General features: G+C 39.2%; 1 long non-coding RNA gene across 1 annotated transcript; it reads right to left on the bottom strand.

The window, feature by feature from the left end:
• Positions 1-18,388: 18,388 nt before the first annotated feature.
• TTTY11 (testis expressed transcript, Y-linked 11) lies at positions 18,389-52,458 on the bottom strand. The gene is made up of 5 exons (NR_001548.2): positions 52,422-52,458; positions 29,937-30,020; positions 24,076-24,378; positions 18,964-19,279; positions 18,389-18,482 (listed from the first exon to the last, which is right to left on the bottom strand). It is a non-coding gene; the product is annotated as a testis expressed transcript, Y-linked 11 (long non-coding RNA).
• Positions 52,459-72,089: the final 19,631 nt, after the last annotated feature.

Below are 72,089 nucleotides of genomic sequence, written 5' to 3' on the forward strand. Positions count from 1 at the left end.
GCAATGGCAAGCCAGAAAAGTGTGTCCAATAGTGCTGTTTAGAGACACTGTGGATTCCTCCTGAATGCAAAAAATAAATAAGTAAAGGCTCTCCTGAGAAAACGAGCTGCCTTATGCTGGATTTTAAGTATTATTCAATGATTCCTGTCAGAGGACGCAAAAGCCTCCTGCAAAGTGCAAACAACCTCAGCCACCACAATGAGACAATGACCCACAACCTGGAGCACAGCCAGCCAACCCAAAGTCCCTTTTGCTCTCTGATATCTGTGACAGCTATATAATCTGTGGCACACTGCAGTCCCATCCAGCACCAGCCCAGTGAAAGTGCCCCTCAACTATAAGAAGACCATGCAGATGAAATGAAACAGAGGCTAGGCTGTCAGGCAAAAGCTAGACAGTGCTGCCTGCTTCCCATTCTACAGGAATCATGCAGCCCTCCGATAGAAGTGGGGAAATAAGTATTTCCTTAATGGCACCTGTAATGGGAATTTACTATTTTAAAAGTATCAAAGCTGCCCAGTCATTAAAATGTGAGTGTTTAGAAGGAAACATTCATGCAATGGATTCCCATGAGGAGCACTCTTTGTGAACTGGGTAATGTTTAGTATGGAAGTCATTAAGTCAGAGCCAGGTAACCCTAAGCTGACTAGTAACATGTAAGTCAGGAAAGAAGAGTCATGTGTGGAGGCCACATCCCACCTAGTATCAATGCATTCAACTTCCATTTGGCTCCAGGTATGAAAGCCCTCAAATTGGGATTTAGCCAGCATGGCCCCTATTTGCACTCCAAATGTCCTTTGCAAGTTGGAGTACCCCCACCTGGACACGAGGCCATGGTGTGGACTGCTAGTGCAATTAACGGAATGAGGAGATGGAGTTGGAAACTCTTCTGTCATCTGTCTTCATTTTTATTGCAGTTGAAGTTTCATGACCCCGTCCACCCCTCACCAGATTGTATCCTTACCCATTTTTGACCTCATTGCTGCTCAAACTCTGTGTCCGAAGAGGAAATCCCAAGATGTTGGAGGAGTTTTCTTTATGATGTGAATCACCTGCTCATCTGGGAAATGAATTCCATGTAAATTCAAGGGGACCTGAGGAGAGGACTGCAGGGACTCTCCCTGGTTTGGCCACAGAACACTGAAACACTAGGAGATGCCTGTTTTTTGGTGTGGTGTGCTCCTCTTCTTTCTAGAAGAGTGCCTTTTCTTGCAGGGTGGTGTTGATTTGGAAGCTGTCATCTCTTGGCACATCTCCCAATTCATTGTGGCTTCATAATCCACAGAAAAATAAAGAACACAGGATCCCACAGCCCAAGCAGATCCACACAGACACACCACCAACAGACTTGGAGACTCAAAAAAAGAAGTGCTGAAGTGCATTAGCCAAATTCCTGTAAGCAGACTCCACTTACATACACACACACACACACACACACACACACACACACACACACACACAAAATGTTGAACACCCATGCAGCCATCCAACATTCACAACATTCCCACAGAAACACAGGCTGGCAGATCCTCAGGTGGTATGGTTTTGCAGAAGTCCCATATTGGAGACAGCAACCCTGAAGAACACAGGTGGGCTGTACCCATATATCGCAGTTGGGCCAGTTCTGAAAAGACCCACCCCTACAACATCTAGGCAGGACTGAGGAATCCTACAGATCCCTTTGGATCCTTAAGGTTTTTGTGGATTATTCCTGGGGCTGTGCTTGATGTTTCTTCATGCTAGCTCACCTCTGCCTTCTACTTGAATCATGGGACTATCCTGTGTAACACAGAGAGAAGACAGGTGAAAGTCCACTGCCGAAGCACCTTCAAGGACGTCTCCTTATCTGCCAAGCCACAGGAACTTGTCCCTAGGCAATGGCGATATTCACTGTGAGGCTAGCCAGAGCTCACAATCAGGCCTGGTACCCTGGGACAGGCATATGCACATTCATGAGGCAGGCTCAGGTGTCCATCTGCAGGAGCTGTCAACCTGCCTAAACAGAAGAAAATTGTACAGGCAGAGCCAGTCTGGTTTCAGGAATTATGATACCTGCAAAAAACCACTGTGGGACCTTAAAGTCTCCACTTTAGGGCCCCTTCAGCTTGTCTCCGTGGTCAGGTTCCACTGGAGGATAAGGCATTTTCAGACTGTGTGGTGGTCGATGGAAACAGCTCTTGTGAGTCCATTAACAAAAGAGGCTGTGTGCAAGAATCAGGTCCTATGGGGTCTAGAATACAGTCTCGTGTGTTCTTGAGGGATCTTTGGATGATTGATAGGTTCATACCTGAGACCCCAGAGGTGGGTGTCAGCAAAAGATGGCCAGGATCCTCACCCCACTGCTACCCTTCATCAGGGGCCTCACAGGGGCTCTCTGAAAAAGGCAGGAACCATGACAAAGGCAAGTCCAAGGTGGAGCAGTGTTGTCACTCCTCAGACTTGCCTCTCATGGGTGCAGATGAGGTTGATACACTGTCTCAGAGGCTGTCTGTGGTGAGAGCAAGCCTGAAAAGTGTATCCAGTAGTGCTGTTGAGGAGCACTGTGGATTCCCCTTGAAAGAAAAGAAAAATGAAAAAATTAAGGCTGCCCTGAGAGAATAAGTTGCCTTGTGCTGGAGTCCAAGCAATGTTCAATGATTCCTGTCAGAGGAACCAAAACCTTCCTGCAAAGTGCAAATAATATCAGCCCCTACAATGAAACAACAAACCACAACCTGGAGCACAGCCAGCATACACAAAGTCCCTTTTGCTGTCTGAAATCCGTAGCAGCTAAATAATCTGTGGTGACAGGCAGCACCATCCAGCAACACACCAATGAAAGAACCCCTCCACTATGAGAAGGCCATGCAGATGAAATGAAACAAAGGTTAGATTACCAGGCAGAAGCCAGACATGGCTGCCTGCTTCTCATCCTATAGGAACCATGCAGCCCTCTGATATAAGTGAGAGAACAACAGTTTCCTTGTTGGTGACTGTAACAGGAATTTACAATTTTAAAAATACCAAAGCTGCCCAGTCATTAAAATGTGACAGTGTTTAGAAGGAAACTCACACAATGGATTCCCATGAGGGTCATTTTTTGTGAACTGGGAAACATTTAGTGTGGAAGTCGTTGAGCCAGACCCAGGAAACCCTAGGCCAACGAAGATAATGGAAGTCAGGAAAAGAAGAGGCAAGTGTGGAGGCCACATCCCCCCAGCCCAGCATCAATCTATTTCACTCTCATTTGGCTCCAGGTATCAAAGCCCTCAAATCAGGAGTTTGCTGTGATGGCCCTTATTTGCACTCCAAATGTTCCTTGCACGTTGGAGTACTTTCACCTGAACACCAGCCCATGGTGTGAACAGCTTGTGCAATTAAGGTGTTGCAGGGAAGGGGTTGGAAGCACCTGCTGTGTCATCTGTCTTCAATTTTTTTGCAGGTGACTTTGTGGGAATGCATTAACTTCTCAGCAAATTGTATCCTCACTCCAATCTGACTTTCTTGCTGCTCACACCCTATATCCCGTGATGAAAATGCAAGACTATGGAGGAGTGCCCCCTCACAACTTGAAGCACCTGCTCAACTGGGACCTGAATTTGTGGTAAATTCAAAGAACCCCTTAGATAGGACTGCTAGTGTCTCTCCCTGAGTTGGTCACAGGACACTGAAACATTCAGAAATGTATATTTTTTGGTGTGGTGTGCTCCTATTATTTCTAGAAGACTGGGATTTTTTGCAGGGGAAGGTGATTTGTGTGCTAGTCGGTCTCAGCCTGCCTTTCAATTCACTGCAGATTCTGATCCACAGAAAAATAAAGAACACTGAGTCCCACTGCCAAAGCAGAGTAACACATACAGGCCACCAAAAGGTTTGGAGACTCAATAAAAAGAAGTGCTAATGTGCATTAGACAAATTCCTTTAAGCTGACCCTAGTTATAGTCACACACACACACACAATGCCACACACACATGCAGACATCTAACACTCGCAACACTCCAACAGAAACACAGAGCCTGACAGCTCCTGAGGCTGCTTGGTTCTGCAGGAAGCCACACCTGGCATAGAGTAATCCCAGGGAACACAGGTGGAAGGCACCTGGAAATCACAGTGGGGCAAGTTTCAAAAAGACTCACCCCTCCAATGTCTAGGCAGACTTGAGGAATCCTGCATATCCTTTTAGATCCTTAGGGATTTCGTGGTGTATTCCTGGAGCTCTACTTGATGATTCTTTTGGCTGACTCATGTCTGCCCGCTCCTGGGATCATGGGACTATCCCATGGATCCTACAGAACAGACAGGTGAGTGTCCACCACTGACACATCTCCACGGAGGTCTCTTTCTTCATCAAGGCACAGAGGCTTGTCACTAGGCAATAGTGACCTTCATTGTGACTAGCCAGAGCTCACAATCAAGCCTAGTACCCTGAAACTAGTGCATGCGCATTCATGAGGAAGGCTTGGGTGCCTGGCTGTCAGAGCTGCCAACCTGTCTAAGCAGAGGAAAATGGTACAGGCAGAGCTGGCCTGGTATCCAGAAACAGGCTGCCTGTGATAACCTACTGCAGGATGCTAAAATTCTCGACTTCGGGGCCCGTTCAGGCCATCTCCATGGTCAAGTCCCACTGGCAGGCCACTGGAATCTGCCCTTCTGACTCCATTCCTGAAACAGTCTGTGTGCAAGAATATTTTCCCATGGGGATTGGAATATAGTCTGGTATGTTGTTGAGGGTTTTTTGGGTGATAGAATCATACCTGAGACAGCAGAGGCTGGTGTTAGCAAAAAATGGCCATACTCTAGATGTCACTGCCTCCCTTTACCCTGGGCTTCACAGGGGCTCTCTCAGACAGGCAGAAACCACAGCAAACACAAGTCCAAAGTAGAGCAGTGTTCTCACACCTCAGACTGGCCTTTCACTTGTGCAGATGAGGTTGAGACAGTCTCTCAGAGGCCATCAGCATCTATGGCAAGCCTGAAGAAGGTGTCCAGCTGTGCTATTGAGGGGCACTGTGGATTTCCCATGAAAGCAAAGAAAAATTAAGGCTCAATTCAGAAAAAGAGATGCCTTATGCTGGAGTCCAAACAATGTTCAATGATTCCTGTTAGAGTACCCAAAAGCCTCCTGCAAACTGCAAACAACCTCAAGCCATGCAAAGAGACAATGATCCACAACCTGGAGCACAGACAGCCCACATTAAGTCCATTTTGGTCTCTGAAATTTCTGGCAACAAAATAATCTGTAGTGAGATCTCTCCCTCCCAATGATAGAGCTTCTCCACAATGAGAAGGTCAGGCAGATGAAATGAAACTAAGGCTACATTACCAGGACAAAGCCAGACATGGTTGCCAGCTTCTCATTCTATGGGAATCATGCAGCCCTCTGATGGAAGTGAAGAAACAAGCATTTTCTTGTGGTGGCTGGAATGGGAATTTACAATTTTAAAAGTATCAAAGCTGCCCAGTCATTAAAATGTGACAGGTTTTAGAAGAAAATACCCATGCAATGGATTACTATGAGGGTCATACTCCATGAACTGATAAACATTTAGTGTGGAAGTTGTTGAGCAAGAACCAGGAAACACTAGGCCAATGAGGAACATGGAAGTCAAAAAAATAAGAGGCAAGTGTGAAAGCAACATTCCACCCAGCATCAAGCCTTTCCACTTCCATTTGGCCCTAGGTATGAAAAAATTCAGATAGGGAGTTTGCCAAGATGGTCCCAATTTGCAGTCCAAATGTTCCTTGCACGTTGAAGTACGATGTGGACTGCTTGTACAATTAAGGGAATGCTGGGATGGAGTTGGAAGCACCTTCTGTGTCATCTGTCTTTTTTTTTCTTTTTTTTTTATTTGCAGATGAAGTTGCAGGACCCCATCCACTTCTCACCAGATTATATCCTCACCCCTATCTGACCTTATTGTGGCTCATACTTCTTGGCAATGAAAATAATTTGAAGTAAACTCAAGGGTAACCAAATGTTTGGGAGACTCAAAAAAAAAAAGAAGTACTGAAGTGCATTTGCCACATTCCTTTAAGAAGACTCCAGTTACAGGCAAACACACACACACTCACACCACACACACAGAAACTCACAATGCCACACACATAAGCAGTCATCCAACAGTCACAACAATTTCACAGAAACACACAGCTCTGTAGCTCCTGAGTTTTGTTGATTCTGCAGGAACACACACCTGGGAGATAGCAACCCCAGAGAACACAGTCAAGATGTACATAGAAATCACAGTGGGGCAAGTTTCAAAAAGACTCACCCCTACAACATCTTGGCAGACCTGAGAAGTCCTGCAGACATTTCTGATCATTAGGGATGTCATGGTTTATTGATTTATTACTGGGGCTCTGCTTGCAGTTTCTTCAGGCTGGCTCACATCTGCCCTCTCCTAGGATTATGCAACTATCCCATGTATCCCACAACGAAGACAGGTGAGAGTCCACTGCTAACGCACCTCCAGGGAGGTCTCCTTCTTTGGTAAGCCACAGGGACTTGTCCGTAGGCAATGGTGACATTCGTGGTGACACTAGCCAGAGCTCACAATCATGCCTGATGCCCTGAGACTGGAGCATGAGCATTCATGTGGCAAGATGGGACACCCAGCTGTAAGAGCTGTCAGCCTGTCTAAGCAGAAGAAAATGATACAGACAGAGCCAGCCTGGTTTCAGGAAAAAGGCTGCCTATGAAAACCCACTTTAAGACCATGAAAATCTCAACCTCAGGGCACCTTTGAGCCATCTCCATCATCAGGTACCACTGCAGGAAGAGGTATTTCATGACTGCAAGGTGTTTGTTAGAAACTGCCCTTCTGGCTCCATTCCCAAAAGAGTCCTTGTGCAGGAATCAGGTCCCATGGGTATTGGAATATAGTCTGGTGTGTTTTTGAGGATTCTTTGGGTGATTGAATTACACCTCAGACCCCAGAACTAGGTGTCAGTGAAAGATAGCTGGGCTCTGGACCTCACTGCCTCTCTTCACCCTGGGCCTCACAGGGGCTTTCTGGGAAAGGCAGAAACCATGACAAAGGCAAGTCCAAAGCAGAGCAGTGTTTCACACCTCGGACTGTCCTCTCATTGGTGCACATAAGGTTGAGACAGTGTCTCAGAGGCCATCTGTGGTGATGGCCAGCCTGAAAAGGGTGTCCAGTAGTCCAGAGGGGCACTGTGGATTCCCCATGAAAGAAAAGAACAATCAAGAGTTGCCTAAGAGAATGAGATACCTTTTGCTGGAGTTTAAGCAATGTTCAATGATTCTTGTCACAGAACACAAAATTCTCCTGCAAAGTGCAAGCAACCTCAGCCCTGAGAAGGAGACAATCACCCACAACCTGGAGCACAGCCAGCCTATCCGAAGTCGTTTCACTTTTTGAAATCCCTGACAGCTACATAATCTGTGCTGAGAGGCAGTCGCATCCAACAAAAGCCCAGTGAAATACTCCCTGCACAATGAGAAAGGACATGAAGAAGCAATGAAACACAGCCTAGATTACCAGGCAAAAGCCAGACACTCCGGCCTGCTTCTCATACCGCAGGAATCATGCTATCCTCTGATAGAAGTTGGAGAACAAAAATTTACCTGCTGGCATCTGTAATGGGAATCTATGGTTTTAGATGTATCAAAGCAGCCTGGTCATTAAAACATGACAGTGTTTAGAAGGAAACACTCACGCAAGGGATTCCCATGAGTGTCATCCTCCATGAACTGGGAAATATTTAGTGTGCAAGACATTCCCAGGAAACCCTAGACCGAAGAGGAACATGCAAGTCAGGAAAGGAAGAGGCAAATATGGAGACCACATCCCAACTGGGATCAATCCATCCCACTCTGGGAGTTTGCCATGATGTCCCCAGTTTTCTCTCAATATTACCTGCACATTGGAGTACTCCCAGATGAATGCGGGTCCATAGTGTAGACTGCTGGTATAATTAAGGGAATGCAGCAATGCAGTTGGAAGCAACTTCTGTGTCATCTGTCCTCACCTTTTTGCAGGTGAAGGTGTTGGACCCCATCAACCCCTCACCAGATTGTATCCTCACCCCTCACTTACCTTATTGCTGCTCACACTCTCTGCCAGAATGAAACCCCAAGAAAATGGAAGAGTGTCCCCTGATGACTTTAAGCTCTTGTTCAGCTGGGAACCAAATTTGAGGTAAATTCAAGGAGTCCTGAGGACAAGACTGCTAGTATTTCTCACCTTAGGTTGGCCATGGGACTACAAAACAGTGGGAGATATCAGTTCTTGGGATTCAATATCTACACTGCGGATTCAATATCTACAGAGAAATTAAGAACAGGGAGCCACACAGCCCAAGCAGAACCACACATACAGGTGACCAAAATGTTGGGTTCTTAAAAAAAAAAAAAAAAGAGAGAGAGGAGTGCTGCAATGCATTTACCACATTACTTTAGGCAGGTTCCACTTACAGGGACACACTCCCACACATACACCCACAGATACACAAGGCCACACATGCAAGCAGACACCCAATACTCGCAACACTCCCACAGAAACAAACAGCAAACCAGCTTCTGAGTCTGTGTAATTCTTCAGGAAGCCATACCTGGGAAAGATCAACCCCAGGGAACACAGGTGAGTTGTACCTAGTAATCATTTTGGGGCATATTTCAAAAAGAGTCACCCTTGTAACACCTAAGCAGTCCTCAGGCATCCTGAAGACTGCTTTGTATCCTTAGGGATTTCATGGTTCATTCCTGCAAATCTGCTTGATGTTTCTTCGGGCTGGCTCACATCTACCCTCTACTAGAGTCATGGGACTGTCACGCAGATCCCACAGAGAAGATAGGCGAGAGTCCATGGCTGATGCATCTCCACGGAGGTCTTATTCTCTGCCAAGCCACAGGGACTTGTCACTAGGCAATGGTGGCATTTATTGTGTCACTAGCCAGAGCTCACTGCTCAGGCCTGGTGCTTTGAGACTAGCTCATGAGCATTCATGAGGCAGGCTCAGGTGTGTGGCTGTCAGAACTGTCAGCCTGCCTAAGCAGAGGAAAATGGTACAGGCAGAGCCAGCCTGGTATTGAGAAAAAAAAATTGCCTGCAATAACCTACTTGAGCCCCTAAAAATCTCTACCTTATTGTTCCTTCGGGTCATCTTGGTGGTGGGGTCCTGGCGAAGGAGGAAGTATTTAGAGACTGTGAGATGGTCGCTGGAAACTGCTCTTCTGACTCCATTCCCAGAAGAGGCTGTGTGCAAGAATCAGGTCACATGGGGATTGGAAAAGGGTCCAGTGAGTTGTTGAGGGTTCTTTATGTGATGGAATCATAAATGAGACCCCAGAGATGGGTGTCTGTGAAAGATTGCTGGGTTCTTGACCTCACTGCCTCTCTTTACCCTGGGCCTCACAGGAGCTCTCCGGGATAGGCAGGAACCACTACAAAGTCAATTTCAAGGTGGAGCAGTGTTCCCTCACCTTGAACTGGCCTCGTGTGTGGGTAGATGAGTTTGTGACAGTGTCTCAGAGGCCATCTGTGGTGATTGCAAACCTGAAAATGGTGTCCAGTAGTGCTGTTGGCAGGCAATGTAGAACTCCATGAAAGCCAAGAAAAATCAGTGCTTACCTGAGAGAATGAGCTGCCTTGTGCTGGAGTACAAGCAATGTTCAATGAGTCTTGTCAGAGGACACAAAATTCTCTTGCAAAGTGCAAACATCCTCAGCCCCACAATGTGACCACAACCCACAACCTGAAGTTCAGCCAGTCTATCCGAAGTCTTTTTTACTTCTGAAATCCCTTGCTTCCAAAAGATCTGTAGTGAGAGACAGTCCCATCCAGCAACAGCCAATTGAAGGAGATCTATGACAATGAGAAAGGACGTGCAGAAGAAATGAAACAGAGCCTAGATTACCAGGCAAATGTTAGATGTGGTTGCCTGCTTCTCACTCCATAGGAGTCATGCCACCCTTTGATTGAAGTGGGAAAACAAGAGTTTACCTGTTGGTGGCTCTACAGGAATTTATGGTTTTTAAAGTATCAAAGCTGTCGAGTCATTAAAACCTGACAGTGTTTTGAAGAAAATACTCACACAATGGATTCCCATGAGGGTCATCCTTTGTGAACTAGGAAATGGTTAGTGTGGAAGACAGTGAGCCAGAACAAGGAAACCCTAATTTGATGAGGAACATGGAAGTCAGAAAAAAGGAGGCAACTCTGGAGGCCATATCTCACCCAGCATCAATCCATCCCACTCCCATTTGGCCCCATGTAAGAAAGCCCTCAAAGTGCAAAGCCCCAGTTTGCAGTCCATATGTTCATGGCACGTTGGAAAACTCCCACTTGAACACCGGGTCATGGTTTGCACTGCTTGTGCTCTTAAGGGAATGCGGGGATGCAATTGAAAGCAACTTCTGTGTCATCTGTCTTCACCTTCTTTTCAGGTGAAAGTGTGGGACACAATCCACACCTCACCAGACTGTATCCTCTACCCTATCTGACCTTATTTCTGCTCACACTTTCTGTTTCAGAATGAAATCCCAAGACACTGGAGTAGTGCCCCCTCAACTCACGACATTAAGCACCTGCTTGGCTGTTCTCATATATTGATTAATCATAATTATAGTTGTTTACATTCATTGTGAAACACAATGTTCCATATTTCTTCCTTCTTCTCCATCATTTATTTTCTTCTCAGATTAGTTATAGTTTTGTCAAATATATGAAATAAGGTAACACTGCAGTATTTCAGAAAGCACACTGCATTGGAAACAGACTCATATTGAAATGGGAAAACATCCCTTACTCCCCACAGCCAGGCAAGGAATGAGGACAGGTTGTGGGACTCCGACCACAGGCAGCATCTAGGGGTGAATGCTTACAGCTCCTGAATCCCTAGTGGGTATGTGTTACACGTTGTTAATTTAGTTTATCCATCTGTAAGCGGCTTATGTTAGCTCAATTAGACACCGTACTTTACTACAAAGACAGAGGGATTTCTGGATCCCAGGGTTTCCTGCCTTGGTGTACCTGAAGAATTGTCCTGTCTCACACTTGGGCTTGGAGAATAAGTGCAAGGTTTCATTGAGTGGAAGTTCTCAACAGATGGATGGGGAGCCAGAAGGGAGATGGAGTGGAAAGGTGGTTTTGATTTGGAATGAGGCAGCTCAGCACTGTCCTCCCACAGCCCCGCAGAACTCTGTGTTCTTCTGCAGTGGATGGCCCACCACCTCAGTCTTTGTGCTCTCCTTTCTCTGGTGTCCCCTCAAGGTCCAGTTGCTGTGTCTTGCTCTGCTGATGGTTCCTCTCAATGTCCAGCTGCTGTGTCTCTGCCTACTAGCATCTCAGGGTTTCTGATAGCACAGGATGGGGGTAAGTCAGGCCAGGTTGTTCTTGGAAAATGCAATGCTAAGGCAAAAAAAAAAAAAAAAAAAAAAAAAAAAAAAACAGAACCGCATGTCCTCACCAATTTGGGCAGGAAAACAGAAGTGCGTGTCCTCACCTAGGTCAGTGAGCACAGGCCTGAGTATGGAGGCCTAGCTAAGAGCCACACCTTCCTCTACCGGGCACTTTCCTGCCCCCATTCCATATCTATATATCTATATCTATATCTATATCTATATCTATATCTATCTATCTATATATATATATATATTTAATTTAAAACCAAAAATAGTATCAAAATCCTTTTGAGAAGACCACTGGAGAAAAAGGCATTAGAAGAGTCAGCCTAGGATTAGGGTCACTACACAGAAAATTGAATCACAGAGTATGTCCTGCAGGCCATGGAATCACTGCAGAAACATATCCCCTACTGAGAAGGAGAGGGAAACAAACTATATTCTCTCATCTTTTTGTTCTCTAATCTCTGCAGTGGCACTCCTTGACTGAGCTGAAACAGGAAGTAATTTTTATAGGAGACTAGGAACCATATCTCCCAAGGGCCATGCCTCTCTATTACAGAACAGTGCCAGAGAGAGGTGACTGATGTATCTCTGGGCATACAAACCCAGGACCTCACACAAAGGACTATCAGAGACAATTATAGTATCAAGGGATCAAGAGAGAAGTAGTCTGAGAAACGACTCATGCGTGATATTTGTGAAAAGACCAAAACATAAAACAGAGCTTATGAGGTAGTAAACATAACAAGAACTTACAGAAAAGCAGGCAAAATTGTAAAGTCCAGGCTATTTACCTTTCCTTTATAGGATTTTGAAATCCTCTTCCAGAATCCTTTTCCCAATAACTTCCATTCATGGATTCATTCATGAAATATTTATTGAGCTAGTATGGTCTAAGAATTGGGCCAAATGCATCATATGCTCTGTTAGAACTTCTGTCATTGATAGAAAGAATGTTTCTTTTTTTCTACCATGTTTTTCTCCAAACATTCTTGCAAATTCATATCCTTACAGATGTGGTAAATTGTTCTTGCCCTAAGAAGGTTCCCCAAACCCCTGTAAACCCAGTTAAGAATTTCCTTCCTCTCCAACTAAGTTACTAAATTGCATATATTGTAACACTTGTCAGAGTACATTGCAATTATTGCTCTTCTCTTCATCCTCCAATTAAACTATGAATATTTTGAAAGAAAAGCCTATAAACACAATGGCTTGACATTTGTCAATATTTATTGCACAAAAGTTATTAGATATTTACATATAATATTCTAATGTATTTGTCCTAATTTTTGGAAAACAATATAAACAATGTTCACTGACTGTTCCCAATGAACTGCTCAACTTTAAACAATGTCTATGCATTTAGAGCAGTCATACACACTTCCAAAAAATGCCTGAAAGTGTTTTTATTTTAATTTAATATGTTTTTTATATTGAATTATTTTGTAGAGGCAAAGTGTTGCCACGTGGCTCAGGCTGAAATGCAGGGTGCAATCACAGCTAACTTCAACCTTGAACTCCTGAGTAAACAGTACAATAGATGTGTGACATCATGCTCAATTTAATTAATTAAATAATTAATTTCATTTTAGAGATAGCTGTTACTATGTTTCCTGTTCTGGTGTCAAAATCTGGGTTTGAAGCTGTCCTCCCTACTCAGTTTCCTGAAGGGCTGAAATTCCAGACATGAATGACCAGACCTCAAAGAGGAAATTTTAGATTTTAGAATATTGTAATATGTTAGACTTAATTTCTTCTTTCAATTTTGCATTTGCAGTGGCACTTGAGAATAATTATTTCTTATGTTGAGAGTGTGATTTCTCATACTTGGCCAACAAATTTTGAAATACTTATTCTGTTTACTTAAGCCCTAATAAATCGTAGTCAACTCAGCTAAGAATAGAGTACATAGATGTTTTTGTGTTGGGGCCGGAAAACAAATGTAGAGAGATATTAAGAACCAAAGACTTTTTTATGTATATCCTAAAGCTTTATGCTTGCAAGTGACATATCATACATGGAATGGATAGTTTTATACAATACCCTGAAATACATACTACAGTAACCAATTTAGCACTTGCAATTTCCCAACTTTGTTTTCATCAGAAGTTAATGATGTATGGCACTTCTAGTAAGTAAATGAATGTTTGAGTTGCTGTGAGTTATTTTAGTCATTGCTCAGCTAATCATTTATCAAAGATCTTTACATGTGCAATATCATAAATGATGGACATTAAAAATTAACAGGATTTATCTAACGAAAAGCTGCTATCTAATGTGGTATTTTTCAGTAAGATGACAGCAGTAATTATCCCAAAAAATAGTTATTCCAGTAGTTTGAGCCATTTTAACAATTTCCAACCAAAGATTACACAGTCAGTTTCCAGATCTTGGCAACAGTAATTAACGTAATGGCTATTAATGAGAAGAGATTTTGATACATCCAACTGTCTTTGGATGTCAGTGCCTTGAAGGGATGAGTTTGGCATATTAATAAGAAAAGGTGCATTGCACTGGATACTAAGAAATGTACTGCATTGTTTTTCTTATCTTCTATAAAAATGAAAGGTCAATTGGAGATACAGAAACAATGGAACATTCCACCACACGGCCTGACATTTCATTATACTTTGATTTTTTTAAACATGTACAAAGGTCATTAAATATGCAAAGGTAGGACTGTTATAGGATGAAAGTGTTGGAGTCAGAGGTCACAATCCACAGCAAAGTGATAATCTTTTGTGGGTGGCTCCCTGAGCGCTGAATTAGAGTGAGAATCAACTTTCAGGCTGCTAACAGAGTACAAGGAGAATGAAGCTATCAACAGTTGACCTTATTGGATTAATTGAAATGAATGTTGACAGAGAGTGTGTTGGCTTTATATGAAATTGAGTATAGTACTTCAAATTGAGAATTTGATGAGGGTAAACTCTTACCAAATTTCCTATATGTAAAATTGAGAATTAAAAGATTACACAAACCATATATTATGGGCATCTCATATAAATTTATATACACATGTGCAAACTTGCAGCGTACAAATATTTGTCTATATCTAAATATATCCAAATCCATTGAAGAACAGTTAGAAATTTAGAAATTATTCTCCTGTTTTACCACTCCCCTTCCTAGAATTTTGTCACAAATATAATTTTTCCATCTGTTTGAAGCCTACTGTCTGGAGGCAGGTAATGTATGGATACAGTAAAGCCATGAAATATCACAGGGTTTGTATCAGAGAAAATAATAACACTGGTGTTATAAAAGATCCACTATGAGGAGAAATTTATACTTCACAAGACTACAAATACGAAGTATTATTTCATTGAAAGATGGTATCAGTCAATACAATTTGTTTTTAATGTTTTATTTAAAATCCTTAATCTCAAAAGGACAATGATATTGCTAAAAAATAATGATTCAGAATTTCCTTTAATTTATTGATTATTTAAAATGTAAGTGAAATACTAAAAAGTATTATATAATGTAGTTTCATGAAGCATTTTCTATGATTTTGTAAAATTAATAGCTGCAATGGAATTTTTTGACACAGATAAATTTCTTTATATTATTTTATTGCTTATTATTGTACTTTCACTTTATTACTTGCTTGCATGTCATAACTGATAGAAATAAAAATATTTTTAGTTACACATATAGAAAGCATGGATTTTTGTTTATGTTTTCTAATTTAGAGAAAGTCACCAATAATTTTATCTATATAGGAAAATTCTGAAAAGCCCCACGTTCTTAACTTTATTGTCTTTTGAAGTTTCATATTTCAGTCTAGGTATGAGATCAAATTGACTGTGATTATTTTTTGATTTCACTATGACTACTGAGTTTCTGATATAGTGAGATATATATATATATATATATATATATATACAGTGACAACCTCCTTAACCAGGATGGACTCCACATCCTCAGCATACGATGTTGGCTGAAAGTGTTACTCCTGGTGCCCCAGCCACTGTTTCAAGGTGCAGAGAATGACCAGCAGACACCTGAGTCCTTGTCCTCCTGTCCAAGTAATATACATAGAATTAGTAAAAGAGTGGTACATTAGACCTCATGACATTTTTAAGGCTGACCTCTTTATGAGCATTTCATCCAGATACTTATGAGTTTATCTCATTTATTTTATTTATTTATAGCTCTCATTTCAAAATAAATTTTTGCTTGAGAGATATTTCAACATATAACCAAATGTTTGGAGCTATGACATACAGGTTTCAAGCTTGAAAGTCTGTATCTGCTATTATGTGGGGTAAAAGCTATCCATCACTTATAAAAATAAGTAATTTTTAGTCATGGCCAATGTAGTGGTCTAAAACACACTTTGAAATTCTTTGCAAACCCATTTGAAAATATTCCTGATGCGACTGAACACAGTACTTGCTTCTAAGGAACAGAAAACAGGGCAAGCATTTTCTGGATACTGGGCCACCTCTGGCCTAAGTTAGAAAATGTGACACAGCTCTGCCTAAGTCTCTTGATCCCATGGGGACAAACCCCTCAGGAGCCCCAGACCAATATATCACAAAGTCTAACACCCTGATAACACTATGCAGAAAGAACAACCCATGGAGAGAATCATAAAACTAAAAGGAGATGCCTGAGGATCTCAGCAGTCCAGCCCTTACTATTTGAGTCATGCTAGCCATGACACCAGGGAGATGAGAAGACACCTGACAGTGTCCACATCCTGAGTCATGAAGAGATTGCACCCTCCTGAGTGTCCCTGAACCACAATCATTTGGCTGATAGACTGTGGAAGCTTGCAGACTGAGAGTAAACTATAATTATTGTTTTAAGTCACTAGGTTTTAGATAATTTTGAAAGGCAGTTTAGACTCCTAGAAAACCTGAGTTGTGTACTGATTTGAGTAATTGTGGAGAACTTTAAAGGTGAACGTCACTAGTGCTAATACCCTGGAAAAAATCAAACCATCAAGACTCTTCTGAAGACAATATTGCTTATCAACTGAGCTTTAAAACAGGTATGAGGCAGGTCACAGAGGCTCAACCTGCACTCCCAGCAGTTTGGCAGGCCAAGGTGGGTGGATCTCTTGATGTCAGGAGTCTGTGATAAGCCTTGTCAACATGGCATGAATCCAAGTCTAATATCATACAAAGGCTAGCTGGGCATGGTGGCCCATGAATGTAACTACAGCTACTCAGGAGGCTGATGCAGGACAATCCACTGAAACCCAGGCATGGAGTTTGCAAAGAAGTGAGATCACAGCACTGCAGTCCAACCTGGCAACAGATTGAGACTCTGTCTCAGAAATAAAAATAAAATAATAAAATAGGAGAGATCACTGAAGAGATAAATGCATAAAACTGAGTAGGTATTGTGACTGATGCCTGACATCGCAGCACTTTGAGAGGCTGAGGTGGGTGGATCACATGAGGAAAGGAATTCAAGACCAGCCTGAGTAAACATTGTGAAACCAGGTCTCTACTAAAAGTACAAAAAAAAAAAAAGAAAAATAGACAAGATTAGTGTCGTATGCCTGCAGTCACAGCTACTCGGGAGGGTGTGACTGGAGAATTGCTTGGACCCAGGATGGGGAGGTTGCAGTAAGCACAGATAATGCCACTGCACTCCACCCTAGGTGACAGCGCAGGATTCCATCTAAAAACAAAAATCAAAGAGAGACACAGGGAGAAAGAAAGAAAGGAAAAAAGAAAGAAAGAGAGAGAGAGAAAGAAAGAAAGAAAGAAAGAAAGAAAGAAAGAAAGAAAGAAAGAAAGAAAGAAAGAAAGAAAGAAAGAAAGAAAAAGAGAAAGAGAGAGGGAGGGAGGAGGGAGGGAGGAAGTAAAGAAGGTAAGAAGGAAGGATGGAAGTAAGGAAGGAAAGAAGGAAGGAAGGAACGAAGGAGAGAATGAAAGGCATAAAACCAAAGGGAAATGAATAAAAATAAAAACTTGCCATTTGCTCATTATCCACATGGTTTTTGAATTATGTTTAAAATAATATTAAGGTCTCCAGTGGACTCACAGAAACTTTAAAATAAGCTAGTGTATATTGTCAAAATTACTCATGTAACTATGGTGTTAACTAAGATACTTGCAGTTTTCAACAACCAAATCTAAGTGACATTTGTCTTCAAATTGCATGCTACTAGGGGCAGGGTAGTCTGTGTTATGCTGCCTAATCCACATTGAATTAAAAATGAATTCAAATATGGAAAACATTTTACACTTACTATTACCAGTAAAGACTGTTGTGTTTCCTGATGTTTTGAGGATTTTATTGCCACAATTTTTATGGATCTGGCAGAAAGCCTTCCTCATCCAAATTCACCCCTTATCATCACAGTAAAAGTGTATTCAGGAATTAAGAGGAAAGAGCATCCAGTCCCTCTGCTTTCCTGCATTGGTTCCCATGCACAAGCAAATGTGCTGTGTCAGTGGCTATCGAATATACATATTTTTGATCAATGAAATTTATGTTTCCAAATGGTAAAACAAAAAATATTATTATCAGTTGTATTTTTATCATTTATTTACTGAGAGGTGGAGCCTTGCTTTGTCACCAGGCTGAATCATACATTACTGTAATCTCAGACTTTTGGGCTCCTAGGATCTCTAACATCACCCTCACAAAGTACTGAAATTACAGACTTGAGCCACTGTACCCAGCCTAAAGTTTAGAGAGAAAGGCTAATGAATATATTGTACACCATATAAATAAACATAATTGCAGGTTTTCTAGAGGGCTGTAAGAAACCACTGAAAAGCTGCCATTGTGTAAGGCTGCTGGCAGCAATGTAATGCAGGCAAAGGAGTGGGTCCTTCCCCACTGAGCCTTCAGAAAATACCAGAGGCCTGCTTGGCATTTCCATTGCTGCTTTTTGAGAGAACATGAAGCATATTTGTGTATGTTTTGTGTGTGTGTGTATGTGTCAGTGTGTGTGTAAGCATACATACATAACCAGTTAAACAAACTGGGCTCACCCACACAATGGAATATGATGCAGCTTTTTGTAGATATGGTAGAATTCATCCCAAATTTATCAATTCCTGGGCTTCTTTTTTTTTGGCTGGTAGGTTATTTATTAGTAATGACTCCATTTCAAAAATTGAAATTGAATAGGCTGGAGCTGACACTGGATCCACTTTGATTCTGCTGTGGAACAGAGAATGGGATGACTGTAATTTTGGCTGTGATGCTTACTGGAAGGTTTCTGCATAGATATGCTAGCTTTCTGCCAGCAGCAGGAGGGCCTGAGGCTGAAAATCAGCTCCCTTGACACCTTTCATATTGCCCAGAAATTTTCTCAAGGATTACATAGTTCCCTGACTAAGGGAAAGGCCAGGGCTGAGAGTGTCTCCTCCCTATAGGGGACATAGGCTAGAGAGTCTAGGTCCATTTTCTGCTGGACAGAGCCTGGATAGACTACATTTATTGGCTCAGACTGGCAAGTTCCCCAGCATGGTAGTTGCTTCCGAGCCACAGTGGGAGGGTCTGGAGCTGAGACTGGGATTCTCTGTTACTCAATAAAATCATGTGCTCTAGAGATTCTAATGCCCAAGTTATTTCCATTAGATTTATCAGAAGTGAAGTTCCTTCCAGGGATACCAAGGCTTATTATAAAACTACTTGCCTGCTGGGTCCAGGTAGGGCCAGAAACTTCATCCTTAACCACTAAATTGCCTCCGATTTTCAGCCTGGGGATGGATGGAGCACACAGGGCTAGGATGGTCAAAAGTATGGCTGCTGCAATGGGGTGGGGTCACATGCCCCTTCTGTGGATAATCACCAAGCTGCCACTTTGTCACAGCATTGGCTGTTTTGCAGAAAAAAACCAGGATGGGATTTGGCAGTTGGCCAATGATTTGAGCCTGGCAGACCCATCAACCACGGCTGGTTGTTGCAGAATGATGTTGTTGCCTAGTTTCTCTGAAACAGCACCTCTCTGGCTGGAATGCAAAGCCAACAGTAAGATTACTGTATGGTCAGTGTGAGCCCCATCCATGTAGTTATTTTCTAACTGACCCCAGTTGTCTGATACCTCCAATGTTTCCTACCGGGTAAGGCTAGAGAGAACATCATGTGAAAAATTGCAAAATAGAAAAGAAAAAGTTGAATGTACGCTTTCAACTCTCTCCTCTCTGAAGAAACTGCGAGGCTGGGAAAAAAATTTTGTATGCAACACTTTGCTGGCTTGGGGAGGAAAAAAAACATCAAATTAAAACTGATATTTTATCCTGCATGTGGCTATTTTCAGTTCTACAATCAAAAAAGTTGTCATAGATTAAATCCCAAGTTATAGAATCATTCACTAAGATGTCTTTGTCTAAGGAAAGTTGTGAGTTTTGATTTTTTGTGGAGAGGGTGGGAATTAACAGAATTACAGAATGCCTATTATGTCACATCAGACCCTAGAAACAGGCAAGTTAAAAGACTGGTCCAGGATCACACCTGTAACCCAAGCACTTTGGGAGGCCAAGGCAGGCATATCACTAAGTCAGGAGGTTGAGACCATCCTGGCTAACACAGTGAAATCCTTTCTCTACTAAACATAAAAAACAAAATACCCTGGTATGGTAGCACGTGCCTGTAGTCCTAGCTACTTGGAAGGTTGAGGCAGGAGTATCTCTTGAACACGGGAGATGTAGGCTGAAGTGAGCTGAGATCACACCACTGCACTTCAACCTCAGTGACAGAGTAAGACTTGATATTAAAAAAAAACTGGTTATAAGGGAGGAGTTTAAAAGGTTGGGGTGCTTCCGTGGAGAAGCTGAAAGCTAGAGCAAACCAAGGGTTGCGTTTAAGGAAGAGCTCACAGGACCATTGAAAACCACCTCTTTGTCCTGTACGGAATGCAGGGAATAGTGAATGTGGAGCTCCACTGCTTACTGATATGTGCAAGTTATCAGCCAGAGATACACATCTTAGTCTGTTTGTGTTCCTATAAAAGAATATGAGACTGGAAAAATTATAAAGAAAAGAGCTTTCATTGGCTGCTGGTTCTGCATGCTGTAAAAGATGTGTGGTGCCAGCATCCACATCTGGTAAGAGCCCCACAAGGCTTCCACTCAGGACAGAAGGTAAAAGGAAAACAGGCATGTCACATGTGGAGAGAGCAAGACAGAGATGGAGAGAAGGTCTCAGGCTCTTTTCAACAACCAATTTGGATGTAAGCTCCATTGTGGGAAGTAATACACTGGAAAAGTCACTTATTTATCATGGCAAAGGTGCCAAGCCATTTATGAGAGATGCAGCCCCATGACAGGAACACCTCCGACTAGATGCCATTTGCAGTGTGAAGACTACATTTCATTCTGAGGCTTGGAGTCACAAATGTCCAAAATATATCAATAGGCAAGTTTAAAAATCATGCAAAACTGCTGTAACACAATCCTTTTTCTTCTTTAGAATCCTGAGACTATAAAAAGCTGTGCTTCATTAGCTTTCAGGGATTGGCAAGTCAGTATTCAAACTCGTAGGGAGCCACCTGATAAGTCAGGGCAATAGTTGGGTAGTTTGACTTCTTCAAGGGAAAATTTAGAAGCTCAGTATATTGCTAGAGTGAGTAATGATGAAGACAGATGAGAAATGCCTATATGCCTAGTCTCAGAGGACCTTGACAGATCAAAAAGTCAGAATCAGAAGCAAGATACCTGGGAAGAAGCTATAAAAATCAAGACATGGCTGGGTGTGGTCATTCATGCCTGTAATCCCAACACTTTCAGAGGCCAAGGCAGGGGATCACCTGGTGTCAGGAGTTAGAGACCAGCCTGACCAACATGGTGAAATATTGTCTCTACTAAAAAATACAAAAATCAGCCTGGCATAGCGGTGGTTGCTGTAATCACAGCTACTTGGGAGGCTGAGGCAGGGGAATCACTTGAGCCCAGGAGGAAGAGTGCAGTGATCTGAGATCATGCCATTGCACTACTGCCTAGGTGACAGAGCAAGATTCTGTCTCAAAAGAATAAAGAAAGAAAAAAAAAGTCAAGGCATTAGGTGTACAATCTAAGTTCTTTGAATCACAAAGTGGGAGCTGAGCTTCCTTGACTGCTTGAGATCCAGTAAGCTAGGAGGAAACAGTTTCAGAAATGCTTGAGTATCTATTTAAATCCCTCTTTTATCTTGGAGGTCCTAGGAGAGTTATGAATGCCAATCTGTGTTAGAATCCAGAGATAGGTAAGTTAGGAATCATTTTATTGAGAAGCAGCTGTAACAGTTGGGGAATTACATTTGTGGCTTAACACTTCAGTCCTCTGAGAGAAGCTGTGAAATAACAGTTCCCTATTGATTTCAGACCACTGGGACAGACATAAACTCCAGAACAAGACCATGATTCAGTTTTTCTTACCTCTTTTTAAGAGAGTATTTTCATAATCCTATATGCAAGAGTATCTCAGCTAGTTTCTGGGTTTATCTCATAGGGAATTGATGTCGGTGTGGCTTTTTATTTGTTGCTTTGTGAATGGAGGAACAAATTAGAGCCTATCTTATCAGTTTGTTGGAGATGCCCTTTTTATTAATTTTTTACTTATTTTAAAATATTTGTACAAAACTGTTGTAGATACTTTTGGCATACATGCGATATTTTGATACAAGCACCATGTACTGGTAACGAAGGAACCAAAGAGGGGATTGGGGTGACTTAAATTATAGTTCTTTAGAAGGAATAAGATCTAGTGTTCAGTAGCACAGGATGAGTACACTTAATGATTTAATGTGTATCTCAAAAGAATTAAAAGAGCGAAGGTGGAATGTCACTCACACCAACAAATGGTATGCCAGACTCGGTGGCTCATGGCTATAATCACAACACTTTGGGAGGCCAAGGAAGGAGGATCATGTAAGCCTGGAAGTTTGAGACCAGCCTGTCCATACAACACACACACACAAACAAAAAAGCTGGGCACAGTGGCATTTGTCTGTAATTCCAGCTATTGGGAGGCTCAAATGGAAGGCTAACACATTTGAACCCAGGAGTTCAAGGCCGCAGTGAGCTACAATGTTATCACTGCAATCCGGGATGGACAACAGAGTGAGAACCTGTGTCTAAAAAAGAAAAAATAAATGATAAGTGCTTGAACTGAAGGAAACCATAATTATTATTTATATTTTTGTTGATTTATGTAATTGTTTTTGTGTTGGAGTCTCACTCTGTCACCCAGGCTATAGTGCATGGTGCAATATAGGCTCACTGCAGCCTCAGGCTCCCAGGTTCAAAAGATTCTCCTGCCTGAGCCTCACAATTAACTGTAATATACTATGGGTTTGGGCCACCACACCCGGCTAATTTTTGTATTTTTGGTAGAAATGGGGGGTTTCATGGTGTTGGCCAGCCTGGTCTTGAACTCCTGACCTAAAGTGATCTACAAGCCTTGGCCTCCCAAAGAGCTGGAATTGAAGACTTGAGCCATCATGCCTGGACAGTAAGATACACAAGAGTACAGAGTTTTGTGTTTTCACTTCATCCTCACAATCCTACATTATAGGTGAATGAAAACACAACTTCATAACATGAATAACTCACTTTTAAATCAAAGTTGGTAATTTCTCTCTTTAAAATTATTTGCACCTTTACCTAATAAAAATTGAGATCTTGTCCAAATTTTACCAATTTACATGCTCATGCCTGTAATCTTAGCACTTTGGGAGTCCAAGAAGGGTGGATCAGGATTTTCAGAACACCCAGGCAATCATAGTGAAACCATGTCTGTATTAAAAATACAAAAAAAAAATAGCCAGCTGTGGTGCACACATATCTAATCCAGTTACTCAGAATGCTGAGGCAGGAGAATAACTTGGACCCAGAAGCTGGAGGTAGCAGTAAGCCAAGATGGAGCACTGCACCCCAACTTGGGCAACAAAACTACACTCCATCTCAAAAAAACAATTGATAAAGTCTCAACCATTCTAAATTATTTCTATTTGTAAGAACTTATTACTAAACCATTACTTACATCAAACATTGTCAAAACTTTCAAGAAAAAATTAATATGAGTACCTCCCCAGACAAAACACTTAGTTTCCACTATGTAAACTATGAACATTTAATTTCATTATGCTATGTACTTGAGAAACTTTGCTGGTTCACTTTTGTTTTATGTAAAAAAATAGTTTTCATTACCATTATCCCTCTTCAGCCACAGAATGCTTCAAGTAGAATATTACAGATGTCTTAAACTTTGGTATCTAGCACATCTAATTATCTCTTTTGTCATGTACTATTCCTCTAAAAAATAAACGTTTTATGGTGAGGGAGAGAGTTTTGGAGGCTTTCTCAAGACTTCTCAAATATTTTAAGCTTATATGTTTTTAGTGAGAAACAGCCTAATCAGAAAACTTGTGCAGCCTGCAAGGGAGACATATCACATGCCTAATTTTGTATATACTTATGTTCAAAGAAACAAAGGAAAATGTTCAACAAACAATACAATTTACTCTCCTATTAAATTTGCTTTTGATCATGTGCAGCTATGCAATAACATCAGTCATTTTGCATTACATGTAAAATTTTATGCTGAAAATGTTAATGTAGATATTACATCTAAACACACAGTTTTCAAATAGCATTAACAAGTATGATATTACTCTGAAAAAAGTTCCTTTTTCTTTGAATACCTCAGAAAATTCACAAAATCAACATGTTTCTTTCAGTAATGTGCATGTAACAATGCAGAAATAACATTTCAAGTTTCGATTTGCAAACAAGATTTGGTATGCAGTAACTATTATTTTGAATACTTGCTTTAAAATCCGCTTTAGTCGCCTTTTTCAGATTGACTTTCCCCACCATCTCCTGTAGATGGCACATAACTTGAACTACCATATGCTTCAAGAGGAGCAGAGTGCACCCTATCCAGAGAAGGTGGATTCCTTTGGTCTTTTCTGCCAATGTTCTCATGACCACAAGAATAAAAATCGCCATAGCTCCTTGAGCAACTTTCCTGACTTCTGCCGTATCTATCTCATGTATTGTTATAATCATGGCAGCTGCTTCCACCATAAGACATCCAAGGCCCTCGCTCAGGTGGTGCACCATGAGAGGTCCCTGCAGGGTTGATAAAATAATATGTTGGCATATTCAAGCAAAATGATTGAACATATCTGACATTAATACTGTGAGTGCTTGGTTTCAGAACCGAAACAATGTAAGAATAAATGTTATTCAACCTTATCCTCAAACAGTTACTACCTGGATGCAGCCAGAATGGCAAATAATCCACCCATTGAACCAATCTGAAAAGAATGCAGTCATATCCTGGACCCAGTCTGAAGGTGATGTCATCCAACCTTGGAACTATGCTGAAAGCAATACAGTCAGACTCTGGGCCCATTCTGAAACTGATAAAATAAAACAATGTACTGAGCCTGAAGCAATTAGGACCTGGCCTGAGGTGGGCATGTTAACACATTTGTTGAAGCAAAATCATTATGCTCAGTGACATTAGCCAGTTGCAGAAGAACACATACTGCATGATACTACTTACATGAGAAATATAAAATAGTCACACTCACAGAAACAGATTGTAGAATGGTGGTTTCCAGGGAGTAGGGGAAGGGGAAAATGAGTAGCTGCTAATCAATGGTGGTAAAGTTTTATTTACTGAGGATGACTACTTTTGGAGATCCACTGCACAATGTTGTGCCTATAGTTGACAATTCTGTATTGTACACATAAAAACTTGTTAAGAGGGTAGATCTCATGCTAATTTTTCTTATCACAAAGAAATTCAATTTACAAATCAGAGTTTCCAAATTGATCTTTCAGAATGCTTTAAAATGCAGGTCATATGTTAAAGCTCTTGGATATTTAATATTTCTAAACAGGATATCTCTAGGTAGAGTTGGGTCCTCTGGTTCCCAGTGAATTTAAATGGTTTAAGATTAAGTAACCAGAGATTGTGTAATTAAAACAGAAGGATGCTTCACCTCATTACTCTGGTTAATTGATGGTAAATTTCATCAACCAAGTATGTAAATAAATTTTGAATCATAACCCTTAAAACAGGAAATATAAGATAAAGTATGCTGTCTTTTCTACACAGCTATGTTTTTTTAATTTTATTTTAAAAAGGGAACTAATAGCTCTTGAGAGGGAAAGTATAAAGTCTCACTTTACAGTGGTGAGAAAGCATCCAAAATAATAATAATAATAATGATAATAATAATAATAATAGTAGTAATAATAAGTGAGATTGTTAAGAGAAAGCTAGATAAACCCCTAAATAAAAACCAGCTTTCTATAGACAGTATCAATCAAATCTCGGTATACCTTATAATCTGGTCACCTTAATTTAGATAAAATTGTTTCTGAAAATAGGTGAGTATATATAATATTTTTTAAATGATTAAGATCAAAAAGTATATGTTTTCTTTTATAACACAATGTCTCTGTAACTGGAAATTGTTCATCTCATTTACTAAAACAGGGAGCACTCAGTAGATTTAGAATACCTGAAAAATCATCTTTTTCTATATTAAAATTTAAAAAATAACAGAGATCGAACAATTAAGCCATACCTCTTAAAAAGCACATGGTTAGGCCAGCCGCGTTGGCTCATGCCTGTAATTCCAAAACTTTGGGAGGCTGAGGCGGGTGGATCACGAGGTCAGGAGTTCAAGACCAGCCTGACCAACACCATGAAACCCCATCTCCACTAAAAAACACAAATAAAAATTTAGCTGGATGTGGTTGTGCATGCCTGTAATCCTGACTACTTGGAACGCTGAGGCAGAAGAAACGCATGGACAGAGGTTGCAGTGAGCTGAGAATGCCCCACTGCACTCCAGCCTGGCAACAAAGCGAGACTCCATCTCAAAAACAAAACAAAACAGAACAAAAAAAGAAGCATCACATCATTGTCCAAGTCACCATGTCAGCAATTAAAATGCCTTTCTAGCATGGTATTTAGTGAACATGTAACATGAGACATTTAAAACTGCTCATAATTTACCTACAGGATTTTAGTTTCCCCAGATGATCTGCTAAGTTGATCAAGTAGATACAAATTTGGGGCCATATTAAGCATAAAAGTGTGTTTGAAAGATTCTAACAGTATTTGAGGAGCCATTAACAATTATTATGCAAGTATATATTAGGAACCTAAAAGTTTCTTCTTTTTTCTGCCATTTCGTCTTGCTAACATAGTCTAATGAGGTCCAGCATATTTCCTAGATTAAGAGACAGCAGTTATTCAGAACATCAATTTAACCACTCAGGAATAACAATTTTATAAGGTATCATAATTGTTTTCTTGGCTGAATCCCCAACTTGCAATGTTAGTGTGAAGATTTTATATTCATTAAGTTTGCTCCTATATTCATTTTATTGAGCTAAATGTGAGATAGAATGCTCACCAGAAGCGACTTTATCTGTTTTTTATGTGATTTTTATATTTTAAGTCTAGAGTCAATGTGTAGAAATCAAAATCCGTGGGAGTTTCTTAGAGGGACTGCTTTGATTCAATCAAGTCTCCTTAACATGCATTTCTTATGTGTCAAACTCTGAGTTAGGAGATCTGCCAGACAGATATGCAGAAAAAGAATCAGCTACATGCTCTGGTCTCAAAGAAAATGGCTTCAGCGTTAGATTGTTTACATAGTAATGGTCTAATGTATTATCTACACAGTAGTGATAAAAGTTAGAACTGGACATGGTAGATACATTAGATCTATTTGTTAAATAGACTTTATAAACATTTTCTGAACAAATGAACAAATGTACTTCAAAATGGAGGAATATGCAAATGTACTGAGAAGTCAAAAAAATAAGAGCTTGCATCTAATTTAGAGAGATTGTGGCTTGAATTTTGAGGAAATATTATCTTCCTTAGTGTAATATTGAAACAAAATGCAAAATAATAACACCTATCTATAACAAACCCCCAGCTGACATCATACTGAATGGGCAAAAATGGAATGATTCCTCTTGAGAACTGGCACAAGACAAGGATGCCCTCTCTCGCCACTTCTATACATAGTACTGAAAATCCTAGTAAGAGCAATCAGGCAGAAGAAAGAAAAGAAAGCATCCAAATAGGAAGATAAGAGGTCAAACTACCTCTCTTTAGTGGTGAAAATGATTCTATATATAGAAAACACTAAACACTCCACCAAAAGCCTCCTGTAAATAATAAGCAACTTCAGTAAAGCTTCAGAAAACAAACTCAATGTATAAAAATCAGTAGCATTTCTATATACCAATAATGTTGATGCTGAGAACCAAATCAAGAACACAATCCCATTTCCAGTAATCAAAAAAAAAAAAAAAAAAGAAAAGAAAAGAAACACTTAGGAATTCACCTGACCCAAGAGGTGGATAGTTCTACAAGGAGAACTACAAAACACTGCTGAAAGAAATGAGAGATGACATAAATGAAAGAAAAAAATATTCTTACTCTTGGATTGGAAAAATCATTATTGTTAAAATGGTCACACAGGCTAAAGTAATTTACAGATTCAATGTTATCCCTATCAAAATACAAATAATATTTTTCATAGAATTAGAAAAAACTATTTTAAAATTCATATGTAACCACAAAAGAGCCCAAATAGCCAAAGCAATCCTAAACAAAAAGAGCAAAGTCGGAGGCATCACATTACATGACTTCAAACTATACCATAAAGCTACAGTAACAAAACCAGCATGGTATTGGTACAAAAAGAGAAATATACACTAATAAATAGATTATAGAACCCAGAAATAAAGGCACAAACCTGTAAGTACCAGATCTTTGACAAAATCAATAAATATATGCGATAAGGAAATGTCTCCCTATTCAATAATAGGTGCTGGGATAAACTGGTGAGCAATATGCAGAAGAGTAAAACTAGACTCGTTCCTTATATAATGCACAAAATGCAACTCAAGATGGATTAAAGATTTAAATATAACACCTCAAACTATTGAAAATTCTAGAAAACCTAGAAAATACCCTTCTCAACATCAGCTTTGGCAAATAATTTTTGGCTAGGTCCCCAAAAGCAATTGCAACAAAACCAAAAATTGACAAGAGTGTCATAGTTAAAATAAAGAGCCTCTGTACAGCAAAATAAACTGTCAGTGATATAAACACACACCATGCATGTGACAAAGGTCTAATATTCAGAAACTAAAATAAATTTAAATCATAAAGTAAAAACCAAAAAATACACTTAAAAATGGGCAACAGGCATGAAGAAACACTTCTGGAAGAAAACATACAAGTGGCCAAAAAACGTGAAAAAATGCTCAACATCACTATGCATTAGAGAAAAAGAAATCCAAATCAAAATGAGATACCATCTCACACCAGTCAGAATGACTATTCCTAAAATGCCAAAAAATAACACATGCTGGTGAGGTTGTAGGAAAAAAAAGGAATGCTTATGCAATGTTGACAGGAATATAAACTAGTTAAGCCACTCTGGAAAGCAGTTTTGGGATTTCACAAACTACTTAAAACAAAACTACCATTCAGCCCAGCAATTCCATTATTGAGTATATACCCAAAAGAAAACAAATTTTTCTACAAAAAAGACACATGGAGTGGCATCTTGACTGCAGCACTATTCACGATAGAAAAAGACATGGAATCAACCTAGGTGCCCACCAATGGTGGAGTGGATAAAGAAAATGTGGTACACATACACAATGGAAAAATACACAGCCACAACAAAGAACAAAATCATATCCTTTCTAGCAACATGGATGCAACTGAAGGCCATTATCTTAAGCAGATTAATTCAAGAACAGAAAACAAGATACCACACATGCTCTCTGATCAAGCATCTGATCTTTAAAAAAATTGATAAATGTAAGCAAGGAGGAAATGACTTCCTATTCAATAAATGATGTCGGGATAAACAGGTGATCCATATGCAGAAGATAGAAATTGGACCCATCTAGTAGTATCCCCTGTCTATTCTTTCCATTTTTATATCTATGTGTATACAATAATTTGTATACATTGTAAACATCATATACAGATAGACATAAAGATGGGAACCAGAGGCAGTGGGGACTACTAGATGGGGAAAGGAGGGAAGGGGGCATAGGCTATAAGAACACCTGTTGGGTATTATGCTCACTACCTGGGTGACAGGATCACTTGTACCCCAGTCCTCAACATCACAGTATACCCATGTAAGTACACCTCCACACATACACAATTTTATCTATGGTAAAATGCTGCACACACAGCATTTTGTCTATAATAAAAGTTGAAATTGTAAAAAATAAAATAAAATTTTAATATGACTCAATTCATTAAAAATACTGTTGTAAACTATAACTCTTTAAAATCTTATACCCTTGACAGTTCTTTTGAAATAAACATGTTATTTGCTGTAGATGTAAATATTTACAGTATATGTCAGAAATTACAGAATATTGAAAAGAAAAATAGAAAATATAATAAGAGTATGAGATCATAAAAAAAAAATCATCTGTTTCTGCCTGGGTCTGGCCCATGGGGAACTAAAAGAATGATGATTAAGGGTGTGAGTGTCTTACTAATACAGACCTCAAAGGCTATGATGTCATTCCAAACATCTTAGTTTCTATTAATAACACAACGTAGTTACTTATCCATGAACTTAGTTAAGCATCTTTTCACTATCCATTACCTTTTAAAGTAATGTAGTTTTGTAAGATGGAAAATTTCCTTCTTCTTTTGCATTTCTCTCTTCAAGGTTAATTTATGTGAAATGCTATTCATAACGCATGAATATATAAAAAATATAGTGTGAATGATGCTATCATTCTTAAGTAGCTTAAAGTTCTACATCATTTTTATAGACGTTATCATATTTATGTATTTGTTTTTTTAATTCCAATTTATGAAGTTCTATGTACAATGTACTGGAACTATATATTGGGGACACAAAGACAAGCAAGACAGATATGGTATCTGCCCTAGTGGAACTTATAGACCAATTACAAGTAGATAAACATATAGATTGTTTTGAGAACAATGAAGGAAGGAAACGTTATTTGATATTAGAGCCCATGGGACAGGACGGGAAGTGTGGATTAGTGGACAGAAAAGTGTTCTTTGAAGAGATGAAATTTAAGCTGATATCTGAAGGATAAGAAGGAGCTATTCACTCAAAAAACAAACACAAGAATGTGCCAGATAAAAAGAAACAACAGCCGGGTGCAGTGGCTCACTCCTGTAATCCCAGCCTAGCACTTTGGGAGGCCGAGGTGGGTGGATCATGATGTCAAGAGATTGAGACCATCCTGTCCAACATGTCAATACCCTGTCTCTACTAAAAGTACAAAAATTAGCTGGGTGTGGGGTCACACGCCTATAGTCCCAGCCACTCGGGAGGCTGAGGCAGGAGAATCGCTTGAACCCAACAGGCAGATGTTTCAGTGAGCCAAGATCACACCACTGTACTCCAGCCTGGGGACAGAAAAAGACCCTATCTCAAAAAAAAAAAAAATGTGCAAATACTTCAAAGTCAGACACTTATTGGTATGTTATAGGAACAGATAAAAAGGTCAATGTCAGAAAAATAAAGGGGGGATATTCTATGGGTGTGAGATGAAGTTTGAGAGAAATAGCACAGCTCATGCAGAAGTGGAATGATACTGAAAGATTTCTGATTTATGCAGAAGTGTGTACTGACATGATTTAATTCTTAAAATTGTTCTGAATATTATAAGGAGAATGAATTCAAGAGAAGGAGTTGGAAAAGGAAGATGTTTATAAATATAAAAGTATATTTAAGTAGTTCAAGCAAGAAATGCAGAGGTGGCTTAGCTTAGTGGAGGTAGAAATTTAAATGGAATTGAAGAGATATTTGCAGGTATATCTGGTAGGGTAAAATTATAATTATATGTTAACTCGTGTTTCTTTCCTTCCAGACTGGTGCCCATGTAGGGATCATCGATGTTATATTAATCTCTGAATTTTCATTCCCATCTGTGCATATTCTATGAAAAATATTTTTCCATAATTTGAAGTATCTGATGCATGGAAGACATTCTTGAAATCTGTAAATAGATGAATAAGTTTGTTATCTATACTGGAATTGCCCTCTCTGTGCCCTAAAATTACTTTTATTTCTTCCTTCAAGAGAGACCTACTGGTTTTGATATAATACAATGTGGTAAACATGGCTACACCCTGTTTCTCCACCCCCCCTTCAAGATATTTCAGATTTCAATAATATATGTTCAGTATTTTTATCTTTCAGGTGAAAGACACACAGTCTTTTGATTCTTATATGGCACTTCTTTCTTTTCAATGATCACTTCTGTTGCCTTCCTCTGAATTTTCACCTCATTTATCTCTTATTTGACATGTGATAATACTATGTTCCTGGCGTGCATGCACCACAATCCTGTATGTCAATTAGATGCTGCATTTTGGCTGATTCCAATATATTTTCTAATAAAGCTTAATATTTTCTAGAATTTGTTTTTTTCTAAAAAAACAGGGCCCAAAGACATACAAATTTTTCTTGTTAAATGATGAGTTGATGGGTGCAGCACACCAACATGGCACATGTATACATACATAACTAACCTGCATGTTGTGCTCATGTACCCTAAAACTTAAAGTATAATAATAAAAAAGTAACAGTTCACAGCTTGAAATAGAATTGTGAGAATTTTTTTCTTGCCCTTGTCAATAATGAATCTTATCTATAATTTTGTTCCTTTTTGATGTAGCCTTATGTAATTTTCTTGCATTCTGTCCCTGTCAGTTTGGCATCTCACTATCCCCAGAAGAGGTTAGTGTCAATTGCATTCTTTCCTGCAAATCACTTATAAAAACTGTCAGATTATACTGAACCCTGGGAATTTCTCCATTTGTACTTTCTGTCCAAAGCAATTTTCCCTTATTATTTTCTTCTTGTTTTGTAAGGCAATTGTCTATTCATGGCAAAAACAGGCTTGTCAACTTCACGGTAACTCCAGTTGAAGCTTATGTGAAGGTACTTTGGAAATGAAAATAATATATTTGCTTGTTATATTTTGTTCATTTATTAGGTATTCACAGTTATTTATGAAGTGCTCAATCATGTTAATCACCTGAACATGATTATACTTATAGAAAGCACATTCTCTTTTCATGAATGTGTTGTGTCTTCTTGAATAAAGCAGGTAATCTATATATCTATCTCCCACTAACTTGCCTCATATCCAGGTAAGATTTGTCATTCTTAACTTTAGAATCTCCACTGAAACTCTTATAGATGCCAACTATCATCCTTTCATCATTTTTAATGACTATTTACATTTTTTGACTAATAGCTCCACAATGCCACCCTTGGATTCTTTTAAAATTTTTGGTGCATTTAATTTAAGTTACTGATTAAATCTCTAACATGCTATAATTTTATTATTATTATTTGAGATGGAGTCTCACCTTGTTGCCCAGGCTGGAGTACAGTGGCACAATCTCTGTTCACTGCAACCTCCACCTCCCAGGTTCAAGCAGTTCTCCTGCCTCAGCCTCCTGAGTAGCTGGGAGTACAGTTGACCACCACCATGCACATCTAATTTTTGTAATTTTTGTATAGATGGGGTTTCACCATGCTGCTCTTGAATTCCTGACCTCAGAGAATCTGCCCACCTCAGCCTCTCTCCCTGCTTTATTATTTATTTAAATCATTTTCTGAAGCTATTTTCTCATTTAGAAGGTGTCTTCTTTGACCTTTTAAAGATTACTTACACATTTAATTACTTAACATTTATTGAATGGCTACTAAGGATTGGGAGCTTAGCAGTGAACAAGGTAGGTAGAAATTTCTGCCTTTGTGGAGTTTATATTCTTTTAGAGTTGACAGACAATAAAAGTAGATAGGGGGATACTACTTAATACAGAGGGTTTAGGAAAAGTTTTTCTAAAAATATAACATTTTATCAGGCACCTGAATGATGGGAGGGCCTGAGTGATGTGAGGAAGCTGTGTAGTTATCTGGAGAAAAGGGAGTTCCAGGTAGAGGGAACAACAAGTGCATAGGCTCTGATATAGGCATGTGCTTGGCTTGTTCAATGAACAGCAAGGAGTCTATTGCTACAGAAACAAAGTAAGTGAGTAGGAGAGTGGTAGGAAATGAGAACTAGGGACTTAGCCAGAGCCCAGATGATGCAAGACCTTATAGACCACATTGAGGAGGTTAAATTTTATTCTTGGTAAGATAAGAAACCATCTGATGGTTTTAAGCATGGGGGGATCATAATAGCACTTGTTTAAAAATGAAACTCTCATTACAGTGTGTATAGAATACATTGGGGCATGGGACAGTGGAAGCCATAAAACAAATTAGGAAGCTATTAGTGTAGGCAATTCAGAAAAGAAACAATTATGACGTGAACATGGGTGTCAGTGTAAGTCATCAGATTATGAATGTATTTTGAAGATGTGCCAGGCTGCATATGCTGATGGACTAATTGTGTAGTGTAAGAGAAAGCTAAAAAATTATTCCAAGTTTTTTTTTTTTTTTTTTTTTTTTTGAGACGGAGTCTCGCTCTGTCGCCCAGGCTGGAGTGCAGTGGCGGGATCTCGGCTCACTGCAAGCTCCGCCAAGTTTTAAGCCTAGGCATTTGCCAGCATGGAGTTGAAGTTTAATGAGATAAGGAAGACTATGGGAAGAGCAGAGCGTTGCTGGGGAGTTGTGAAAGGATCATGCTTGGATTATGTTAGCATTTAGGAGCCTATTGGACATCCAAATAGAGAGGTAAATCGGCTCAATATACATGTTCAGATTTGGGAGATAATTCTGGGCTAAAATTGCACATTGGCAAGTTGAGAGCTACTAGTATGCAGATGGTATTTAAAACTATGTGACTTGTTGAGATAATCTCAAGAGTGAATATAAACAGAAAAGAAAAGAGGATTCCTTCTGGGATGAGTCCCAGGGCACCCAATTGTTTTGAGGTTTATGAAAGAAATCAGGAAGAGTCTTAGAAGGAGTTGTCAGGGAGGTAGGAGGAAAATTAAGAGAGTAGTGGCCCAGAAGACAAATGATGGAAATGTTGCAAGAAAGAGGGTGTGATCTGTGATGTCAAATGTGACTGGAAGTTGAATAAGATGAGGAATGAGACTTGACCATGGGACATGGCAAGAGGGTGGTTATGGTCTCCTTGAAAAAAACTGTTTAAAAATGGAATAATGAGATCCAAAGTGTAACTGGAGTAGACTAGGGAGTTAATTTGAAACCAAAAATATAGATAACACTTTTGAAGGGTTTTTCTCTAAAGAGGAGCAGGTTGAATGAAGGAATAAAGTAAAACAATAGTCGGGATTGAATGCCTGGGAGTGAGTGACATTAATGAAGAGGAATTAATAGAGACAGTCAATGTGTTGGTAGTCCCATTGTGGTCAAATAATTGTTTTCAAGGCACTAGAGGGAGTGAGAAGAATATGAGGTGGCAGATAATGACATAAAATATTGATACTTTGGAGAAGATAAAAATTTAAATAATGACAATGTCTGAGAAATAACCATAGGCATATATCACTAAGGTTGGATGGATGACATTTGGATTGAAATTACATCAGAGAAATCATATTCTTTGAGGAATTTTCTAAGATATAGGTGTTGAAGCCACTAAGAATGGTGAGAGGCATATAAATTATTTAGGGGACAAATCGTTCAATAAATGGTAAGAAAAATAGAGAAGGCTTCATAGTTAAAACAAGAATTGCAATTGGTATGATTTGATGGCTTACACTATACAGGATCTGGGGATTTTGAAGTGAGACATGAAAGGTTTGAAAATGGCAATAGAAATAGGAAGACATCCACTCCAATCTCTGAGCCTACAGATATGAGGAGTGTAAGAAAGAAAACAACTTTCACTTACAGCGGTAAATGGGAATCAGGGTTCTGAAGGGTAATGTAAAATCAAGTTAGAGAATATATATAAGATAAACATTATGAAGGGAGATTTAGAATAAAATAGATATGGTTAATAATAGACAGAGAGTTCCAAGGTATACAGTGAAAGATTATTTGGGCTTAGAACACTGTGGAGATGGAAGATGAACTGAGAGTCTTGGCCTGTTGTGGTGCAAGTTTCAGGATGTAATATAATCAACAGGCATTTATGTGTATTTGATAACATTTCATAAAGCCCATTATTTAAAAAAAATCAACTTTTATTGAGATATAGTGTGTAAATGTGCAGATTTGTTACATGGGTATATTATGTGATGCTGAAGTTTGGGTTACAGATCCTGTCACCCAGGTAGTGAAGATAGTACAAAATAGGTAGTTTTTCAACCCATCCTGCCTCCCTCCCCCATCTAGTAGTCTGCAGTGTCTAGTGTTCCTATTTTATGTCTGTGTTTTGAATGTTTAGCTTCCAAATATAAGTGAGAACGTATATTTGGTTTTCTGTTCCTGTATTCATCTGCTTATGATTATGGCCTCCAGCTGCATCTATGTCAATGCAAAGGGAATGGTTTTGTTGTTCCTTGTGTCTGTGTAGCACTCCACGGTTTATATGTACCACGGTTTCTTGATCCAATCCACAATTTTTGAGCACCTATGTTGATTCCATGTCTTTGCTATTGTGAATAGTGCTGTGATGAAAAAACAAGTACGTGTATCTTTTTTGTAGAATAATTTATTTTATTTTAGTTATTTACACATCAATGGGATTGCTGGATCCAATGATATTTTCATTATAAGTACTTTGAGAAATCTCCAAACTGCTTCTGATAGTGGATGAACTAATTTACATTCTCACCAACAGAGTATAAGTCTTCTCTTTTCTTGATAACTTAACCAGCATCTGTTGCTTTTTGACTTTTTAATAACAGCCATTGTAACTGGTGTGAGATATTTTGATGTGTTTTTTATTTGTATTTCTCTGATGATTAGTGATGATGAACATTTTTTCATATGTTTCTTGGCCACTTGTACATATCTTTTGAGAAGTGTCTGTTCATGTCTTTTGCTCATTATTTAATGGTTTTTTTTGTGCTTATTGATTTGTTTAATTTCCTTATAGATTCTTTATATTACACCTATTAGTCCTTTGTCTAATGCATAGCTTGAGAATAAATTCTCTCATTCTCTACGTTTCCTGTTTACTCTGTTGATAGCTTTGTTTGTGGTGAACAAACTTTTTAGTTTCATTAAGTCCTGTCAGGCCTCTGAGCCCAAGCTAAACCATCATGTGACATGCACATATAAGCCCAGATGGCCCAAAGCAAGTGAAGAATCACAAAAGTGAAAATGGCCTGTTCCTTCCTTAACTGATAATATTCCACCACAAAAGAAGTCAAACTGGCCAGTCCTTGCTTTAACTGATGACATTACCTTGTGAAATTCCTTCTCCTGGCTCATCCTGTCTCAAAAGCTCCCCGACAGAGCACCTTGTGACCCCCACCCCTGCCCACCAGAGAACAACCCCGCTTTGACTGTAATTTTCCTTTACCTACCCAAATCTTATGAAACTGCCCCACCCCTATCTCCTTTCACTGACTCTCTTTTTGGACTCAGTCTGCCTGCATCCAAGTGAAATAAAAAGCCTTGTTGCTCACACAAATCCTGTTTGGTGGTCTCTTCACGTGGACGTGAGTGAAAAGTCCCTCTTATTAATTTTTGTTTTTGTTGCAGTTGCTTTGGGGAACTTAGCCAGAAATTCTTTGCCAAAGCTAATGTTCAAGAATGGTACTTCCTAAGTTTTCTTGTAGGACTTTTATAATATGTAATCTTACATTTATATATTTAATTGATATTAAGTTAATTTTTGTATATTGTCAAAGTAGGGGTCCAGTTTAATTCTTCTGCATATGGCTAACCAGGTATCTACACACTGTTTTAAAATTAGATGTTATATCTTAAAATTGATTGTGCCTTAGAATCAAGAAAGGATAGGCATTAGCATCAATAAATCAGTTTGAAATGGTTTAGATGAGAGGTCAGAAAACTGTAGCCCAAAGTCTATATGCAACATGATGCCTGCTTTTATAAGTAATATTTTACTGGAATGTAGCCCCATTTGTTAATTACTATTATCTATGACTGCTTTGCAGTAATATGACAGAGTTGATAAGTGTAACAGAATTTGTATGGCCTGCAAAGGTGAAAATATTTATTATCTGTTCCTTTGTAGAAAAAAAGTTTATCAAATTTTGATCCAGATATATATCCATTGAATTGAACTGCAGAAATATTGTTTTAATGTAAATTTATTTTATGTACCCCTTCCAGAGCCTCTTATTTAGTCAGTCTGGCATATATCCTAGGATGCTGTGCACTTCAGAATTGCCCCCAAGTAATTCTAATGCAGAATAATTAAGGAACAAACTTAAAGGCACTTTATTATGGATCAGGCTTGCTCAAATTTTCTTGCTGCTAAGAATATTCTTGGTTGACTGACAAATATATAGCTTTCCAGCCTCCTTACCTGGAGATTGTGATTCAGTCACTCGGAGGCCTGGCCAAGTGTAGTTTGGTAAATCACGTATGTGGGGTGATTTTTATCTTCAGAAAAGTTTAGGAAACTTTGGAATGGATTCTCTGTTTAACCAGGAGCTATGCCTGCAATTCAAGTAAACTGTACTTGATGACTGTGTATTCTTTCTGTAAGCATTGTTAGGCACTGAACTACTTTCTAAGGGAGTACCAGTCAATCATCCACTGTAGTTCAAAAAAGATAGCCCTTGCTCATTGCTTGATATTTTATTTTTTATATTACTCCATTTAATCATTTATCAAGCTCTATAGTTCCTACCTTCAATGAGCTTGTTAATGGGGAAAGAGGGCAGATATTAAATAAACAGTCACATTAAGAAAGGAGACCACCCCTTATATTGTCTTATACCCAATTTCTGCCTCCAAAGAAAGCAGAAGTAAAAACTAAAATGCAGAAATAAAATCCACAAGCAGACAGTCCAGTGCCACACCCTGGGCCTGATAGTTAAAGATCAACCCCTGACCTAATAGGTTATGTTATCTATAGATTACAGACATTGTATAGAAACGCACTGTGAAAATCCCTGTCCTGTTTTGTTCCGATCTAATTACTTGTGCATGCAGCCCCTAGTCATGTACCCCCTGCTTGCTCAATCAATCGAGACCCTCTCACAGGCACCCCCTTAGAGTTGTGAGCCCTTAAAAGGGACAGGAATTTCTCACTCAGGGAGCTCAGCTCTTGAGACAGGAGTCTTACTGATGCTCCCAGTTGAATAAACTGCTTCCTTCTTTAACTCGGTGTCTGAGGGGTTTTGTCTGTGGCATGTCCTGCTACATTTCTTGGTTCCCTCACCAAGAAGCAAGATGATTAATGGAGAGTTGAGTCAGCTCCTTAGGTGGCTTAGGTCTGCCCTGTGGAGCATCCCTGTGGGGGACTCTGGCCCACTGGAGGGATGCAGATCCTGAGAGTGCTCCCAGGTAGGCAATTGCCCTGGTGGAATGCTTTGCCAAAGCGGTGCATGGCAGGGCCCTGTGGAGTATCAACACAGTGCCTGCACACCGGGAAGGAACTGGCACTTGGAGTCCAGATAACTGAAACTTGGTAAGACTAGTCTTGGGAACTTGCCCACTCCATTTCAGTGGAAGCGTGGCCTGATAACCCATGGTGTGTCTGTACAGCACTTTGTTTTTTCTTTTTGACTTGACTTGGATTGCTTGAGACTTTGGTTTTGGATTTGACCTCACTTGGATTTCTTGATACTCTGATTTTGGTTTTGATTCTGGTTTGGTGTAAACTGTAAAAGTGTGTGTGTGCCCTTTTTACCCATTCTTTGTTTTATGGTGTGCGTGTGGTGTAAGCATGGTGTATTGTCTAGAGGAAACGTGGATCAGGCACAAACTAAGCCCACCCCACTAGGAACTATGTTGAAAATTTTCAAAAAGGGATTTAGGGGAGACTATGAAGTCACCATGACACCAGAAAAACTTAGAACTTTGTGTGAGATAGACTGGCCAGCATTAGAGGTGTGTTGGCCATCAGAAGGAAGCCTGGGCATGTCCCTTGTCTCAAAGGTATGGCACAGGGTAACCTGTAAGTTAGGGCACCTGGATCAGTCCCATATATAGATTCTTTGTTACAGTTGGTTTTGGAGCCCCCACAGTAGTTAAGAGGACAGGCAGCAGCAGTAGTAGTAGCAAAGGGAGAGTTAGTTAAGGAAGGTTCTTTCTCCACCCACAGAGGGAAGTCGGCACCAAAAGTCCTGTCCGACCCAACACCAGAAGAATCATGGCAGGAATTGATACCAGAAGTACCCACTCCTTATCAAGAGGAAGTGTTCCCCACCCCTAAGCCCACAGCACCTCCACCTTCACCAGATAACCACACCCCTAGACCACCCAGACTAGACAAAAGAGGAAGAGAAACTGCAGGAGAAACTCCTCCCTTGGCAGCTAGCTTACAGCCTGAGACTGGAATCCAAATGTCCCTGAGAGAGCACCAATGTACTGGGGTAGATGAGGATGGACACATGTTGGAAAGGCGTGCCTTTGTATTTCAACCTTTCATCTCTACTGACCTCCTCAATTGGAAAAATAATATTCTATCTTACACTGAAAAGCCTCAAGCTTTAACTGACTTGCTCCAAACCATTGTACAGACTCATAATCCTACTTGGGCTGATTGCCACCAGCTGCTTATGTACCTCTTTAATATAGATGAAAGGCAAAGGGTGCTCCAGGTGGGAACTAAGTGGCTAGAAGAGCATGTCCTAGCTGATTACCAAAACCCCCAAGAGTATATAAGAATTCAACTGCCAGGAACAGACCCCCAGTGGGACCGGAATGAGGGACCAGACATGGAGAAGCTAAGATGGTACCATGAGGCATTAATAGAAGGTCTAAAGAAAGGGGCTCAATAGGCTACAAATGTAAATAAGGTCTCTGAGGTCATCCAAGGAAAAGAGGAAAGTCCAGCACAGTTTTATGAAAGACTGTGTGAGGCTTACCGTCTGCACACTCCTCTTGATCCAGCTAGTCCTGAAAATCAGCGTATGATTAATATGGCCTTAGTTAGTCAAAGCACAGAAGATATCAGGAGAAAATTGCAGAAACAGGCTGAGTTTGCAGGTATGAATACCTCATGTTTACTGGAAAGAACCAATCAAGTGTTTATGAATAGAGATGCAACAAGCCACAGAGAAAGCCTTAAGGAAGGCTAGTCAAAATGCCTACTTATTGGCCACAGCCATTATGGGAATTCCCCTGAAAGGAGAGGGAAAGGGGTGTTCTGGGAAGAATACCCAGTCTAACCACCAATGCTGGCAATGTAACCAATGAGCCTATTGTAAGGAAATAGGACATTGGAAAGATAAGTATCCCCAAATGATGGAAAAGCAAGTTTATTCAGAGCAAAAGACCTCAGATAAAGACAAGGGAGCTTTGTTCAAGCTGGCTGAAGGGCTACTGGACTGAAAGGGGCCAGGCTTAAGCACCCCTAAGGAGCCCAAGGTCAGGATTACAACTGGAGGCAAGGACATTAAGTTTTTGGTTGATACTGGTGCTGAACATTCAGTAGTGACCACCCTGGTCACCCCCTTATTCAAGAAAACCATTGATATAATCAGAGCAACAGGAGTTTCCACTAAGCACACTTTCTGTCTACCACGGACCTGCTCAGTGGGGGGACCTAAGATAGTTCACCAGTTCTTGTACATGTGTGACTTTCATCTGCCCTTGCTTGGAAGAGACTTGCTTAGCAAGCTGAGAGCCACCATCTCCTTTACAAAACAGGGCTCTTTATGCTAAAGTTACTGGGAACAGGAGTTATCATGGCCCTTGCAGTCCCCAGGGAAGAAGAATGGAGACTTTTTCTAACCAACCTAGGCCAAGAGATAAAAACAGCTCTAGCTAAGTGATGGCTCCAAGTATGGGCAGAGGATAATCCTCTGGGACTGATGGTCAACAAAGCCTCCATACTCATAAAAGTTAAGCCCAACCAATTCTACAAAAGCAGTATCTGGTTCCCAGAGAAGCTCTCAAAGGAATCCAGGTTCATCTCCGGTACTTGATAGCCTATGGAATTATAGTTCCTTGCCAGTCTCCATGGAACAAACCCCTCCTGCCTGTCCCTGAGACTGCCAGCCAGTACAGCACTTGCGCTTGGTCAACCAAGCTACAGTGACTCTGCACCCAACAGTTCCTAACCTTTACACATTTTTAGGGCTGCTGCTGGCTGAGGACAGCTGGTTTACCTGTCTGGAGTTAAAAGATGTCTTCTTTAGCATCAGACTAGATCCTGAGAGCCAGAACCTCTTTGCCTTTCAGTAGGAATACCTGGAAGCAGGTGTCACTACTTAGTACACTTGGACCCTGCTTCCACCAAGGGTTCAAGAACTCCACTACTATCTTTGGGGAGGCCCTGGTTTGAAACCTGCAAAAGTTTCCTCCTGAAGACCTAGGCTGCATCTTGATCCTGTACGTGGACAACCATCTGCTGGGTCACTCCATGGAGTCGGGTGTGCAAAAGGGAAGAGTGTCCTGCTTTGGCACCTTTAGGACCATGGGTATAAGGTTTCCAAGAAGAAATCTCAGATCTGCAGACAGCAGGTATGCTACCTGGGATTCACTATTCAGAAAGAGGAGCGCGGCCTGGTGTCAGAAAAAAGCAGGTCATATACAGCCTACCAGAACCTAGAACCAGAAGACAAGTAAAGGAATTCCTAGGAGCTGTGGGGTTTTGCAGATTATGGATTCCTAACTTTGCAGTACTAGAAAAACCTTTGTACAGGGTTACACAGGGGGGTGACTGGGTGCTTTTTGAATGGAGGCCTCTACAATAGCAAGACTTTTGTAAGTTAAAGGAAAAATTTATGTCGACCCCCGCCATAGGACTACCAGATTTGACAAAGCCCTTTGCATTCTATGTGTCAGAAAGAGAAAAAATGGCAGTTGGAGTTTTAACTCAGACTGTGGGGCCCTGGCCAAGGCCAGTAGTCTACCTCTCAAAACAACTAGATGGGGTTTCCAAAGGCTGGCCACCATGTCTAAGGGCCCTGGCAGCAACAGCCCTGTTAGCACAAGAAGCAAATAAAATTGCCGTTGGGCAAAACCTGAATGAAAAGGCCCCCCATCTGTGGTAACTTTGATGAACACGAAAGTACATCATTGGCTAAAAAATGCTCTATTAACCAAGTACCAAAACTTGCTATGTGAAAATCTGCACATAGATATTGAAATCTGTAACACCCTAAATCCTGCCACCAGGCTTCCAGTATCAGAGAGACTGATTGCATATAACTGTGTAGAGGTGTTGGACTCAGTCAATTCTAGCAGATCTGACCTTCGGGACAAGCCATGGGCATCAGTAGACTGGGAGTTATACATGGAGGGGACCAGCTTTATCAATCCACAAGGATAAAGATGTGCATGATATGTGGTGGTAACATTGGACACTGTCGTTGAAGCCAAACCATTTCCACAGGACACTTCAGCCCAGAAGGCTGAACTCATTGCTTAAATAACTTGGGCTCTGGAACTCAGTGAAGGTAAGACTGTAAACAGCTACACTGACTCTTGATACACCTTTCTAACCCTCCATGTGCATAGAGCATTATGTAAGGAAAAGTGCCGTTAAACTTTGAGGGAAAGAACATAAAATATCAACAAGAAATTCTAAAATTATTAGAGGCAGTGTGGAAACCTCAGAAGGTGGCAGTCTTGCACTGCAGTGGACACCAGTGATCCTCCACCTCAGTGGCCTTAGGATACCCTTGAGCTGATTCAGAAGCTCAAAAAGCAGCATCTACTTCTTACTGGGCATCAGTAGCTATCCCCTTACTCCCTCAAATCCCTGACTTGGTATCTGCCTATTCTAAGGTAGAAAAAGACTTCTTCCATGCAGAAGTGGGGCAAGTAATAAAAGGAGGATGGATCAGACTGCCAGATTTGAGGGTAGCTCTGCCACAGTTGCTGGGAGTCACAGTCGTATTGAACATGCACAAAACACTCATCTAGGACAAGAGTCACTTGAGGAATTGTTAGGCCAGTATTTCTACATCTCACACTTGCCAGCACTTGCCAAAGCAGTAGCACGATGGTGTGTTACTTGCCAACAGCCAATGCGAGGCAAGGCCCCACAGTTCCACCATTCATACAAGCTTATGGAGCAGCTCCTTTTGAGGATATTCAGGGGGATTTCACAGAAATGCTGCAATGTAGAGGTAACAAGTATTTGCGGGTTCTTCTGTGTACTTACACTGGGTGGGTGGAGGCTTATCCAACAAGAACTGAAGAGGCCTACGAGGTAAAACATCTGCTTCTCTGAAATCTTATTCCTAGGTTTGGACTGCCCTTATGAATCAGCTCAAATAACTGGCTGGCGTTTTTGCCTGACTTGGTACAGAAGACAGCAAAGGCATTAGGACTCACTTGGAAGCTACATGCTGTTTATGGACCTCAGAGTTCTGGAAAGGTGGAGCGAATGAATCAGACTATCAAAAATTGTTTAGGGAAAGTAAGTCAGGAAACAGGATTCAAGTGGATACAAGCCCTTCCTATGGTATTGTTTAAAATTAGATGCACTTCTTCTAAGAAAACAGGATAATGTCCTTATGAAATACTGTACCATAGGCCTCCTCCTATACTATGGGAGCTTCCAGGCACTCCCAGAGAGTTAGGTGAAATTGAATTACAGCGACAACTACAGGCTTTAGGAAAAATTACACAAACAATCTCAACTTGGGTAAATGAGAGGTGTCCCATCAGCTTATTCTGCCCAGTTCACCCTTTCTCTCCAGGTGATTGCTTGTGGACCAAGGACTGGAACGTAGCCCCTTTGGGGCCACGGTGGAAAGGACCTCAGATCATCATCCTGACCACCCCCATGGCTGTAAACGTAGAAGGAATCCCAGCCTGGATCCACCACAGCTGTGTGAAACCTGCAGCCAGTGAAACCTGGGAGGCAAAACCGAGCCCAGACAACCCAGCAAAGCGACTCTGAGGAGGACAATAAGACCTGTTCCAGTCACACCCAGAAGCTGACTGTTTTATGAATGTCTGAAGCATGAGAACAATCATCATGGGACTCATTTTCCTTATAATTTGGACTTGTGTAGTAAAAACTTCCACTGTTTTTCCCCACATGGAGGACAGCTGTCAGTGTATATATCAGGTTACCAAGTTAGGGCAACAAGTTAAAACAATATTTCTGTTCTATAGTTACTATGAATGCCTAGGAACTTTAAAAGGAAAATGTTTATATAATGACACTCAGTACAAGGTATGTAGCCCAGGAAATGACTGATCAGATGTGTGTTAGGACCCCTCTGAGCCTCCCATGTCCACAGTTTTTGAAATAAGATTAAGGACTGAAGACTGGTGGGGACTCATAAATGATACAAGTTAAGTATTAGCCAATAAAGAAGAAAAAGAGGAGCCTGAAAGGATAATCTTGAAATTTGATCCCTGTGCTGTCATTAATAGCAATAAGTTAGAAAGGGGATTGGCTCTTTTTGTTGGAAAAAAGGCTATATGACCAAAAATAAGTACATTTGTCATGATTTAGGACTCTGTGGAAATGAATGTGGATACTGCTCTTGTTTCATGTGGACCACTTGGATAAAAAATGAAAGGGATTCAGTCCACCTTCAGAAAGGGAAAAATGGACCTTCCTGTACCAAGGGACAATGTAACCCCTTAGAGCTAACAAAAACCAATCCCCTTGATCATCGCTGAAAAAGGGGGAGTGTGTGGCCTTAGGAATCAATGGGGCCAGACTGGATCCTCCAGTAAATATCTTGGTTCAAGGAGAAGTTTACAAGCACTCTCCTGAGCAAGTGTGTCAAACTTTCTATGATGAATTAAATGTGCCAGTACCAAAAATTCCAGGAAAAACAAGAAATTTGTTTTTGCAATTAGCCGAGCATACAGCCTAGTCTCTCAATGTCACTTCATGTTATGTATGTGGATAAACTGTAATGGGAGATCTATGGCCACGGAAAGCCCAAGAATTAGTACATACAGACGCAATTCCTGGCTCAGAAGAATCACCCTGATAACTCCTGGGTCATAAAAGCCTAATTATTGGATAATATTTCATAGCTAGAGAAGGAAAATAATTAACTCACCCCTTAGGACAACTTAGTTGTCTTGGAAAAAAAACTGTCAACTGGTACCACAAAAACAGTCACTTGGTAGAGTTCAAATCACACAGAGAGGAATCCATTTAGTAAATTCCCAAAGCTGCAAATTGTGTAGACCCACCCAGAGTCCCACAGGGACTGGACAGCCCTCACTGGATTATACTGGATATGTGGGCATGTAGCTTATGCCAAATTACCTGACTGGTGGGCAGGTAGTTGTGTTATTGGCTCTATTAAACCATCTTTCTTCCTACTGCCCATAAAACCAGGTGAACTCCTGGGCTTCCCTGTCTATGCTTCCCACGAAAAGAGGAGCATAGCTATAGGAAATTGGAAAGATGTTGAATGGCCTCCTGAGAGAATAATACAATATTATGGGCCTGCTACTTGGGCACAAGATGTCTCGTGTGAATACTGGACCCGCATTTACATGATCAACTGAATAATATGGTTACAAGATATCTTAGAAATAATCACTAATAAAACTGGCAGAGCCTTGACTATTCTGGCCTCACAAGAAACTCGAAGAGAAATGCTATCATCAAAATAGATTGGCTCTCAACTACTTGGTAGCAGCTGAAGGAAAGATCTGTGGGAAATTTAACCTTACCAATTGCTGTCTACACAAAGGTGATCAGGGGCCAGTAGTTGAAGACATAGTTAGAGATATGACAAAACTGGAACATGTGCCCATGCAAGTGTGGCATGGATTTGATCCTGGGGCCATGTTTGGAAAATGGTTCCCAGCACTAGGAGGATTTAAAACTCTTATAATAGGAGTTACAATAGTAATAGGATCCTGCTTACTGCTCCCTTCTTTGCTATCTGTACTTCTTCAAATGATAAAAAGCTTCATCACTATCATAGTTCACCAAAATGCTTCAGCACAAGTGTACTATATGAATCACTATCAATCTGTCTTGCATGAAGACATGGGTAATGAGAATGAAAGTGAGAACTCCCACTATTGAGTAAGATTCTCAAAATGGGTGGGGGGAATAAAGGAGGAGACCACCCCTCATATTGTCTTATGCCCAATTTCTGCCTCCAAAGAAAGAAGAAGTAAAAAATAAAGGCAGAAATAAAATCCACAAGCACACAGCCCAGCACCACACTCTGGGCCCGGTAGTTAAAGATCAACCCCTGACCTAATCAGTTATGTTATCTATAGATTATAGACATTGTATAGAAAAGCACTGTGAAAACCCCTGTCCTGTTTTGATCAGATCTAATTACCCATGCATGCACCCCCAGTCACGTACCCCCTGCTGGCTCAATCGATCATGACCCTCTCACGTGCACGCCCTTAGAGTTGTTAGCCCTTAAAAGGGACAGGAATTGCTCACTCAGGGAGCTAGCCTCTTGAGACAGGAGTTTTACTGATGCTTCTGGCTAAATAAACCACTTCCTTCTTTAACTCGGTGTCTGAGGGGTTTTGTCTATGGCTTCTCCTGCTACAACATGAAAACATCATTACAACTCATAGGCAATATGAATAAATACTAAAGGCTGCAATGAAAGATTATAAGGGAACCTGATTTCTTGGGAGTGATAATTCAGGAGAAACTTTTCTAAGGAACTGATTTAAATTATTTTTAGTTAATTTGATACTGCAGCTTTCTTCTGACCCTATCACATTGAATTACTAGTATAAATCTATTCCAGGCATCTTGATGCTGGGCTCAGTTGTGAATAGATTGATAACTCTGGATCTATTGGTCCTTTTGTACTGATCAATGAAAATGTCACAATTCTTTGATTTACAACTTCTCATAGATCTTAGTTTTCTTCCTTCTGATTAGGCTGAACTGGTTGATAAGCAGATTGCAGATACAATTTTATACATCCATAAATTTGGTTAATGAGAATCCCTTTCCCCCACTCTATTGTTTGATCCCTTCATAAGCATCAAATTTCCTGAGTTCTCTCACCGACTTTTCTAATATCCTTAGTCAGCAACACAATTGTCAACCTGACTAGCTCAGTGTCTGCTCCCTTGCCCAGCTGTTCTCTTACCCTCTCTTGACATTCAAGGACAGAACTTTTACTGAGCAATCTTCCAAATGCAAGTTAAACCCCTCCACTACTGAACTTATGGAAATCAACATTGAAGAAACAATCTACACAATTAATTTCACTCTTCTGTCAATATTACTACATAAAGAAGAAAAACAGCAACTTCTAACTATTTTAAGAAAAAATCAACAGTCCCAATGTAAGGACTGAGTGTTTTCATTAGCATGTTAAATACTTTAAAATTTCTAAAGGGTTTTATCACACATTTTCTTTTGTGCCTATTTTTCTATGTAGGGGAGTTGTGAGTATAATTTTACTGATAATAAAACCATGGCTCAGAGACGGAAATGTGTAGCCTGAGGTCAAAACCTCACCTAGTACAATCTGTTTCTACTTCTGATTATAATGACAAAGTAGCTCACTCAATTTTGCAGCTTGTCTTATCTTGTGTTCTCTCTTCTTGTCCCTGGGAGGCTGTTTATTTGCAGTTCAACAAAGCTCCTGCAACTTTTATTTGCTTTCTCCAGTTATTCCTGCTGTTTGAGAGCTAGGTCATCAAAGCTTTGCTTGAATCCTGACACTTTAGCCATGAAAATTTTACAATTTTCACTGCTCTACTTGGAAGCTTAACTATACTGAACTCCCATTGTTTCTGAATAGAGAAAGTGCTGCAGCAAGAACCCCATGTGTTTCAGGTGGTTTTACTGAGGAAATCTTACACACCCACAGGTTGTGACCTGTGGGAAAAACTCTCTAGCCAACTAACAGCACACGCTGGATCACTGCCTCTTAAAAACCCATATCCTGTCCTGCCATCTGTAGGTATGGTTGTTTTAAGGATTACTCTGTGCAGAATTTTCCATATAATTCAGAAAGCCAGATTTTTTTATCTAGGTTATCATTAGGAATTCTTTCCATTATGACTATTTTTAAAAGAATAATTTAAGAATAGCATTGCAAGCTTTTCAAATGTACAGAATGCGGTTTTCCTCCCAACTCTATTCTAGTCACTATCAAAGACAGGGAACTGGGTCCTTCCTAAAGTCTTATATCTACCTCTGTGAACATTGAGGCAGAAAGGAAACTGGCCTCACCAGACTCTTTTTCATCCTCAATTCTACCTTTTGCTCTTTATCATTCAATAGTTTTCTCTGGTTCTTAAGCTGTCATGAAAAAGAAACTGCAGTTGCTCAAGTGCTCTTCATAAATGTTTTCTGAATTTCACTTTGAGACCTAGATGTAAGAAAACATACTCAGGCACATGTCTGCTCTTTGCCTTTCGGTAATCTGACTATATTTGAAAACGTCTTTCCTTCAGCACTGGTCTTTGCACTTTAGCTCCCACTTAGCACTCTATCCTCCCTATCACCGTCTGACCACTCTTACCATGTACGTAGGACTCATTAAAATAGCAGTATATAAACTTCTGATTCCATTGTCTTAAAATGTCTAATATGGTTGAGAGTCAAAATGTCTGGATTTAAAACCTGGCTCTACTGCTTATGAGAAAGTTGCCACAACTCTCTGGATCTTAGTCTCTTCAACTGCAGAATGAGAAAATTGAAAGTATCTACCAACCCCGAGTTGCAATGGGAATGAAAAGTGATAAGGCATGCAAAGTGCTCAGAATAAGGTTGAGCAGGTAATAAGGATGCAATAAATGTGAACTATATTATTATCACCCCAATGTATGTTTCTGTTAGATAGAGTCAACCTTATTGATATCACAGGTCTACCATGAAAAGTAAATCATGTAGGCAGAATGCCTAGCACAGGGTCTGGTATAAAACAGACATGTGGTAAATACTCCCATTCTGCAACAAATCACTCCTCCTTTCCATGCCTCCTTGCTTAATGTGAAGAGTCGTTTTCCTCATATATTTTTTCTTTTCTGAATTGATTATTATACTACAATTCTAAAATGAACGTTAAAGTACTGGGTTTGAATTAAGTCCAAAAATATGGGGAAAAAATGTAAAAAGAAAAATTGTCAAGTAGCAGCTGTGTTGTTAGGCAAGGAGATATTAGAGTGGTGACTCATTTATAAGAAGTTTCTTTTAACTCTACAGTGAAGTGGACATTGTAATAGCCCTTACCTTCTGGTCATAAAATACTTGAGGACTGCCAGAAAAAAACTGAAAAACTGGCTATTCTACCTGAGGTCATACTTTTTAATTGCATGAAGTCAAGTGTAATGTGTAATCACTTAACTTCTGTTCAACTGGTGCCACTTTTCAATTTGTTCTTTTTAATAGTCTCACAGACTCCTCAGCCTGGGAGAGGATAGGAAATGCCATATTCTCCTACTTGAGTTATAGTGTTTGATGGCCTCTACGTCACTCCTGCCAGGTGGTCATCCAGTCTCAGTTGATGTCTTTCAGGGTGAGGAAGCTCACAATATCCAGAGAGCTGCCTAAACCAGTTTGAGAGAGATATATCTGTGAGAAAACCTTTCTTTTGATGAGCCAAAGTTTGGCTTCACATGTTCGTTGCTAACATCCTAATATTGTCTCTTCAGGCCTTATAGAACTAGTGTCCTCTTTCGTGTGAAATAATAGCCAATCTATTACTGGAAGAAAATTCTCATATCCTTCACAGATGTTTTTGTTTCTCCACATGGATACTATTCTAAGCTAATTAACATTTTTTTTTAAATTGAAATAAGTATCCAGATAACGTAGACCCAGGGATGCATTCATTCCCGGTATTTAGTATACCCTTAAACAATTTTCAGATTTGGGAACACATTGCATGCCTCCAGATGCCACTCCATAATGATTTATTTGAGGGAATAGCAGTTGATGTTTGTCGTAGTTCATTCAGGCTGTTATAACAAAATACCATAAACTGGTGGCTTACAAAACAAAAACAAAAAAAACAGAAGTGCATTTCTCCTACTTCTGGAGTTTGGGAAGTTCAAGGACAAGATGACAGAGGAGGAGATATCTGGTGAGGGGCCACTTTCTGGTTCATATATGTTGCCTTCTAGCTGGGTCCTCACATGGTAGAAGGGGAAAGACAGGTCTCTGGGGCTTATTTTGTAAGGGCACTCATCTCATTTATAAGGGCCTGACCACCCTGACCTAATCATACAGATTTTACATTTGGATACCACCACATAAGTGATAATTTTTCAACATATAAATTTGTGAGGGGGTGGAATAAAAAGAATCAGTTTATAACAGTTTTAGAAAAATATAGAATCTGTGTACAAATGTTTATTTATTCATTCATTCACCCCAAGTTGTAAATATTTGATATAATTTTTATGACATAAATGTATATTTTTCAGCATAATATTTTACAATATTCTGTTCATATGAGCCCTCTCCCAACTTTATAGTAAAATAATCAACGTTTAATAAATGGGGGCAGAGGAGACAATTATTTTAAAAGATGGAAATAACACTGTTGCCATTACAACAATCCTTCTTTTTCCTTTGAACCACACTCTCCCTGTTCCATCAGTTTTCCTTCTTTTGCCTTTCTGGTTTTATGATCTTCAGCATTTCCCATAGGCATTGAAGGCTCATGAGTCACAAGACAGCTTGGTGCTTGGGTCTTTTTTTCATATCCAGAATCAGTATGTCAGCTGGCACATACTTTGACTTAGAGATTCACTTAATAACTACAGGACAGTAGAAAAATCATCCTAAGACAATGGAGAGGATAGTTATCATTACTTTGCCTTGTTCACTAGATAAGGAAATGCAATGTGAAAGGCAGGAGAGCTCTAACATTGCTTGGTGCACCAAAGTATAAAGTTGGAACGTTACATTTATCTGGAGTAGCCATAATTTTAAACCCTTTGTGGTTTAGGTGGGATATCCAGAAAACTGATTCAATGAAAATTGTTTGTCTACCTACCTCCCATTATCTCAAGTCAAAGACCAGAAGAAACACTTCCATGGTTGAACCACTTGGGTTTATTTTTCGCTGAAGCATGAAAGGGGAATGCATACCATAAGATGTCTTAGTAACGTATAAGAAAATAGTTTATAGGATTTGGGTTTATGTTAGGAGACTTGAGGGAAGGTTTATGTAAGCAAGGCAGTGTCAGAAAGCAAGAGCTATTTTATGATGGGGTATTTCAATAAGTCTTATGCAGAAGGAGGGGAAAATAGAGCAAGTTTAAATTGGTAGTTGATGAAGAAGTGATCACTCACATCAGCCTAGATAGGTGGATATTTGGTCATTTTTTTCCGACTTGAACAACGTTTCTGTTATATATGGATTTAGATGTGATTATGGAGTGGTGTTGCTTTTGTCTTCATCCATCATGGTCACAGAGTGGCCTTATTTGATGTTGCTGCTCTGTGAAATTGTTCATGTTCAACAAAAGAACACCAAGACCTTGCCATAAGTGATAGACCAGCACCTAGCAAGACCCAGGCCCAGCTGATATGACCACATCAGCTCTTTGATGTCAGGGCTGCTCTTCTTCTTCTCACTGGTGGGCAATTGTGGTGCATCAGTGAAAACATTAGGAAACAAAGCGGATGGCAATATGTCCATTCTCATTGGGAGAAGGGGATACAAAAAACCAATAAACTTGGTAAGTAAATTATATAGTGTCTTAAATGCTATGGGAAACGATAAAAGATAATGGAACACTGCAAAAGGATAGGAATTGGAGAAGGCATAACAGAGGAAAGTTGCAGTTTTAAATAAGGCAGACCTCTCTGAGAAGGTGACATATGAGTAAATACTTGGAATGGAGGTGAGGAAGTGAGCCATGAGAACAGGGAATTCTGGTCGAATTTCGGAAAAATTACCCTAATACTGAGTATAGATGGTTAATAATCATCTGCTTACTCTACAGGCAATTGAACCCATCCTCTGCTTCATGTCCAGTTCTTGGTTTTCCCATTGACCTCTCTGAGGCCTTTCTGCCCTACACTAGATAGAAAGGGGTTGAGTAGAAGGCACAGACAAGTTGGGAGATGATTTCCTTTTCCTCAGAACTTCTGCTTTATGACATAAAGGTAATGAGTAAACTTCTTACCCATCTTCCTTCCCAAAGCTGCTAACATCAGTGATCTGTCCTCCATGGAAGGCAACTGCCCACCTGACTATTCCTGTTACAAGATGATTCTTGCTCCATCTTCACTGTAGCCAGGATTCTGCATATTCTCTTCTCATGGAAGGTAAAGTTGTTCAAGTTCTATCCTTACCCATTAGAACTGGAATCAGAGACATGAATCTGAGCTGTCTCCTAGGAGATTTCTTCTGTTGCTTCTGTTTCTTCAGAGCATATTTATGGCTATGAGACTTGTTTCTCTTCTAGGAAAATCTCCAATTTCTCTTTGGTATGCATTATCGTCAATTGTCAAACTTAAAGATATAAACACAGGCCGATAATTTATCTATACTTTGATCAAGATCGCAGCTTATAAGTGATATATCTAAGTGAGCTCAGTCTTCAAATTTCCTTAGCGATGGTCTTGTTTCTAGGTTCCAGTACATTCCTACCTGGTAGCTATGTTGAAATAAAAAATTGTTCAACAGAAATGTTAAAGGTGAAAATAATTGACACCAAGTGACATAATGTAGTACCCTTCTGTGATAAATTGAATAACACCAATTTAAATTTGTACACATCACTACAATGAAAGTAATGGCATGGGAATCTCTTGATAACCAGCACAGCAATATGACAAAAAGTGTACTCTATAAATTTCTGTTTTAGAAAGATGTAATTCTTGATTTGATATGTTTAATCATCAGAATGTGGGACACATTTTTATTACTGAATTATAATGACTGTAGTAACTTACATTTTTATGGGGAATTATGCCTTACTTTTATATTTAGTTTCTCATTTGAGTCCCTTAATATCTCTGGAAGGTAGATAATGTGTGGAGTTATTGTCTTCATTTTACTGTGAAGAAAATAGGGCTCAAAGAAAACAGACTTGCAAATTTAATAAGAGCTGAATGCAGGGATGGAATCCAGTTCTCCTTAATATGAATATATCTTTCAAACAAAGGTCAACAAGTTATTATTTCAATTTTCTATCTGTTGCTTATTACATATCTGAACTTGGACAAGTCCTATAATCTCTGAGTTTTCATTTTCTTGAGGCTAGTGGCAATGCCTACCTCAATATATTATTTTATAATGAATATCTAAACATGTATATCAATCCTAGTATAATACCTGGCAAACTCAATGTGCTCAACAACTGATAGCCCTATTATTATGAGCAAGAGCAACATTTATAAAATTATTTATTAATCTGTAAAACAGGAAGACTAGAACTTGACTCATAGGGTTGTCATTGGTATTAAATGAAATATCAAAAGCAAAGTATTCAACATAGTATGTGTCACATATGCAGACAATCAATGGTAGCTTATATTGTAATTATTTTCAATTGCATCTTAGGATTCACTTTTTCTAACAGTGACTGAAATCTGGTCTCAAATTTAAGTAAAGATGAGGACTTACTGGTGCAAGTAATTTAACAATGAAGGAATATATCTTGCTTCTGGTGTACCTAAATAAAGGCTATTAAATGATATCTTCAGAATCACTCCCACCATGTACTCTGCTCCTCTTTGTTGACTCCATTATCAAGTAGTTCCAAAGTAGCTTTCATCAGTTCCCACGTCTACATACTCCAACATGTTTTTCTGGTGGGAAAGAACAAAAATATTTATCCAACCATTACCATCTTAATGTCACAAGATTCATGTGATTTTATTGAGTTAGGTTAGGTGCTCACCTCTGTATCAATCAGTTGGGCCAGAGAAATATGATGCCCATGTTGACATGCATCCTGAGTAACATGCAAATATCTAGTATGTTATTAGTAAGCTATATAGACTCATTCTCAAGGAGGTAGTTCCTTGATCTATGTAATTTGGTTATTCCATTGTAGTTCCCATACCAATAGTTCACCTTCATCCATGCATTATCTCATTTTTCTGTTGATAGCACAGCAAAGTACAATTTAGCACAAAGGAATTGAACAAAATTGTTACTTAACATACTAACAATATCAACCTATTCACTGTAATTAGCATTTCTGTGATACATCCTTACATTGTGTAATCATCTGTCTTGAACACCAAAAGAAGATGAAAGAATTATTCTTGCCTTCAAAGGAATCCAAGCTCATAACACAAGAGACAGATATTTTAAATATTTAGGTGAATGTGAGCAATAAGATAGAGCCATCCCAAAGTGCTCTGGAAATGCAGAAGATATTATTTCTGAATGAGACTGAACAAAGGCAAAAACTTGAGACAGCTAGAAAATTTAATGAGAACAGTTGAGAAAGCTGTTGGTTTAAGGCATTAACACTGTAGTTTTCCAAGGTAGGCCTGGGTGTATTATGAGGAAGTTATTCTAGATTCAGGGAGCACATAGTTTGCAGATGAATGAGTGTATGCTTTCTTTTTATTTTTCTCAAGACACTTTTTTCCTTCCCTTTTCTGCCTCTTGATAAATGAAATCCCATTATCTTTATAAATTTCCAGAGACAATTCCTCACTTAATCCCACCCCCAGGACCTACTCTCAGGATTAAATTGGGTTAGGTAGCAACATTCATTCATTCAGTCTATCAGTCAGTGGGCTCCTATTTGGTGTCAGTTGTGTGCCAGCCACATTAGGGAATAAAAGTTTAGTTAACATATATATTTTTTGCCTGAAATTTAAGGTGTATCCATTTTGCTTAAGGAGACAGATATGTTACCAACTTAAAAGTATAATTTGAGCAATGCTGTACTGAGACATGTGGAAAGCATTTAGAGATATCAGAAGGAAAAATAACTAGTACTGCCTGGTGCAAGGTGCAGATGGATAGTTGATTAGAAAGGTTTTCACTGAGGAGATGGCCTTTGAACTGGACTGCTAAGCAAAGGAGGAAGTCTATACAAATGAAGGGAGGCATAAAAAAAAAACACTTGGGAAGTACCTAAGGATTGGGCGGTAGCTTGGTATGTCTGGTATGTGTATAGCTTCAAGGGAGAAAGTGTCACGAGATAAGGCCATAAAGGTGTGCAAGCACGAGGTCAGGAAGGATCGTAGAGATATGGTATTATCACATAAGTGAAGGTAATGCAGGGTATCAGAGGAGGGAAAAGAAAAGATTCAATCCAGGCTGTTGCCTAATCATTAAACATAACTACAAAGAGTAATTACAAGTTTTGGAATGGAAGGCTGTAACATGCTACAGAGGCCCTGTTTTAGAAAATTCTAATGAACCCAATGCAAACAAAAATTAAATACAATAAATAAGTAAATAATATTTCATCTTAAGAGAACATATTTCCTTGAAATTGAGATCTCTTCTGGTATGATATGGAATTCTATTTATAATAAATCATCATTATATTTTCTCCAGAAGTATTTCCATTGGTCTCCACCAAAGGCTAGTTGTTTGCTTGGGCCAAATATGTTAATCTGAAGACAATTGGCTACATAGCTGAAATGCATTGCTGGACATGTTCAATATTTGAAGAGAAATGCAAAGGTGACCCAGCTATGTACTCATAATATACCAGAGCCTAACTTTAGCAGTAAACCTTGTGATTCCTATTGAAATATCACCACACAGGTAGAAGGAAACAACAACTGAAAGACTTTGTAATGCTTGAATAAGTAAATCCATTAGATTAAATCCAAAAGCCCATTTATTCTGAATTATATGGCATGGTGGCAGACAATATTAGCAAATATCAGGTTTATATTAAAATTGTGATGACCTCGTGCTTTTTCTTTAGGAAGTTTACAAATATTGGTATTCAAAAAGTAGTTTTTGGACTTGCATTTCTGAAGTTATTGAAAAGGCTAACATAATGCCATTTCAATCATTTAGTTTTTCTAATTGACTTTGCAGTTACATCTTCTTAAGTGTTTATTTCTAACACAACCACAGTCCTCTTCCTTTTAAGCTTTCAGTGCTGAGGGCAAAACTTCTGTTAATCACAAACAAAACTCTGAAAATGCCATTGTGTTATCACCCAGGAACACAGACAATAAAATTAATCATCACTCCCAATGCATTTCCATTTGCTAACACAGTGAAATCACCAACCACAACTTCATTCCCCTGAGGTTTCCATAGAAAGTTTTCATATCTTATTCCAGTGAATCAGACAAAAGCTCTAGGTGTCTATTTATCATGAGGACAGTTTTTAAATTTAAATTGCAAAATGCAGCCACGTGATCACCTATACAACCATGGAAATTTGGTTTCCTAATCTGGGGAGTAGGTCTGAGTTTGTAGATATTGCTAAAAATTTCCAACCAAGTGTATGGAATTGTTGCTTAGATAATAAATATTTGGATAAGTTGGACACAAAAGAGGGGCTAATACACAAGGAAAGTGACCTATATCATTTGAAAATATATACTTTTCTCTAATATTCTATTCATTTTGGGAAAATAATTCCTTTTGCAAAGAGATTTCCAATGCTCTTGGTTTTGTGGGTACTCTGCATTTGTGTGTATAATAGACAACTGGGCAAATCTTACCCCAAGTTTACCTTTCCTGGCTTCCCTATTTCTACTTATGATCACTATTGAATCTTGAACATGGAAGGAATCATGGGAGCTATTATTCATTTGGCAATTTTTTACATGCTTATTGAATATCTGTTATAGATTATGCTCTATTTTAGGCACTGAGGATTTACACATATTCTTGGGAAACTCTTCAGGGTGCAAATAATACACAACTAAATGAGTGAGATAAGCTCAGATGGTAATGGTTGCTATAATGAAAACTGTTCAGGGAGATATTTAAATTAAGCTTTTGATCAAGAACTACTTCAATGAGATGATATTTAATCTTGAGAAAGAGCTGGCCAAGTGGAGATTAATGAGGAGAGTATCCCAGATAGAGGAAAGAGCAAGTATATACAATGAGGTGCTAGACAATTTTTTTTTTTTTTTTTTTTTTTTTTTTTGAGACGGAGTATCGCTCTGTCTCCCAGGCTGGAGTTCAGCGGCGGGATCTCGGCTCACTGCAAGCTCAGCCTCCCGGGTTCACGCCATTCTCCTGCCTCAGCCTCCCAAGTAGCTGGGACTACAGGCGCCCGCCACTACGCCCGGCTAATTTTTTGTATTTTTAGTAGAGACGGGGTTTCACCGTTTTAGCCGGGATGGTCTCGATCTCCTGACCTCGTGATCCGCCCGCCTCGGCCTCCCAAAGTGCTGGGATTACAGGCGTCAGCCACCGCGCCCAGCCGACAATTTTTGATAAATGAAGAATTATCTTTACCTTACAATTTTAAAGTATTTTCATATTTAGTGTCCATCTATATTTTAAGTGATATTTTCAAATTTTCTATGAGGGTAATCATATTTTAGTAGAAAGGGATTTTTTTGCCTTCAGGATATTAACCATTTGTTACTGGTATTGCAAATACTTTCCTATTTAGTTATTTATACTGTGACTAATTTTGTTCTTTTTTAAATAAAGATTATATGTTATATGTAACTCTATTAATTTTTTATGTTTCTTAACTTTCATTATATGCTTAGAAATAACCTCTCTACCTAAAGATATTTAGTGGTTAAGTCTCTAGTAATTATTTATGTTAACACTTCATCTTTGATTTAATGTTTTTAAGTATTTGATGTATCTTTGCATTTATTTAAGAAACCATTTTAGTTTTTAGAATATGGTTAACCAATAATCACAATGAAATTAAATAATTCAGTCTCTCTGCTATTTTAAATGCTGCCTTATTGTATACTAAATTACACGTTCTTGAGTCCAAATCCAGACTTTGCACTGTGTTCCTTTCAGCTATTGTTCTGTGCCAATACTAACAGTTTTGCTTTTTTCTATCTTTATAATTCTATTGATATACGTTGGGACCAGTCTTCCCTCACTTTTCTTTATCAAAAGTATTTTAATATCACCTATTATTCCAGATATATCTTTGAGTTCTTTTGCCAGTTCACTTTTAAATAACATTTTGATTGGAACACAATAAACGTTATAATTTTACTTACATAAGATATACATTTAACTTTGATTATTTCAAAATACATTTTGTTGTTGTTTATGATAATAAATGTGCCAACTTTTTAAGATACTGAACCTGTGATTAGTTCTAATAAGACATAGAATGAATTTTCTCAGATTTTCTGGGTATATAACAATGTAATTTACAGATAATTAAATACCTTAAAAGGAATTGCAAATTGTTATTACATGTATGTGTATATTCATTTGTTTATTTATAGGAGCTAGAGCTCATATGTTTTAAAATAGCTGCTGTGATACTCTACATCTCTTAATCTCAGCTTTCTGTAAAATTGTGAGACAGTTACTTACCACAAAAGGTGGTTTTGAGCATCAAAGAATCACATTAGTTCTTTTAGACAAAATGCTTAAAACAGTGCCTATCACATAGTAAGCACTATAAAGTGTTTTTGTTGCTGATATCATTATTAATATTATTTTATTGGCTGCAATTTCAAAATAAAAGATAACCGTGGTGTGAGTAAACATCTTTATTTTGCTCTTTATCTTATGGATGATACACTTTAGAGGTTTATTTTTATATTATGAATCATTTAAACTTATTTAGACATTTGGACATTTTGACATTGTGTAACTTAAGTTTGATATGCATATTAGTCTGTTCTCATGCTGCTAATAAAGATATAACCAAGACTGTTTAATTTATAAAGGAAATAGGTTTCATTGACTCCCAGTTCAGCATGGCTGCAAAAGCCCCAGGAAACTTAAAAATCATAACAGAAGAGGAAGCAAACACATCCTTCTTCACATGGCAGCAGGAAGAAAAATGAGTGTTGTGTTAGTCCATTTTCATGCTGCTGACAAAGGCATACCTGAGCCTGGACAATTTTACTATAAAAATAAGTTTATTTACTTACAGTTCCACATGGCTAGGGAGGCATCACGATCATGGCAGAGGGCAAGGAGGAGCAAGTCACATCTTATGTGAATGGTTTCAGACAAGAAGAGAGCTTATGCAGGGAAACTCCACCTTATAAAGCCTGCAGATCTCATGAGATTTATTCACTATCAAGAGAACAACAAGGGAAAGACCTGCCCCCATGATTTAGTTACCTTCCACCGGGAACCTCCCACCATATGTGGGAGTTCAAGATGAGATTTAGGTGGGAACAAGGCCAAACCATATCATTATGCCCCTGGCCCTTCCCAAATCTCATGTCTTCACATTTCAAAACCAATCATGCCTTCCCAACAGTCCCCCAAAGTCTTAACTCATTTCAGCATTAACTCAAAAGTCCACAGTCCAAAGTCTCATCTGAGACAAGACTACTCTCTTTCACCTATGAGCCTGTAAAATCAAAAGCAAGTTAGTTACTTCCTGGACACAATGGAAGTACAGGAATTTGGTAAATACAACCATTCCAAATGGGAAAAATTAGCCCAAACAAGGACCTACAGGCCCCACGCAAGTCTAAAATCAAGTGGGGGAGTCAAATATTAAAGCTCCAAAATGATCTCCTTTGACCCCATGACTTGCATCTGAGTCACACTGATGCAAGAGGTGGGTTCTCCTGGTCTTGGGCAGCTCCACCCCTATGGCTTTGCAGTTTATAGTCCCCCTCATAGCTGCTTTCACGGCTGATATTGAGTGTCTGTGGCTTTTCCAGGCACACGGTTCAAGCTGTAGGTGGACCTACCATTCTGAGGTCTGGAGGATGGTGCACTTCTTTTCACAGCTCCACTAAGTGGTGTTCCAGTAGGGACTCTGTGTTGGGGCTGCAACCTCACATTTTCCTTCCACACTGTCTTTCTCTTCTATAGTATTGTCAGGCTGTAAATTTTTCAACATTTTTTGCTCTCCTTCCCTTATAAAACTGAATGCCTTTATCAGCACCCAAGTCACCTCTTGAATGTGTTGCTGCTTAGAAATGTCTTCTGACAGATACCCAAAATCATCTCTCTCTAGTTCAAAGTTCCCCAAATTTCTAAGGAAGGGGCAAAATGTCACCAGTGTCTTTGCTAAAATGAAACAAGAGTCACCTTTGCTCCAGTTCTCAACAAGTTCCTCATCTCCATCTGAGACTTCCTCAGCCTTGATTTCATTGTCCATATCATTGTCAGCATTTTAGCCAAAGGCATTCAGCAAGTCTCTTGGAAGTTCCAAACTTGCCTATACTTTCCTGTCTTCTTCTGAGCCCTCCAAACTGTTCCAATCTCTTCCTGTTACTCAGTTCCAAAGTCACTTCAAATTTTGGGGGATATTTTCAGCAATACCCCACTCTAGAGCTGGGGTATTTACTATATTCATTTGTTTTCATGCTGCTGATAAAGACATATCTGAGTCTGGGCAATATTATGAAAGAAAGTGGTTTACTGCACTTACATTTCCAGATGGCTGGGAAAACATCAAAATCATGGCAGAAGACAAGGAAGAGCTCATCACATCTCACATGAATGGTGGCAGCCAAAAAGAGAGCTTGTGCAGGGAAACTCTGCCTTATGAAGCCATCAGATTTCATGAGACTTACTCACTATTAAGAGAACAGCATGGCAAAGGCCTGCCCTTATGATTTAATTACCTCTCACTGAGTACCTCCCACAGCATGTGGGAATTTAAGATGAGATTTGGGTAGGGACACACCCAAACCATATCAATGTCCATCAAAGGGCAAAGACCCTTGTAAAACCATCAAATCTTTTGAGAACTAACTCCTTATCATGAGAACAATATAGGGGAACCTGCCCCCATAATTTAATTATCACCACCTGTTTTTTCCATGACACATGGGGATTATGGGAAGTACAATTTAAGATGAGATTTGGGTGGGAACACAGCCAAATTGTATTATTATGTATCACTAAAAAGCAACATTTAAAAAATAAACTGCAAAATTATTAAGATAGCAAACAAAAGTAATATCTTCTAAGGCCAGGCACAGTGGATCATGCCTGTAATCTCAATGCTTTTGATACCAAGATGGGCGGATACCCTGATCCCAGGATTTCAAGACCAGTCTGTGAAACATGGTGAAATCCCATCTCTACAAAAAGTACGTACAAAAAAATAGCTACTCTGGAGGTTGAGGTGAAAGATCTTTTGAGCCCAGGAGGCGGAGGTTGTGGTGAGTTGAGATCGTGCCATGGTACTCCAGCGTAGGTGACAGAGTGAGGGAGAAAAAAAAAATTCTATTATTATTGTATTCATATTTAAATTTGGCTGAGCTCTTTTTCTTGGCTGGTTCATTGAAACATACATCTCATCAAGAATTAAGCATATCACTTAGTCACTGCATCTCAAATCTCAATCTGGAGTAGTTTCTACCTTTATATTAATGATATTGAAAAAAGGTTGCCATCTTCTGAAATTGTGTGCTTGTTTACTTATGGTGTAATTTACTTTCTTCTGATATCATTGTATTTTCTGTAAACTGGTACTTGAATCTGAAGGCTTGATTGAATTACAGTTACAAATATTTTGTGAAAGAGCACTCTATACAACATTATGTGTCACATCTGGTCCTCTGGGAAGCAGATGTCGAGACATAATTAGATGTGCAAAAGATTTATTGAGAAAAATGCCTGGGATGATAGAGGGGAGAGGGAGCAAGAGGTTTTATGATCTTCACCAAAGTTCTGAAAACTCTAAAAAGATAAAATTATTTAGGATTTGTATCCCATTCTCCTTCAGGTCTTCACCTGCTCCCATTTCCCCTCAGAAAACCTTATTTGTAAATTTGAAATTCTCTGAGTTTTTGAGTGGGCTATGATTTTTGTCATTTCTAATAGTTACACATGCTATTCATTCCCTTGCTTGGAATATTCTTTCCATCGTAGTCAATGTGAACTCTTAATTACACTATAAAGATAACTTAAATATCATCTCCTGCAGCAAGTTCACCTTCACTTATGTGGAAACTGGTTGACTGATTCTTTCTTTAAATTTCTGTAAATCCTCATATGTTGTCTAGAACAGTGCTAACCTTATGGTTTATCACAAATTATATATGTGTTTGTTTCCTCATTTCACTGTGGGTTAGGAGGACTACAAATATGCTATTTCATCTGTGCATTATTAGTGGTTAGTACAGAGATTGGTCAATATTAGCTGTTCAAAAGAATTAGTAAATAATTCCTCAATGAAGTGTAGTTTCAAAGCCAGTTTCTCTACTATCTTGCACTCTGATTCAATATTCATCTTTCAAACTATCATCGAAAATGCATTTTAGGAAAAATAAAACACTTAGTGGTTACACTCAAGGGCTCTGAAGCCAAATACGTGGAGTTAAAATCCTATGTAAGCCACTTATTTTGTGACCCTAATCACCTTGGCCTTATTTTCTGCACCTGTGAAATAATAATTAGCTTATGAATTTTATATGATTGCTTCAAGGATTAAACGACACAATAGGTGAACATTCAATCAACATTAGTTACCATTTCTGAACATTGTATCTCATTATAAAATCTTTCTATTTACCTACCACTTCCACACGTGCATCACATGCTCCAGCTACATTAAAGTCACTGATGTGAATAATTCTATGAGCTGGCTGGGCACAGTGGCTCATGCCTGTAATCCCAGCATTTTGGGAGGCCAATGTGAGTAGATCATAAGGTCAGGAGTTCAAGACCAGCCTGACCACCATGATGAAACCCCATCTCTACTAAAAATACAGAAATTAGCTTGGCATGGTGGTGCATGCTTGTAATCACAGCTACTCGGGAGGACGAGTCAGGAGAATTGCTTGAACCCAGGAGGTGGGTGTTGCAGTGAACTGAGATCACACTTACTGCACTCCAGCCTGAGTGACAGAGTGAGACTCTGTCTCAAAAAAAAAAAATCAATTAGCTTGTAATTATTTACTATGTTCAATGCACAATTTAATTGACTGAGCACATATTTTGAATCACGCACTGTTCTAGATATTAGAAATAGGGCAGTGAACAAACAAATTTTTTTTCCCTCACGTGGCTTATATTCTAGGGAGAGGAGGCAGGCAATAAGCAAAAATAAATACGCTAAATATGTACTATGTGTGGTAGTACACAATGAAATGGAGACATAATGTAGAGTGTGGTGGTTCAGGGAATGCTGAGGAGATGTTGTTTTAAATAGAGTTCAAGTAAAACCTCACTGAAAAGGTGATGTTTGAGAAAAAACTGAAGAAGATGAGGGAGCAAGTCATGTAGATATTTGAGGGAAAGCAGTTAAAAAAATAATTAACTTCTTTTTATTCAGAAGCAAGTCGGAATTCTTGAGGCAGAAATGTGCTTGGCATATGCAAAGAATCATGGAGAGGCCATACTGACCAAAGAAGAATAAGAAACAGGCACAATAATGGAGACTAAAGTCACAGAGGTAGCAGGTTCTAAATGACACAAAGTGTGTTTTTTTGCTTTGAGCAAACTGGAAAGGCATTGCCAGTTTTGAGTGAACAACTGATGTGATGAATTATTAAAAGGTTATTCTAGAAGCTGTGTGTAGAGTAAATTGTGGATTGATAAGGATGGTAGCAGAAATATCAAGTAGGAGTCTATTCCAGTAATCCATATGAGGGATGGTGATGATTCAGTCTAGACTTGTAATGGTAGAGATGGTGAGAAGTGGGCCAATTTGGAAAGTATCTTAAGGATCATACAGGATTTGCTGATGCATTGCATTTGGAGTATGATAAAAGGAGAGGAGTCGGGCATAATAATAATAATAACAATAATAGCTAATACATTTTCATTTAATACATACTCAACACTATCAATTTTTTAATAAGTATTAGCTAATTTAGTTTTCAGAAACAATGAAGAAATAATTTCTGGCACATATGAGTACTCAATATTTACTAACTGAGGGACAGAGAGGATAACTAGCTTATCCATGCCATGCAGCTAGTAAATAGTGGATCCAAGATTCAAACTGAGACAGTGTAGTGACAGAATCCATGATTTTAAGTACTGCATGATGGATGGATGCCTTGAAAGAATGTTAGGGCCAGGGTCTGTGTTCCAGAGAATAAAGGAGACCATTCTTTGTGTGAGCTCAGGAGCCAAGAGCAGGAGTGCTGCTAAGAGTCCCATGGAGATACCTACTACTGAAAGGTAAAGCCAGCTGGACTTCCTGGGTTGAGTGGAGACTTGGAGAACTTTTCTGTCTAGCTAGAGGATTGTAAATGTACCAGTCAGCACTCTCTGTCGAGCTAAAGGATTGTAATGCTCCAGTCACTACTCTGTGAAAACACACTAATCAGCACTCTGTGTCTAGCTAAAGGATTGTAAATGCATCAGTTAGCACTCTGTAAAAATGCACCAATCAGTGCTCTGAGTCTAGCTAAAGTATTGTAAATGCACCAATCAGTGCTCTGTAAAATGGACCAATCAGCAGGATGTTGGCAGGGTCAAATTAGGGAACAAAAGCCGGTCAGCCCAGCCAGCAGCAGCAACCCACTTGGGTCCCCTTCCACACTGTGGAAGCTTTGTTCTTTTGCTGTTTACAATAAATCTTGCTGCTGCTCACTCTTTGGGTCTATGCCACATTTAAGAGCTGTAACACTCACTGTGAAGGTCCACAGCTTCATTATTGAAGTCAGCAAGACCAAGAACCCACCAGAAAGAACCAACTCCAGACACATCTTGGTGACCAAGATGGGACCTAGACTCGGATCATGGGGACTGGTGTTGTAAACATCTGCTGACCTGTGTTCTATAAGGACTAAAAAGAATTAGGGAAAAGCCCATGAATTATTCAATGATGTCCACTATAACTCAGGGAAAGGAAGAAAATCATTTTGCCTTCCTCAAGTGGCTATGGGAGTCCTTCAGAAAGTGTACTCCTCTGTCACCCAACTCCCTCAAGGGTCAATTGATCCTAAAAGATAAGTTTATTACCCAATCAGCCACAGATATCAGGAGAAAGCTCCAAAACCAAGCCCTGGGCCCTGAAAAAATCTAGAGGCGTTATTAAGCCTGGCAACCTTGATGTTCTGTAACAGGCACCAAGAGAAACAGGCCAAACAGAAAAGCAAGATCAGAAAAAGGCCACAGTGTTTGTCATGGCCCTCAGAAAAACAAATCTCTATGGTTCAGAGAGGACAGAAAATGGAGCAGGCCAATCACCTGGTGGGGCTTGTTATCAGTGTGGTTTCCAAGGACCTTTTAAAAAAGATTGTTCAGTGAAAAATAAGATGCCTCCTCGCCCATGTCCCCTATGCCAAGACAATCATTGGAATTCTGGCACACTGCCCCAGAGGTCAAAAGTTCTCTGGGCCAGAAGCCCCCAACCATATGATCCAACAACAGGACTGAGGGTGCCCAGGGCAAGTGCCAGCCCATGTTATCACCCTCACTGAGCCCCAAGTATGTATAACCATTGAGGTCCAGGAAGTTGACTTCTTCCTGGACACTGGATTGGCTTTCTCAGTGTTGATCTCCTGTCCCGGACAACAGTCCTCAAGGTCCATTACCATCCAAGGAATCCTGGGACAGCCTGTAACCAGGTATTTCTCCCAAATTCTCAGTTGTAATTGGGAGACATTTCTACAGATAGTAAGTATGCTTATCTAATCCTACATGCCCATGCTACAATATGGAAAGGAAAGGAGTTCCTAACCTTTGGGGGAGCCCCCATTAAATATCACAAGGAAACCATGGAGTTATTGCACACAGTGCAAAAATCCAAGAAGGTGCCAAAGCCATCAAAAGGGAAGGAAAGGGGAGAACAGCAGCATAAGCAGCTGGCAGAGGCAGGGAATGACCAGCAAAGAGGAAGAGACAGAGAGACAAAGAGAGAAAGAAAGAGACAAAGTCAAATAGAAGGAGACAAGGAGAGGAAGAGACAGAGAGACAGAAAGTCAATGAGAGAAAGAAGGAGAGGAAGAGACAAAGAGGGAGTCAGAGAGAAACAGAAAGATAAAGAGAGACAAAGTCAAAGAGAGAAGGAAAGAGAGGAAGAGATAGACCAAGGAGTCAAAGAGAGAGAAAGAAAGAGATAGAAGTAGTAAAGAACACACAGTGTAACCTATTCCTTTAATTCCAAGGTAAATTTAGAAACTATAATTGATAATTGAAGGTCTTCTCTGTGACCTTATAACACTCCAATACCACCTAGATGTCAGTGTAAACAAGGAAGTAACCTAAAATCACTGAGGCCACTGACAACCCATAGCCTTTCTATCAAAAATCCTTAACCCAGCAGGTTTCCTAAAAGGGGATCTAAATTTTAACTAATTACCATACAAAGGTCTGAGCAGACCTGGGATGATCTCCCTTCAGGACAGGATGATAGATGTTTCCTCTAGGGTGATTAAGGGAAAAAGACACAATGGGTACTCAGCAAGTGATAAGAAAATTCTTGTAGAAGCAGAATTGGGAAAATTGACTAATAATTGGTCTGCTCAAAAGTGTGAGCAGTTTGCACTCAGCCAAACTTTGAAGTACTTACAGAATCAGAATGGAGCCATCTATACCAATTCTAAGTTAATATGGACTGAACGACATCTTATTAATAGCAAAGAATAAATGAAATCCCAAACTTAGAATGTTTTTAGCAAAAGTAGAGTTTGCTAAAAGTTAACAGTGTAACATGTATTATCCTAACTTCTAATCTTGTGGAAAGCAGACCCTATTAGTGCCCCTCAAAGCTCAGGTTGCAAGAAATAACAAAATCTATCCTTACTCTACAAACCCAAATAGATTTTTTGGCAGCAGTGACTCTCTAAAACCATAGAAACCTTGACGTATGCATTGCTGAGGAAGGCGGACTTTGCACCTTCTTAGGGGAAGACTGTTTCTTTTACACTAACAAGTCAGGGACAGTACCAGACACCACCCACCTTTACAGGAAAAGGCTCCTGAAATCAGACAATACGTTTCAAACTCTTACACTGACTTCTGGATTCTTACTGGGTTAATAACTTCAAAAATGTTCATCTTCTTTTCTAGCTTCATTTTCATTTAATTCACTACCTCATTGTCTCTCCCCTGAATATTTCTGGTATCATCTTTGCTAGTTTTCTTGCCTTCTACAATTAAGGCTTGGTTCACATTTGTGCAAAGTGATCCATCATTCTAAAATGCATACAACGACACAAAGGAGTATATAGAAGTAGGAGAGAGGAGCTTTAGCGAGAGCCACCAGCATGAAGGAAGTTGGATTTTTTTCCCCTATTTCCATGTGAGATTTGTTTTCTTTAGATCATTCATTATGCATTAACTTACTTTTGCTATTGCTTACAGACAGGGTACTTTATTTTGTTTAGCAACTACAATAGTGCAAAGCACAGGAATGTAGATGCTCGCCAAAATGTACCATTATGTGGGTGCTTCTCTACTTCCTATACTCATCACAGGACATTACAGTGCAAAAGAGAGATGACTTTTCACGTTCCTAGTTAAGATACCATTCATAAGCAGCAAAAAGAAAAGCCATTAATCCAACTGATTCCTAAACTCTAACAATCTGTATTCAAATTCTTTAGCATTACAAAATGAAGACTGAACTTGGAATCTTAAGCATCAAAGATGAATTCTACTTTTAACTCTTATTGCATGTATGGCCTCAGTACAAGCCACTGAACCTTTCAAACCTGTTTCCTCATCTGAAAAAATGAAGGTAGAAAGGAAATTTAACTTGGGTTGGGAGCTGGGCTACACACGTATGTACACTGTCTCATCTAATTTGCAAAAAAAAAGCAAAGAACTGTTAGTGCACAGACTTGTTTCTTCACTCTTCTATCTAAAAAATCAAAAGTTTTTGTGAATTATAATAAGAGATAAGGTTGAAATATGAACTCTGCATAACTGTGGACCTTAGTTATAATTCTAAGAGACAATATCCATTTATTCCAAAGGACATCAGGGAAGCTGGCATCTAGTAACTACTTTGTTGTTGATAAGATGTGTGATTTTAGACAAGCTACGTGCTCCCACTTGGGTTCAGTTTTTACCCCCTTCTTAAAATGAGAGGATTGGGTTATTTCTACAAAACCTTCCTTTTGATATTCTATGCCAGGAATTGGCAGCTATCTTCTACAAAGGGCAAGACAGTAAAGATTTTATGCTTTGAAGGTCATAATATCTCTGTCAAAACTACTCAACTCTATCTGTACAGAAAAACAACAGCTGTAGATAATATGTAAATTAATTGACATGACTGCATTAGAGCAAAATTCTACTTACAAAACAGATTGTGGCCTGAATTTAGCCCAGAGAACTTACTTTGATGAGCCCTGATCTATGAAGCAATGAAGAATTTTGTGTGTGACCAATTCTACACTCCTCCTGTTTCTGTTTGGATCAATATAGTGAGAACTTATTTTGTTCACGGCTTGTCTAAAGATGTCTCTCTGTTGAAGTGGAGTTTACTTAAGTGCTTCAATCATTTGTTTAAGTCGGGATTAAGCTGAGCATTTTGAGAAGTAAATAGACTGGTTTTTGGCTGTAGCTTATGTAGAACAGCATTGGCTATTTTAAGCATACACGAATACTATCATGTTCTACACATGAACATGACAGAAAGGAAGAAAACCTTAATAAATAAAAGTTATATGACAGGAATTAGGATAGACTTAAGATCCTACTGTCACCTATTTATTCCAATTTTTACATATCATCACATTATCACAGTATCCCAGCCAATATATTGACATTCATAAAAATACACATTGGATTGCATTTTAAGTTATCAAACATATCACTTTTCTGAAATGCACAGAGGTCTTCAATGAGGCTTCTTAGCTACAAGGGACCGTTTTACAAAGTATGGGAAACAAGGGGGAATTAAGGATTTTCATTTCTGCCTATGGTAGATGGACAAATGGCCTGTTAAAGGTGTTTGATTATGTTAAGCAACTATCACAGGAAAGGGACCTGGGAATCATTGTCAAAGCCAGCAATTGAACAATAACATAACTCTAGGTCTGAATACTGTAAGGTTTTTGTTATATAAGGCTTGGCCAGTTCAACCATGGTAGCATTACTTTAGGACTTTCTTTTTCTTTTGCTGTTGTTTAATTCAGCTAGCTCTTTGTGCTAAAGATGAATCTGATGGCAATATTTATCACCAAAGTTTTTCATCACAGCAAGAAGCACTTCTGAAGCTGGAGGAAGCTTTGGGCACACTGACAAATTTCCCCAAAGCAAGATTGAACTATGGGCTCCTAAATCAGCAGTGTTTTGATATTTGCACATTCTCTTTATTTTCTATTCTCATTGTTTCTTTCTGTTCCACTATGCCTTCAACTTCACTTGTTCAATGACTTCAGTCATAGAACATATTGAGAGGGCATGGGCAGATGGTGAATTCACCAGGGAGTTTATGCAATTCTCTGATTTATTTCATCATTCTAGAATTATACAGAAATAAGACTAGTATGAGCTTAAGCATATTCTGCCTTGAAGAATGAAAAAAAATGACACCAAAAATGATTAAAACATAAATTTAAATAGAGTTCTATTTGCCCTATACAATATTTCCAGTTAGATTTTAGCTGAATTCTGTCAGTTCCTCACCCCTGATAGCTGCAATTTTCAGTTCTGGATAGCATTTTTATCAGTGTTTTTTTTTTTTTTTTTTTTTCCAATAATGACATTTTTCTCACAATTTTTTTATCTGATCACCCTTTCATGAATTTTGTAAATAAATATGTATTTATTGTTTGAGTTTCAACATTATTGTGCTTACTTTTGACATGATCCATTTTTGTTATTTTGCAAACACAGAATTTAACATAGGATACAAACATATTATGCATATTACACACCACATACACACACACACACACACACACATATCCATATGCAATCTTGTGCTGCATAGTCTGTCAATTCCACTGATCCTCAGTGGATGCAATTTTGTTCCATGTCACATATTTGGCAATGTTTGGGACATTTTTGGCTGTCACAACCTGGGGTGAGAGGAGACAGGGAGAGATTCTACTTGCATCTAATGGGTACATGTCAGGGATTTTGCCAATGGTCTTGCTATGCACAGTCCAGACCCTCATCCCCAACAAGGAAAAAGAATTATCCAGCCCACGGTACCTATAGTGCACAGGTTTAAAAAATTCTGGTCTGGCCTAAAAGCATGTAAAAATGTACAGATAATTCAAGCAATTCTGTATCATATCACTGATCATTAGCATGCCATAAGTCCTTACAGTATATATGAGAAAGTTTTACAGAAAAATGCTAGAAATTTTTTTTTTCTGATGGTATACAATCTACTCTTATTAAGAAAATTGCAAAGTAGAGAGTCTTACAATGCACCCAAAGTAATATATTTTTTCTTGAGAAATGACAAGGAGGATTTGATTAAGAATATATATTTATATTTGTAGTTATTGTTATAATTATATCTGCCCCGAATATTTTTATTCTATTACTTGCTATCCATCATTCTATTCAATTTTTTTTTTTTTTTTTTGCTACCTGTACTTGAGTAATAGAGAAGCTGCCATGTTTTATCAATATAAGCTTTGAACCTGGAAATTTGCACTGGGAGTGTGAATCTACTCTTTCTTTCCCTATGGCTACTAAACTATTATATGCAATGTACCAGGTATTTCTAAGGCTTTCGATTACATGAATTGAAGAAGTGCTGAAGCTCTCGAGGGAAACAGAGATAAGCAAAAAGAGGAGGAAGCTGTGTAATAAGCTTTTCTGTGCATTATGAATGTATTTTCCACTCTGGCAATTTTTCAAAGTGGGAAATAAAAAATAAAGTTGCTCTTTGCATATTGGCAATGATAGACTGCTGTTTCTTTCTTTTTTTTCTCCTTTTTTTTTTTTTGAGACAGTTTCTCTCTTATTGGCCAGGCTGCAGGGCAATGGTGCGATCTTGCCTCACCGCAACTTCCGCCTCCCGGGTTCTATCAATTCTCCTACCTCAGCCTCCTGGGTAGCTAGGATTACAGGCAGGCACCACTACGCCCGGCTAATTTTTGTATTTTTTAGTAGAGACTGGGTTTCACCATGTTGGTCAGGCTGGTCTCCATCTCCTGACCTCAATTGATCCACCTGCCTCAGCCTCCCAAAGTGCTGGGATGACAGGCTTGTGGCACCGCACCCCGCCGACTGTTGTTTCTTTGAATGAGAAACACTGGAAATAGATTTTAATGAGAGAACATGAAGATCAAGATTATTTTAGTCATATATTCATATATGTGCACACACACTTACACCTTTACACATATAAATCCATAATGTATATGTTATCTGCTGCTTCGCTACTTTCACTCATGAATGTCTTGTAAACTCCTTTTTATTTCCACTTACATCACTATTTTCATAACTGCTGAACGGTTCCTGGCTTGATGGCTCTTTACTAAGCTATGTTTTCTTGTTTGGAATTTAGGTGCTTTGTTACCAGAAGCTCCCTGATAAAACAATGCTGCAGTGATCATGCTTGTGCATACTCTTTATGAATTTTTTGCTATCATCTCCAGAAATATTTCTAGAAGATCTGTTTGGCCAAATGACATTTAATTTAAACAATTTTGAAGCACAATGCTAATTTCCCTTCTGGAAAGGCTGGGACAAGTTGCATTCCCACCAGTACACAGATACGGCCACATCATACACCTTTCCTGACAGTGGGAGACTACATGTTCTTCCATCTTTTTAGTATTTTCCTAATTACCACTATGAAGGGTAAGAAAATTTCATTTTCATATAAATTTTTCATAAGCAGTAAAGATGAACATCTTTTCATTTTTACTAACCATTTTCAATTATTATTTTGGCTTATTCAATTTCTATTTTGGCATTTTCAGTTGTTATTGGCTTTTCATGTTTGTTGCTC

The sequence above is a fragment of the Homo sapiens genome, chromosome Y, assembly GCF_000001405.40.
Source record: "Homo sapiens chromosome Y, GRCh38.p14 Primary Assembly".
Classification (NCBI taxonomy): domain Eukaryota; kingdom Metazoa; phylum Chordata; class Mammalia; order Primates; family Hominidae; genus Homo; species Homo sapiens.